The sequence below is a fragment of the Urtica dioica genome, chromosome 4 (genome assembly GCF_054948205.1).
Source record: "Urtica dioica subsp. dioica isolate 48M chromosome 4, U.dioica_male_clone48M_v1_H2, whole genome shotgun sequence".
NCBI classification, from domain to species: Eukaryota; Viridiplantae; Streptophyta; class Magnoliopsida; order Rosales; family Urticaceae; genus Urtica; species Urtica dioica.
This window is the reverse complement of record NC_142759.1, coordinates 21,433,068-21,505,156: the sequence shown is the minus strand read 5'-3', so window position 1 is coordinate 21,505,156 and position 72,089 is coordinate 21,433,068. Positions and strand designations below refer to the sequence as shown.

General features: G+C 37.6%; 3 protein-coding genes, 1 long non-coding RNA gene and 1 pseudogene across 5 annotated transcripts in view; 3 read left to right on the top strand and 2 right to left on the bottom strand.

The window, feature by feature from the left end:
• Positions 1-18,839: 18,839 nt before the first annotated feature.
• LOC149401187 (secreted RxLR effector protein 161 pseudogene) lies at positions 18,840-19,442 on the bottom strand (annotated as a pseudogene).
• Positions 19,443-29,649: 10,207 nt separating this feature from the next.
• On the top strand, positions 29,650-31,331 carry LOC149401186 (EP1-like glycoprotein 3). The gene is made up of 2 exons (XM_089613685.1): positions 29,650-30,478; positions 30,611-31,331. The coding sequence occupies exons 1-2, from the start codon at positions 29,762-29,764 to the stop codon at positions 31,160-31,162; spliced, it is 1,269 nt and encodes a 422-aa protein (XP_089469811.1). The 5' UTR covers positions 29,650-29,761; the 3' UTR covers positions 31,163-31,331.
• A 274-nt stretch (positions 31,332-31,605) lies between these two features.
• Positions 31,606-34,219, bottom strand: LOC149401185 (uncharacterized). The gene is made up of 3 exons (XR_016296625.1): positions 33,986-34,219; positions 32,894-32,978; positions 31,606-32,087 (listed from the first exon to the last, which is right to left on the bottom strand). It is a non-coding gene; the product is annotated as an uncharacterized LOC149401185 (long non-coding RNA).
• A 25,269-nt stretch (positions 34,220-59,488) lies between these two features.
• Positions 59,489-61,554, top strand: LOC149401184 (uncharacterized). The gene is made up of 3 exons (XM_089610615.1): positions 59,489-60,034; positions 60,248-61,312; positions 61,489-61,554. Exons 1-3 carry the CDS (start codon positions 59,489-59,491, stop codon positions 61,552-61,554), a joined length of 1,677 nt encoding a protein of 558 aa, XP_089466741.1.
• Positions 61,555-71,423: 9,869 nt separating this feature from the next.
• The window catches only part of LOC149401183 (phosphoenolpyruvate carboxylase, housekeeping isozyme), a 5,811-nt gene continuing 5,145 nt past the window's right edge, over positions 71,424-72,089 (top strand). Inside the window, exons 1-2 of one of the 2 annotated variants that reach the window (XM_089612901.1) lie at positions 71,424-71,506; positions 71,710-71,879. In XM_089612901.1, the coding sequence (XP_089469027.1) occupies positions 71,712-71,879 (168 nt within the window). In that variant the 5' untranslated portion in view covers positions 71,424-71,506; positions 71,710-71,711. Of the gene's footprint in view, positions 71,507-71,590; positions 71,880-72,089 lie in introns of those variants that run through there. The other variant, XM_089612900.1, reaches the window with a different exon arrangement.

The window sequence follows — 72,089 nt, the reverse complement described above, 5'->3', positions numbered from 1 at the left end:
GGCGTGCCATCTCCCGGTCAAGCTCGAGCACAAGGCCATGTGGGCTATGAAGACGCTCAACTTTGACCACCATGTCGCGGGGGAGCAACGACTCCTTCAACTAAACGAGCTCGACGAGTTTCGTCTCAACGCCTACGAGAATGCAAAGATCTATAAAGAGAAAACAAAGGCGTGGCACGATAAGAATATAGTGCCGAAGGAGATCCTACCGGGCCAACAAGTGTTGCTCTTCAATTCTCGGCTCAAGCTATTTCCGGGAAAGCTCAAGTCACGATGGTCTGGGCCGTTCAAAGTCAAGCAAGCATTCGCGTCGGGTTGGTTCGAACTCGAGAGCAAAAGTGGAGCCATTTTCTCGGTGAACGGACAACGGATCAAGCCATACAACGGTGGACTCTTCGAGAGTGAGAAGACTGTGGCCTACCTCGACATTCACGCATAACTCGGTACCCCGTCAAGATATTTGACGTTAACTATAGCGCTTCTCGGGAGGCAACCCGTGATTCTTCTTTCGTCGCATTTTAATTTTTTATAAATTAAAAAAAAAACAAAAAAACAACAAAATAAAAGTTTTCGAAGTTACTTTAGTTTTTAGTATTATTATAAATAAATAAAATAAAAAAAAGGGTCTGTGCGGCGCACATAAAGGCATGTGCGACGCACACATACCCAGAAAACTCATGTGCGGCGCACAGGTTGGTATGTGCGGCGCACAGGTTGGTATGTGCGGCGCACAGGCCCGCGGCAGACTCTTTAAAAGTGGTTTAAGTTTAAATTTTTCATTTTTTTTCAAAACCACTCCAACTCTTCTCCCTTCCCCTCCGCCTCTAACATTTTCTACACTCAAATCCGTCACTTTTTTCACGAAATTAACACCTAAATCAACACCACCACACTCGTGTAACATCAATCTTTATTTCATTTCTTCGATCTACGTCGATTTGTGCATTCGTTCATCATTTCTCCCGAATCACGTAAGCTTCCGATTCTTAATTTCTTCGAATTTCATTGCTTGCATTGAGTTATATGAGTGTTTAGGACTTTCATTTCATCGATTATAATCGTTTGTGGGCAAGTTTGGTTCATTATTGTGCCATTCTCATCATTTTTTGGCTTGCCCACTACGTGTTCGTAAAAATGTCCGAATGAAATTGGTGAAGTTTGTAGCGTTAATTCGAAGTGATTTGTGTTTGGCATATGTTTATAAAGTATGGATTATGAGTTTGAATAATAAATTTTTATATTTGGGAGTGATTTGATAGGTTGTGTGGTCTCGGGTTAGGTTGACAATACCGAGACCCGAGAGCGTGCATGGACTTAACGTGTGTTGTTGGTGTTATGTGTAGTATGTCGACAAGCCGGAGAACGAAGAAAGCAAAGAAGAACCAAGCTCCGTCAAGTGCGCCTTCTCCTTCCTCGGCGGTCGGATCGAGCACCGCGATTGCCCGGAGACTTCAACCGGGAGCGGATGTGGCATACAATAAGCTCGTCACGCGGAACTACATACCGGAGAGAGAAATCAATGTCACCGATGACGCCGACCTCTGTGGCCATATCCTCCAACAAATCCAAGCGCGGCATTGGCAAGGGTTCACCACGATCAATACGAAGCCAAACCTATCGGTGGTGCGAGAGTTCTACGCGAACTTGAGTGTCGTTCTCAGCGGGGCTACGACGGTGAAAGTCCGGGGAGTTAATGTATCAATTTCTCCCGACGACATCAACGAACACCTTGAAATCCCTGAAGTGGACACGACGTGGTTCGATAACCACGAGAGGAACCGGCCGCTCGATGACATCATCCGTACCCTTATCAAAAAGGGTCATAGGCTGTGGAGACTAAACCCGGGTCGAAATGCAGCGAGAGCACTCCCCGTGGTGTATGCCAATCGCTTCGCTCATGCGTGGTCACACTTTATCGGTTCCAACCTCATGCCACACACGCGAAACCACGAGCCGACAAAAGATAGGGCAATGGTCCTCTATGCCATTGTGGTCGGCCATGCACTCAATGTGGGGAAGATCATTCGGAAACAAATGGAGTCGATTGCAAGCACACCCGGGAACTCGAACATGGGTTTTCCCGGCCTCATCACCGACATGTGTAGGAGTGCGAGAGTTGTCTTATTCAACAATGATGAATACGGCAACATGGGCCAGAAGATCAACTCGGCCTTTATCCAAACCCTTCACGATACATCGTTGGGTACGGCCAAACCAAATGGCCAAGGCTTTTACGAAGACGATCGCAACTCCGACTCCGAGGACGAAGAAGAAAAAGAAGATGAGACGAGAGAAGGAGGAGATGACCAAGCCGGTCCAAGCGAGCAACATCAACGCGGCACCACCGACGCGTACTACGAGCAACTGCTCGAGAGGATGGACCGGCTCACCACCACTGTGGAACGCCTAGATGGGCACAACAGAGAGCTCCATGATTATGTGGCTCAACGGTTCGATAGGCAAGATGAACGCCTCAACCACATGGACTACCGACTCAATCGAATCGACGCCTTCAACATCGAGTATGGAGAGCGAAGCACCGAGTACCATCGATTTCAAGAGGAGGCCTACGATACATGGGTCTCGCGCTACGCACCTCCACCACCCGACACGGGAAGTGCATCCACGTACTACTCCCCCTTCCCGGCTTATCCTTCGCGTCTCTCGACCCCCTACGAGCAACCACCGCCATACTATGGAGACACTCCCACCCCGCCGTACGACCAACCACCATACCACCATTCACCACATCCGCCACCGTACGAGTAGGGGAGTTCGACCACCCCCGCAAGATAAGTTTTCTTCCCATTTGTGCTCATTAAACTACATTTGGGACAATGTAGATTTTAAGTTTGGGGGGGTTCTTGTTTTGTGGATTTGTATATACTAGGATAAAAAAAAAATTGTTTTTGAGGTTTTTAGGTAGAAATTGGTGTGAATTGTCTCGATTGATTGTTATATTGTTTGCCGATGATATTGTAATGCCTTAGCTTTAGAGGTGAGATTTGTTCATGAACTACTAGGTGAGAAAGAATTTGTCGAGTTTTAGAGTTTCCATATTTGACCCGAATGATGTATGTCTCGACCCTTTAGGTAACCTTGGATAGTAACTTGACCGATCACTTGATTGAAAACACCCACAACACACTAGAATCTCCTCTAATTCCTAATCGAGGCGAAATAAATTACACACTAATCTATGTCGAAATGAAGTAAGCATTAGGATGAGCCACGTAGACCTAAAAAGCCGACCCGATCATGGATATCCATTAGAACCCTTTTTAGAAAAAGCCAAACACGACCCATCTCGTTCTAAGTCACTAAATGAGCTTAACCAAAGAAGACATTCCCACAAAGAACCCGTTAAGCTAGCTAGGACTTCATCGCTTTTTCACTTCTATATGACTTGTTCGTAGAACGATCTTCCGAGTCACACAAAAAAAAATGTCAAAAGCTCGTGAAATACTGTCGTTTTTATTCATTCACTATGTAAAAAAAAAAAAAAAAAAAAAAAAAAAAAAAAAAGAAAGAGAAAAAAAAAAAGAAAAGAAAAAAAAAGAAAGAAAGAAAAAGTAAAATAAAATGCATTGAAGAACGCTCATCTTTAGCGTTTTATAAATTATGTTTATTTGTTTTGAGTTTGTTGACGGTGTTTAAACGAGTAGTTTTGACTTGGATGAGAGTTTGAGCGAGTCTAAGGAGGTGATTAATGACCCTAGTTAGCTTAACCATGAGCCGTGAAAATATCCATATCTACCTGTGACCTAAGCCTAACATTATAAGCCTTAAAGACTTACCGATTGACTAGAAATGATGTGTGTAAATTAGTGGAGACTAAGGAAGAAGAGGGGGCGTATGGGTGTGTTGAGCCGAAATTCACGAAATTAGGCATGAGAGTGTTTATTGAGAGGGGTTGGAAGAGTTGCAAAGCCTTGGGAGTCGAGAGTGAGCGAGATACGAAAGCATTGAAAAACGGTCAAGGTAACTCGAGCTTGTAATCTTTCTTTCGCATTTAGTAGTTGACTTGAAGTTTAAAATCATGAATTCTCACTTGTATGTAAGTCTACGCATTATGGTTGAGGCAAACGATTATCGGTCGAGGCGTGATACACCAAGTTCTACCATTTTTTAGGTTTATTGCTTTTGTGTGATTTTGTTTTATTTTATCGCTCGAGGACTAGCGACAATTCAAGTTTGGGGGTATTTGATAAGCGCGTTATAAACGTGTTTGTTTGTACTCTCGGAAGTGAAAAGAAGTTAGTTCGAGAGTATTTTCATGTGTTTTAGAGTGTTTTTCTTAATTTTCAGAGTTTGGAGTTTCAAAAATGACAAATAAAGCATTCGACGACGACGGGGCAATCACAAGGAGTTCAGAACATCTTTCGGATCTCGATTCCGACACCCGGAGCTCAAGATAGGTGGTTCAAGGTGAATCGGACCCGCGAGGCAACGCACAAACTTACAGAGTCTTGTGCGTTTGCCCTGTGCGGTCCCTGTGCGGCGCACAGCCATTTGAAGAGCCTGTGCGTTCTCCTGTGCGTTTTGTCACGCGTTTTAATTGTAATCCAAACCGTTGGACACGATCCGAAGGCCCAAATGAGCTCCAAAAAACCTAGGAAACCTACAAAAAACACTTTAGTTTATTTAGAAACATATCTTTGCTTTTGTTTTTAGTTTTGTTTTCATTCGGCCGCAAAAATCCCGGGAGAGAAGAAGCATTCAGAGAGGATCATCGTCGCCACAATTCTCGTTTTCATCATTCACAGTTTTTATCTCTATTCTCTGAATCTTTGGAACTCCTGTTTTTATTAATATAATTCAGTTTCTAGTCATGGTTGCTTTATATTCATCGCCGTTTATTTTCCGTTCAATCATGCACTAAGTTCATTAAGGGCTATGGTGTAGCAAGTTAGGAATATGGTTATGGATTCAATCATGTCAAATTAATATTCATATGCTCTATCATGTTTGTTTATTTTAATTCCGTGTGTAATGCTTGAATTCGATTAGCTACCGTGTTCATGATATTAGGATTGCTTAATGCTCGGAAGAGATTAGGTTAGTCGCGCACAAGGATTAAATTACCGGGATACATTCCTAGGCTAGACATAGCTAGGCTGTTTCGGAGTCGTGTGAACGTTCTTGTTTTTAATGCTAGCCGTTGTTTTTAGGGGTTGAGATCGAGAGAAGATATCTCGGCATAGGTTTAGATTCTTAGATGTTCGAGAGAAATCTTAGATTATCATTATCGTGAGCGTGATTAGCAAACATAAGAGTGTGTGTTTAGTGCTTAATTCCCGAATCCAAACCATAGGAATAACTTGTGAAGCCATAGTTCTTGCTTTCTCATTATCGTAATCTTTCGTATTTTAATTGTTTTTAATTTTCGTTTGTTTTGATAACCATCATAATCATCAAATCATTGGGTTCAATTCGTGCTAGTAATCTTGTCAATTTTATTTAAACATTTTCCTCGTGGGATCGACTCGTACTTACAAACTCTACTACTTGAGCGACTACGTGCACTTGCGTACGGAAAAATCGCAACAGTAGCTGATAATGTATCAACGTGGATTCTTGACTCCACTGCTACTAACCATATTTGTTGTTCCTTGACTGGTTTCAAGAATACCAAATGCTGAAAGGAAGGCGACTTCTGTTTCAAATGGGGTGGTGGGAGCCTGGTGTCTGCGAAGGCTGTGGGATCCGTGACGCTGTCTTTTGAAAACCGCACTTTAAACTTGAATAATCTTTATTTAGTTCCTTCCTTTGGAAAGAACTTCATATCTATTGCTCGTCTACTTGAGCAAGATTATTGTTTAAAGTTCATTAAGAATGGAATTTGTATTTCGTTTCCTGATAATTCTTTTGTCACTAATGCATGTATGATGAATGCTCTTTTTAACATTTATCCCACTCAACCTTCTCTTTTAGACACCGAAATAGATAACGATCTTATTAGGGAGCCAAAGAGGATCAAACTTTCTGAATCCTCCGATCTAACAAAATCAACATACCTATGGCACTTAAGACTTGGTCATATCAATCTAGATAGGATTAAGAGACTTGTGAGGGACGGTCCACTCCAAGCCTCTGCAATAGGTTCACTACCTACTTGTGAATCCTGCATAGAAGGAAAAATGACTAAGCGACCTTTCTCCGATAAGGGTCGAAGAGCCACTGAGTTGCTGGAACTAGTACATTCTGATGTATGTGGTCCGCTCAACCAACACGCACGTGGAGGATACGAATACTTCGTTACCTTCACCGATGATTACTCGTGATATGGTTTTGTCTATTTGCTCAAACACAAATCTGAGACCTTTAACGTATTTAAGGTCTTTAGGGCTTTAGTGGAAAAGCAAACTGGCAAAGTGATCAAAACCCTTCGATCTGATCGAGGTGGTGAGTATATGTCTGGAGAGTTCGATGACTTTCTTAAAGAAGAAGGTATCGCTTCTCAGCTTACCGCACCTGGAACACCCCAACAAAACGGAGTGTCAGAGAGAAGAAATAGAACTCTTATGGAGATGGTTAGATCAATGATGAGTTACTCATCACTCCCTCTTTCCTTTTCGGGATATGTCCTCGAAACAGCCGCTTACATTCTGAACCAAGTTCCGTCTAAAACGGTTCCTGGTACTCCTTATGAACGATGGACTGGCCGTAAAGTAAATCTTGGCCGCATCCAAATTTGGGGATGCCCGCACACGTGCTGAGGCAAAAGACTAGCAAGTTGGCTAGTAGGTCAGAATTGTGTATGTTCGTTGGATATCCGAAGGAAACCAAAGGTTTCACATTCTATAATCCCAAGGACGATAAGACTTTCGTTAGCACGAATGCTCGTTTCCTTGAGGAGGACTTCATGAAGGATGCAAAACCTAGAAGCAAAATTGTGCTTGAAGAAAAGTTGGGTGAGGAAGCTTCTACCTCATCTGTAAGAACTGTTCTTACCCCAACTGAAACACAACCTAACTCATCAGAATCTCATCAAGTAGTACTTCGACGTAGTGGAAGGGCTACTCAAAAGCCTGACAGGTACATGTCCTATGGAGACTCTCTCGTAGCCGTCTCTGACATGGATGATCCTGTTTCCTATAGCTAAGCGACGGCTTGTTCTGAATCAAACCTTTGGCTTGACGCCATGAAAGTTGAGATGCACTCGATGTATGTCAACAAAGTCTGGAAACTTGTAGACCTTCCTGAAGGGATTAAACCCGTAGGGTGTAAGTGGATGTACAAGAAGAAAAGGGGTCCTGATGGGAACGTCGAGACGTTCAAAGCACGACTTGTGGCGAAGGGTTATAAACAACAAGAAGGGATTGACTATGAAGAAACCTTCTCGCCAGTCGCGATGCTTAAATCCATCCGCATACTCATATCCATAGCTGCAGCTCTCGACTATGAGATCTGGAAAATGGATGTCAAGACGGCCTTCCTGAATGGCAATCTTGACGAGCGCATTTACATGGCTCAACCAGACGGTTTCGTGGCAGAAGGTCAAGAGACCAAGTTTTGTGAGTTACTTAAGTCCATTTATGGACTCAAGCAAGCATCTAGGTCATGGAATATTAGATTCAATGAAACTGTGAAAAGCTTCGGCTTTGAACAGTCAATATATGAGCCTTGTGTTTACAAGTTAATACACGAAGGTAAAGTTGTGTTTCTGGTATTATATGTCGATGATATATTACTCATAGGTAACGATGTGGGTAAATTATATGAGGTTAAGGTCTGGTTAGCAAAGCAATTCGATATGAAGGATCTAGGAGAAGCCGCGTACATTCTGGGGATCTAAATCTTTCGAGATAGGAAAAACCGGACCCTATCGCTCTCTCAAGCATCTTATATTGATAAGGTGATGGATCGCTTCTCAATGCAAGACTCCAAGAAGGGCCAAACACCCTTTAGGCATGGAGTCTCACTCTCTAAGGACCAGTCTCCCGAGACTGCACAAGAGATTGAAGACATGAGGAAAATTCCTTATGCCTCTGCCGTAGAAAGCTTCATGTATGCTATGCTTTGCACTAGACCTGACATCTGTTTCGCCGTTTGCGTAGTTAGCCATTTCCAATCCAACCCTGGACCCGAGCACTGGATTACGGTTAAGCATGTTCTTAAGTATCGTCGAAGAACTAGGAACTTGATGCTTACATACTCAGGTACTGACCTGACTATGAGGGGATATACCGACTCCGATTTTCAAGCATATAAGGATTCCAGGAAATCCACTTCGGGATCTGTGTTCATCCTTAATGGTGGAGCCGTTGTGTGGAGGAGTATTAAGCAATCTTGCATTGCTGACTCCACAATGAAAGCAGAATATGTGGCTGCTTGTGAAGCATCCAAAGAGGTTGTATGGCTTAGAAAATTCCTTAAGTATTTGGAAGTTGTTCCAAACGTCGATGAGCCCATGACCCTTTATTGTGATAATAGTGGGGCTGTCGCTAACTCAAAGGAACCTCGAAGCCATAAGGGCTCTAAACCTATTGAGAGGAAATACCATTTGATTCGAGAGATCATGCAGCGCGGAGACGTCGAGGTGAAGTAGATCTCTGGAAGATCCATTCACCAAGGCCCTAGCGAACAAGGTCTTCGACCAACATCGAGAGGAATTAGGCATGAAGGACTACACACATCTTCTTTAAGTCAAGTGGGAGTTTGTTGTCAATGGTGCCCACAAGAATAGTTGTAGTCTTTATTTTGTACATTTGATGTAATAAAGTCTCATGAAGACTCTTGCTTGTAATTGCTTATTCATTAATAAAAAGTTGAAACGTTCATTCATTCCTCCTTGTCTGTTTGAAGCTTTATGATAAAACATTAGTCTTTAGTCCATAAACAAACCTAACAACTTACGAAGAGACAAATGTAGATTTGCATGAATAAAGTCTTCGTAGTTTGCTTAAAACGATATCTTCGCAATCTAAGGGTCAAAGGACTATTGACCTCGGTACGATTGTTAGGAGAATCTATGATGTCTGGTTATGGGGCATTGAGAGTTGGTGACTCCATAGTTCTTCTAGGTATCTTTCGAAGGTACTGAATTGACCAGTGCACTTCTAGAGACAAAATAAGAACAAAAACCATTTAACCTCTTATGTCTCGAAGTCACTACGTATGAATTGCATCGTGCTTACCTTAATCCTGAAATGAGACATGTCATTTCACAGCTTACGTATTATCATTTGAGAAAGTCAGAGTTCGGACTCACTATGTGATTCCGAACAGGGCCTATTGGTGAAGTACTAAGTTGTGAGAATGTCATGAGTAACTTTGTGAAGTTCTCATAGATATGGAATTCATGTACAAGATTGCTGAAATGCAATGTATGTCACCTCATGTTTTGTTCCTTGGAGTGTGAATAAATGAACTGGCCAGTGTCCAAATTGAGTCCTGACTCTTTTGGATGAAACAATGTGACTTGTTAGCTCCTCGTCAATACATTGTTTCTAACTTATTCACAAGCGACAAAGGAGTTGAGGAAATAACAACTAGAAGGGTAAAATGGTAGTTCTGTAAATCCCGACTAGCTGATGATATTCATGAAGGGTAAACATCGATAATATTCAGTGGATCCGCTCATCATAATTTGGTTGAATTCTTGAGTAGAAAATAAATTAATTTCAACCGAGAGATTTTCAGTGTCAACTCTTTAGTGGAGTCAGTTGACATTAAGCTAAACTTCGAAAAGGTTTGTGAACTTTTGAGTCCAAGTGTTTAGCTCAAGCTTTGTTCATTTGGATCCATGAGGTCACTGTCACAAATCATATCGAGTAGGAATAGTTAAACTATAAGCTAAGTCAAAACAAGAACGAGACAAGTTTTACGAAAATTGTCAAAAGGGTATTTTTGTCTTTTGGGATATAGGATGAAATGAATGTCAATAAATTTTTGACATGGTCATTTGATGACATGCATCACTCGGCCAATATTAATTTATTGGGCCTTGTGGATTAATTTCATTTCATAAGAATTTTATTGAAAATTCTTAATGGGCATTTTTCATGTTGTCATGAACAAATGGAAAAGCTTCTAGAATGCCTTTTCTAGATGATGTTGGGCGCCTACTACCCAAGGGAAAAGAGAGAATATTTTGTGCATAAATGTATCAAGATACTTGCCAAAAGAAAAAGATGAGACAAATTTCTTATGCATGGCATTGGGAATTTCGGCCAAGGGTAAGAGAGGAACAAAATAGGAAACAAATCCATGGGGTTCTAGAAGCCTTGTTGGCCGTGTGACTTAAGAGGGTAATGGGCAATATTTGCTCATGAATATGTGATATTCTATAGAAGAGAAAACTATCTTATTGAAGGTGAGACCTCTCCTATAAATAGAGCCCAAATTCTTCACATTTAATTCATCCAAGTTTTAGAGATTTGAGAGCTTCTCTCTCTAGCTTGGCCGACTCCTTCCTCTCTCTCTCTAGTCAATTTCGTTTTTTTTTGTTTTGGCACCTAGGTCCACATTTGACCTAGTATTTTAGCTCTTCGACTATAAGACTTGTTCTTGAGTCGTCGTGTTTAAAAGTGCCCACTCACTAGTTCCTTTTCTCTCAAGTGATTTAGAGATAGAAACTTTCGTGGTTGCTCGAGTTGCCGAGGAAAGAAGAGAGACGTGCTGTGAGGGAGACGAACGTTGCAACTTTCCAAAAGCTTCTCAACGTTCAAGCTTCTAAAAAGGTTAGTAATCTTTAATGCTCATAATAGTTTATATTTACATGTGCTTGCTCTTTGTCTAGGTTAGTAAAAACGTTTTACTAGTTAAAAGAAAATTTTTAAAATTCCGCCGCTTACCGAAGCGTTAAACTTTTTCTTAAACCCTAGATCAATTCCAACATGACAGAGATAGTTACCACAACAGTGACATATATGATGAACTAAAAAGTGACGGAAATGATAGACACAACAGTGACGAAGATGATGGACACAACAGTAATGAAGAAGATGAAAACAGTAATGATAGAGATGATGAATTTGAAGAATTCGTGAACTATGAAGAATATAAAGAATTTGTGGCAAAGTTTTTCAGTACCCTCAGGACCCCGTCAACCGTCATTTGTTCTTCATATAATAGAGTCACCAATGGAGTGAGTGCCTTATTCATGGAAAGCACCTGAATTCACCCGCGATGATGTAGTTAAGGAAGAACCCAGCATTGTTCAGCTTCTTCTAAAGATAATATAAATTAATTGTACTTAAATTCGCAAATTAATATGTTACGTTAATGAATGTTTAACCATTGAAAGTAATAGGTGGGTCAGAAGAATTGTATCATGGGCATCAGTTTGAGACCAAGAAGGAATTAAAGAAACATATCCACCTATATTCCCTGAAACATAATTCCAAATTTAGAGTGAAATCTTCCTCAAAAAGAAGATGAAATATCATATGCAAAAATGAGAAATGCACGTGAAAGTTGACGGGTGTTGTGCAGTTGTCTGAAATATATAACCTTACATACACGTAATAAATATATGTATCTTTTTATAAGAGATTTTTCGGTATATCTATCGGTAAGGAATATACCATCGACGTTATTGGTAGTCGGTATGAATATTTTTAAAAGCAATTGATATATCAGTCAATATTCGATATATCAGTAAAATCAAAACTTCGGTATTAGTATCAGTATTTTAATACATGTGTGAGACCAGACCTTCGCTTCATATAACATTTACTACACACACACACACACACATATATATATATATATATATATATGTCTCTTTTTATAGGAGATTTGTCGGTATATTTATCGGTAAGGAATATACCATCGACATTATCGATAATCGGTATAAATATTTTTATAGGATATCAATAGATATATCAATCGGTAGCCAATATATTAGTATTCTCAGAACTTCGGTATTAATATCAGTATTTGAATCCATGTGTAAGACTAGACCTTCGCTTCATATAACATTTACTATAGATGGGTAACCTAACTTGACCACAACATTCTCGCATCCCTTCAGTAGGCCAAATATTTTTACCCGAGCTCAACGACCTCCTCATGTTAATCTTCTCTGATGACCTCCCCCTGCCTCCTCCTTCCAGTAAGAAGAACTCGTCCTTGGCTCGACTCTGCGACTTTGCCCCGTCATCAGTCTCGTCTTCAACAATCTGGTGAGAAGAACAAAACCTCGCCTTGACATGGTGTTAGCTCCGGCCGTCTCCATCACCGTTGTTTATGTTGTTTATATTCAATATCATCAATTTCAAATAGAGGAACGTCACATTTATATCTCATTCGAGTGTCTACTATCATAGTGCTCCAATAGACATTGCTATTTTTTTTTATATAATTTTCGATACTGTTAGAGAAACATTAGTAATTATATATTTGAAGGAGAAAATACAAGTTTTGTTGTTGAATCTTATGGATGGAATTTTAATTAACCTCGGTTAACTCTAAACTTGATTTTTTTGGTAAGGCTAACTGTAACAAAAATTAAGAAGAAAAAATGATAATCATTAGTTAACCTTATTTTAGTTTAAAAAATTCAATCACTTCAAAAAGCTTTTTTTTTTTTTTTTTGCTTAGATAAAAATATAAATTATTTACTTAAAAACCAGAACCCCGAGGAGTTATTGTTTCAACAGGTTAAAATTAATCATTAGTTAACTTTAACTTAACTATTGGTTTTAATAAAGTTTCTGTTAAAAATGGTTAATCTTTGACTGAGAAGTTTATATTCTCATATTTAATGTTGATGTTTGAGAGCATATAAATTATTTTATATACAAGTATTTGTTTCAACTAGTCAATCTTCTCTTTCTGAATGATCTACTCTAAGTTTTATATTATTAGGAAAATAGCTCATCAGGCCGAAGTTAATTTAATTAACTGTTCAATTAATTAAATAACTAATTTAATTAACGTCGACCTAATGAACTATTTTCTTAATAAAATAAAATTTTAACTATTTTTTTAAAAAGAGAGTGAAGTATTAGACTACTGGTCTAATTGCCACTTTTATATAAGTTTTATCTCTTTTTTTTCTTTTTCTTTTTATTTTAAATATGCATCAGTTTAATTGTCGGTAACCAATTTCTTCGTCCGTAAATAATTTATCCGTATGTAATCATCACCTAACTTATTCTAATTTATATGGAATATCCATAAATCAATCTTATTTATAAACCTAAGCCCTCGGCAGCTCAGCCTTATTCAGACACATTTAAAAGCAAGATAAGACTAGATGTCGTATTAAATCAAAGTTGCCGTCTACTCGATCCTTTTTTGAATTATTCAGACATAATAATCCGTAGGAAATATTGTTCGTCACATCTCAAAATGTAATTTTCAAAATTGAACAATTGGATCATCATATTTCAAGCTTTTAAAACAATCCTGAAAAGAAAAAAGAAAAAAAAAAAAAGAATAGTGCTATCGCATCTTTTTTGTTGGATGTAGTGGTTTATAGCTGATAAACACCTTATGTGTACATACTTTTTTTACCAACTATTTCTTACCCTTTAAGATAGACAGAGAATCGAGTAGAGAGAGAATGCGACGAAGGATGATTGAAAGAATTCTCAACTGAATTCTCTACTGCACTAACTGTTTGATTAAAGACATATGCAGAGATTAGCTCATAATCGTTGATCTTACAACTAACTTTGATATAACGGTTGTGTGCTTATCTTCCAGTAACTAACTTCAGCCTACTTGAAACGATTGCATTCAATACATAACTCTAATACACTCTCTCAAACTAAGCCAGTTTAACTAGGCCTAGCTTGTTACACAAGTAAACAAACGGTGGGATATGTAGAGCTTTAGTGAACACATTTGTGATCCGATCTTCACTTGGGACGTGTCTGACTTCCACTTCCTTGGCAGCAACTTTTTCCCTGATGAAGTGTGCGTCCACTTCAATGTGTTTTGTCCTAGCACTAAAAACACGATTGTATGCCAGGGCTGTGGCACAAATGTTATCACAACAGATAACGGATGGATGAGGATCAAGTTTGATGCCAAGTTCAACAAAGAGTGACTTGAGCCATAGAATCTTTGTTGTGGCCAAGGACAAGGCTCGGTATTCAGCTTCAGTTGAACTTCTGGCCACTACAGTTTGTTTCTTTGAAGACTAGACGATTAGGTTGTTGCCTAAGTAGACGCATAGACCTATAGTGGAGCGTCTATCATCAAGATTGCCAGCGTAGTTATCATCGGAATAGGTTGTTAGTGACATTTGATTTGCTGCTGAGAAGACGAGTCCCTAACCCTGTGTGCCTGTCAAGTATCTCAAAATTCATTTGCAAGCTCCCCAATGGTTGACTGTGGGGTTTTGCAAGAATTGGCTTAGCTTATTTGCACCCAATTGTACTTCGATATAGTGTTGGGTGATCAAACGTTTCACTGTCTTCCTTATACAATCTGGAATTTGGGCACATTAGAGTTGAAGCTGCTTTAGTGTTGCTCATGTTGGTCTTGTGGAATAGCTCTCTCAGGAACTTATGTTGAGTGAGCTTTAGACCTGCCTCATCACGTGTAGCTTCAAATCCAAGGAAGTAACTGATGGAGCCTAAGCTTTTGAGTGCAAAGGCTTTGTTGAGATCAGAGATCACCTTGGAGATGAGTGTGTCATCATTTCTTGTTATCAGTATGTCATCTACATACACAAGCAAAATAGGCATTTACTGCTTTGTTTGTAGATGAATAGAGATGAATATGATGTGGAATTGACAAATCCCCAGGCTATTAGTGCCTTGCTGAGATCCTCATACCACGCTCTCAGAGCCTGTTTGAGTCCATACAGTGCTTTGTGAAGCTTGCAGACATAGGATGGCTTTGACTGATCTGTAAGACCCTCTGATTGTGCCATGTATACTTTTTCCTTCAGAGTGCCATTCAGGAAGGCACTGTTGATATCAATTTGCCGAATGTCCCACTTATAAGTGACAGCAATAGTGAAGATGACTTTGATTGTTGAGGGCTTGACCATTGGACTAAAGTTTTCAAAGAAATCAACTCCAGCTGTTTGTTGAAATCCTTTGGCCACTAACCGAGCTTTGTACTTATCCAGTGTGCCATCTGCTTTGAGCTTTATGCGAAACACCTATTTGTTCTGGACAATGGACATATCATCTTCAAATGGTACAAGGGACTAGGTACCATTCTTGGTCAATGCATCTATCTCAGTCTTCATAGCTTGCTTCCATTCTGGCTTTGCTAATGCTGCATCAACTGTTAGCGGCTCATCCAAGCATATAGGTAAAGATTCAACATTAAAAAGCTTGGGCTTTGTGATGCCAGCTTTAGCTCTAGTTACCGTGGAATGAGAATTGAGAGGAAATAGATGAGGAGAAACATATGGGACAATTTGAGAGTTGAGATCTGGATTGGAGTTATTTTGTTGGGACTTAGGAGTTGAATGTACTTGATCACTATGTTGAGGACTCGTGTTTGAACTTGTGTGTAAAGGGTTGTGTGACTCATTTGAGGTATTGTGTGGTGTAGGATAGGCTTGAGTAGGTGTATTTTGTGTGCTGGAAGGAACATGACATAAGGAAGGTAAGGGGTGTGGACCATTTGATGTTTACATTTCTGCAGATTTAAAAGAGTTTTATATGGAAAGTACTCTCATCAATTAGTACAGATCTGGCAATGGAAATTTGTTTTGTTTTGGAAAGACATATATATCCTGTGTGAGATGGACTGTAACCTAAGAAGACACATTCATCAGATTTAAAACAGAATTTTTGTGTATTGTATGGTTTCAGGTGAGGAAAGCATAAACAACCAAACACTTTGAAGAATTTGTAGTCAGGTGTTTTGTTGAACAGCATCTAGTATGGTGACTTGTTTTGTAAGGTAGGTGATGGGATTCTGTTTACTGTAAAAATGGCTGAGACAAAGGCATCCCACCAGAAGGTATATGGTAGGTTTGATTGAGCTAGCACGGTTAAGCCAAGTTCAGTTATGTGTTGATGCTTTCTTTCTGCTCGGCCATGTTGTTGGTGTGTTTGTAGGCATGGGTGCCTAAAGGTTATAACGAGTTGTTCTAGGATGGGTTCTAATGGTCTATATTCTCCTCCCCAATCAAACTGGATGCACTTTATTTTTGTGGAAAATTATCTTTCAACATAACTATTGAACTTAAGAAGGACAGAAGAGGTTTCTGATTTTGTTTTGAGAGGATAAACCCAAGTGAAACATGTGAAGTCATCCATAAAGTGCATGTAATACCTAAAGCCATTTAGTGACATTTTAGGGGCTGGACCCCATAAGTCAGTGTGAATAACATCAAAAGGTGCTGGTGAATGAGTTTGTGTTTTTGGAAAGTTATAGGCATGCATCCTTTGGCAAAGGGTGAACAAAATTGCAAGTTTTTGATAGACAAATGCACTTTTATTGATTTCAAGATACAATCAAGGACATCCTTGGATGGGTGTCTAAGACGCTTATGCCAGACATTTACATCACAAGTGCTAGAGTTATTATCAGTCGTGTTACATGCAAAGACTTGTACCTATATGAATTCAAAAGAGGACTTGACAAAGACTCTGAAGTTTTACAAACAAATTACGTAGTTGGATTTTGACTTGCCACATTGTTGGAAAATTTATCAGCAAAAAATAAGTTTCCATTTAGAGATGTGACAAAAGCTTTGAATTTTGATTTGAAGTGAGTAGCCAACTTGGAGAAGTCAAGTTGATACAACCCTTCCTTAAAGAGTTGCCACCAGCAACACCTTCCGAGTAGCTATGTCCTTTATTAGACATTTGTCATGAAAGAATTATGTTAGAACATTGTTATGTTTTGTAAACTGAGAAATGCTGACTAGATTTTTGGTGATTGAAGGTACATGAAGAATGTGTTTGAGTAAAAGGTTTCCATGGCTACTATTTGTTGAATTAACAATATGAAGGATAAGGAGAGAAAAGCCATTACCAACAATTAATTTGTCATTTTCTCTGTAGTCGGATTGGATGGACAAATTCTGTAGATCATATGTGACGTGATTTGTGGCTCTACTGTCCAGGTACCACTCGTGACTCTCTTGTTGATCTTCATTGCTTGCGATGTAGGCATGATCAGAGTTCTCTGCACGATTCTGCCCTTGACTTGGACTTGTAGGAGAGCTGCTCTAATTCTAATTGTTTCCATGGAAAGTGACATCAAATCTGTGATAACACTTCATGACTACATGGCCAGGACGACCACACAACTGACAAATCAGATGATTTTCACCAGTTCTTCCACCAGAGCGACCACCACGGCCACGTCCTCTTGGAGCACCACGGCCACCATTGTGACGACCACCACGAGTTGCCACAATTGCCATTGGAGAAAGGCTATCAATGTTGACTGAGTTTTATGCCTCTAAACGCATCTCTTGAGATTGTAGTTCAAATTGCACTTCTTGGAGTGATAATGGTTCAGATCTACTTGTAAGATTGACCACCACTGATTCAAACTCAGATCCGAGACCTTCATAAACATTAGAATGAGATCTTCATCATAAATCTCAGATCCTGCAAAGCTGAGACTTTCGACGATGTTCTTCATCTTCAGAATGAATTCATCCACACTCAGACTTCATTTCTTCATCATCTGTAAGGAGAATCGAAGTTAGAGAACCCTTGCTTTCGAAGTAGTGGTGAAGATCTCGCCTATAATTTTCCAGGCTTCATCTGAGCTCGCACATCGATTCACATGTCCTAGCATGGAATCAAAGATCGACGAGAAGAGCCAGCTCAGTAAGAAGTGGTCATGTCAAATCCATAGGACATACTCTGGATTCAAAATTCGACTTGTGACACCATCGCGATTAGTAGATTCAACGGACCATGAAGGAGCGGGAATATTACGGAGCAAGAAACCTTCAAGGCTATGCGTGCGTGGTATCAAGAACTTGAGAACTCCAGAAGATGAAGTTGTTACGATCTAAGTGAAGACTTAAGGGATTTATATGATGAGAGAGAGAAGTTCTGGTAGAGTTGTGTTTGAGCGGAGCTATACTGAGGATCGGTTGAGATCGGAGAAGATGAATTGCTTAGATTCGCCATTGATGAGTTGAGAATTTTTTAGGGTTAGAGAACAAGCTTTGATACCATGATAGAGACAGAGAATCAAGTAGAGAGAGAATGAGACGAAGGATTGATTGAAAGAATTTTTAACTGAATTCTCTACTGCACTAACTATTTGATTAAATATATATGCACAGATTAGCTCACAGCCGTTGAGCTTACAACTAACTTTGATCTAACGGTAATGTGCTTATCTTCCAGTAACTGACTTCAGCCTACTAGAAACGACTGCGTTCAATACATAATTCTAATAACCTTAAATATAACTCTTTAATTTTTGGGTTATGTAGTCAAATAGCTAATTTAAAATTATAAATTTGCAAAATAGCTAAGGTTTGTCTTAATTTAGTAAAATACTCAAAATGTGCAGTAATTTGGTTTCAAAAAAAAAATTTACCCCAAGAGTAATTTTTTTAAAGTGATAAATTGTTTATAATAATCATCAAAAATTTTAATCTTGACTGTTGTAATCAGAGAGGTTTAGAGAAAAAAAAAAAGGTTGTATTGTTCTCATTCACGTAATGGGTATTTATACACGTTTAGACTAGAAACCTAAAGGAAAGAAATAATTACAATAAAGACATAATATTCTATTTTAATAACTACTTAATATTACATTCACATTCTATAATAACTACATAATATTATGTTCACATTCTAACACTCCCCCTCAAGCTCGAGCGTATATGTTAATCATGCCTTGCTTGTTACAAAAATATTCGACCCGAACTCCATTAAGCGGTTTTGTGAAGATATCTCCTACTTGATCTCATGACTTAACATATGATGTGGAAATCAAGCCTTGCTGAATCTTTTCGCGAATAAAGTGACAATCGATCTCAAGTGTTTTGTTCTCTCGTGGAAAACTGGATTCGATGCAATATGAATGGCAGCTTGGTTGTCGCACCATAATGTCGCTTGCAAAGTGACGTCGAAGCTTAATTCAATCAATAGTTGATGTATCCACATTATCTCGCATGTTCCTTGGGCCATCACTCTGTATTCCGACTCCGCACTTGATCTTGATTCGACATGTTGCTTCTTCCACTTCCATGAGACCAAGTTTCCTCCGAAAAATACGCAATATCCAGTAGTTGATCTTTTGTCTATCTTAGACCCTTTATAGTATGCATCTGTAAAGCATTCAATTCGAGTATGACCATGATTCGAGTATAGGATTCCACTACCTGTTGCTCCTTTAAAGTAACACAAGATCTGCTCCAATGCTGCCCAATGATCAACTTTCGGGGATGTCAAGAATTGGCTTACTATGCTGACGGAGTATGCAATGTCTGGACGAGTAACGGTGAGGTAGTTCAACTTGCCAACCAATCTTCTATATCTTTCAAGATCATCCATTGGTTCTCCCTCCTTAGTAAACTGCATGTTAGGAGTCATTGGGGCACTACACGGTTTGGCCCCTAATTTTCCTGTCTCGGAAAGCAAATCAAGTACATACTTCCTTTGAGATAAGTATATACATTTTTAGCGTGACCTAAGAAGTGTTTTAGCGTGACCAAGTCCTTCGTGTGGAATTGAGTGTGAAGGAATGTTTTGAGAGATGAAATTTCGGTAGTATCACTTCCTGTAATTACTATGTCGTCAACATAAATGACTATGAGAATGATACCATCTTTTTCTTCTGAAAAATACAGAGTGGTCAGATTTGCTCTTTCGAAGTCCGAACTATTCAAGGGCCTTACTAAACTTTCTGAACCAAGGACGAGGACTTTGTTTAAGCCCATACAACGTTTTTCGAAGCCGACAGACATGACCATACTCCCCTTGAGCAACAAAACTAGGAGATTGTTCCATATACACTTTTTCATGTAAATCGCCGTGCAGAAATGCATTCTTAATGTCGAGTTGGTGCAGATGTCAGTCATGGGTTGCCGCCAAGGAGATGAAGAGTCGAACAGATGTCAACTTGGCAACCTGAGAGAAAGTATAGGAGTAGTCAACACCATAGGTCTGGGCAAAACCTTTGGCGACTAAGCGGGCCTTCAATCAAGCGAGCATGTCATCCGGATTCATTTTGACTGTGAAGACTCATTTACATCCAATTGCTCGTTTCCCTCAAGGAAGAGTAACCAACTCCCAAGTACCATTATCATCTAAGGCATTCATTTCCTCTGTCATTGCTTTCTGCCAACCTGGATGATCTAATGCCCCACGAACAGTTTTAGGGGTGGTGATAGAGTCGAGGGATGAAACAAAGGCAAATGAAGAGGATGACAAAAGATTATATGAGATGGGGTAAGTACACTGTCGTTTACCTTTGCATAATGAGATGGGAAGATCATCGATCAGAAGTGGAACTGATGACGAAGGACCCGGTGTAGGACATGCCTCTAGAGGATCAATGAGCGTGTGTGGTACCGGACGGAGACGACGAGTATAGATCTTGATAGGAAGAGGAGGTGGTGCAACACTAGGAGCAAGTTCAGTGGTGTCTGTTGAGTCAGGTGCTATGCTGTCTGTGGAGTCAGGTGCTATGCTGTCTGTGGAGTCAGGTACTAAATGAGGTGGTATCTGTGAGGGAGATGGAACATCTGGTGAAGTAATGGAATAGAATAAAAGATCATCATCCTTGAGTGGTGGCAAGGTTGGTTTCTCAGATATAAAGTATGGTAAGTGTTCCAGAAAGGTGACATCGATAGACACAAGATACCTTTGGAGATTAGCACAATAGCATCTATACCCTTTTTGAAGACGAGAGTATCCTAAAAACACACATTTTAAGGATTTTGGATCTAATTTTGTTAGACCTGGATGAACATCCCGAACAAAACATGTATTACCGAAGATTTTTTGATTAACGGGAAACAAAGGCTTTTGAGGGAATAATGTTTTGTAAGGAATCGCACCTTGAAGAACAAATAATGGCATACAGTTGTTAAGAAAACATGCAGTAGAGATGGCATCAGCCCAGAAACACTTTGGAACACCTGTTTGAAATAGCAAAGCTCGTGCAGTTTCAAGAAGGTGTCGATTTTTGTGTTAAGCAACTCCATTTTGGGATGGAGTATCAACACATGATATTTCATGGAGCATGCCATGTTCGGTCATGTAATTTTCGAATTGACTAGACATGTACTCTTTGGCATTATCACTACGGAAGGTGCGAATAGATATATTGAATTGAGTGCGGATCTCAGCACAAAAAGAGCAAAATAATGAGAATAATTTAGAACGGGTTTTCATTAAAAATAATCAAGTTACACGAGAAAAATCATCCACAAAAGTGACAAAGTATTGAAAACCTAGTTTGGACGTAATAGGACATGGATCCCAAACATCTGAATGAACTAATTCAAACGGAGCGCTGGATCCCTTATTAATCCTAGGACTAGAACTAAGGCGATGATGTTTAGCAAACTGACATGACTCACAATCTAAAGAAGAAACTGAGCGAAATTGAGGACAAAGAAGCTTGAGAAGAGGAAGGGAAGGGTGAACTAAACGACAATGTTCTTTAAGGGCAGACGTGATGCTGGGGCAAGCAATGGATTTGGGTGTGTCGAGAATGTAGAGGCCTCCTGATTCGTGTCCTTTACCAGAGTCCGTTTCGTCATGAGATCCTGAAAAACACAAGAGTTGGGGGAAAATGAGATTGAGCAATTTAACATTTTTATGAGTTGGCTAACAGACAAGAGGTTAAATTATAAGTTGGGTAAGTGCAGGACTTGAGATAGTGACAAAGAAGGAGTAGGTGTTATAGTGCCAGAACCAATAACATTGGAAGGGGATCCATCGGCTAAGGTAACCGTGGAAGCAGAAGCATGAGGTGTAAGTGTGGAGAAGAGCTTTGAATTACCGGTCATATGATCTATGGCACCAGAATCAATGACCCATTTGGAGGATGAGGAAATAAGACACGCACTCGGATTACTTGATTCGCAATGGCAGCGACAGAGGGTTTTGAAGACCTTAGTGATTCTTGATACTCGAAAAATTTGGCATACTCATTAGCAGGGACACGAACCAAATTATTATCGGAGGATGCAACATGAGCCGATGGGTTCTTTTGATTTTTGTACTGAAGCTTTCGGCACTCTTGGATCGTATGACCTGGTTTCTTGCAGTAGTTACAAGTGACTGTGGCAGTGTCTGTTGGACGATAATCTGAATTCCATGGGGCTCTAGGTTTGTAATAAGCGGGGCGGCTTGAGCTATGCGTGTTTCGGGATAGTAGAGCTCTACTGACAAGATTAGACGGGGTTCCCTCCGTGCGAAGAACACGGCTGAATACCTCTTGGAGAGAGGAAATGTCGGAAACCGAGATGATCTGAGACCTTGCAGTGTCAAAGGTCGAAAGCAGTCCCGCAAGAAAGCTCATAATGGCCATTTGCTCTCGCTACTATTGTTGAACTTTCATGCCGACACTGAAGGGCAGCAATATGTTGAGCTCTTCGTAGATCTTCTTGAACTCCATAAAATAGGTGGTGAGAGATTGGTCTTGTTTTTCAGCCACGTAGAAGGCTTTGCATACATCGAACATGCGAGAGAGATTCTCTTTTCCAGAATAAAGGAAATCCAAATAGTCCATTAATTCTTTGACGAACTCGCAGTGATTAACAAGACCAATTATCTCACTACCAATGGAGTTATGGATTTGGAGGAAAAGACGAGCATCTTCCCGAAGCCATGCTTGCTTTGACTCGTCACTTCGAGCCGTATCGGTTAGATAATCATCTTTGTCGATACTCCAGAGGAATAACCGGATGGTTTTGCTCTAATCGAAGTAATTAGAACCACTCAACTTGTGATCGGTGATCTTCGAGAGGATGGGCACAAACAGCCTTTCTCTCAGTGATGTCGTACTGGAAAGAGTGAGCAGCTAGACGGAACGTCGTGGAGATGCGAGGAGCGGAAAAACCAAGGAGACAAGGACACCCCGAAGAGATAAACCTGAGGAAAAAGGCACAGTTTTTCTTTCGACAATGGCGGCGGCGTATGGTCGGCGGAATAGACAGGTTTTGCATAGAATTGATCGAAATTGTGTTTCTGAATGGTTTGGGTAGGTGGTGAGTGTAAGGGATCGATGGATTTAGATGATAATGATGAAAATATTTCAAAGGCTTAGAAGATTTTCTAACAAAACAAATTTTGAAACCCTAATCTGATGGTTTAGGGCAGATTAATCTCAAACCCAAATAATGGGATGGTTGATTTCGAATTTTGGGAATTTTTGGATGGCTCCGATACCATGTAATCAGAGAGGTTTAGAGAGAAAAGGTTGTATTGTTCTCATTCACGTAAGGAGTATTTATATACACGTTTAGACAAGAAACGTAAAGGAAAGAAATAATTACAATAAAAACATAATATTCTACTCTAATAACTACTTAATATTATGTTCACATTCTATAATAACTACCTAATATTATGTTCACATTCTAACAGCTGTCAAAAAAAATTTGAAAACGTATATTTAGCTAATTTACTGAAAAATTGAAGATTTGGCTATTTTGTTAATCCATAAGTTTCAAATGACTATTTTGTACCATTTTTCCTAAATTTTATTCAAGTATAACATGACATAATTCTAAATAATTCTAACAGGAATCAGTCAGATAAAATCAAAACAGCTAATAGTTTTCATGACGAAAGTCGTCATAAATACAACATTTTACGACAACTATCCTCATCAACATCTGTTACTTTTAGGGAACAATTTTTTCCATAGTCTGATAAGAAATATATAAAATAAAATATAAAAAACATTGAAGAAAATATTATTGATGTTCACTTTCCCGCGAATCTTATTTTGTATTTGATAACTATTATAAACCTGCAATGAATCTAGAGTTTCTTACGTAAAAAAAAAAATTAAATAAATAAAAATAAAAATTTGGTTACATATTTTTTAAGTATTTTATTAACTAAACCCGCGCGCATATATATATATATATATATATATATATATATATATATATATATATATATATATATATATATATATATATATATGAGACAATCAAATCAGTATTTTAATAATCGCATTTCTTTTAAAAGTATTACAAGTTTTATTTTATTTAAAAATAGTCCAGCGTAGACTGAGGAGCAAAAGGAGGAATACACCCGAGGAGAGGCTCGCATCTGATTAGCTAGTTGGTGAGGGGGTGACGGAGGGATCGTACCATTCGAGCTTTTTTTCATGCTTTTCTCGGAAGTCTGGAGAAAGCTACAATGAATAGGAAAAAATCTCATTTCCCTCGGAAGAACTTGAAATTCTTTTTCCTTTCCTCAGGGACCAGGAGATTAGATCTAGCCGTAAGAAGAATGCTTGGCTGATAAATAAAATAACTCACTTCTTGGTCTTCGACCCCCTCAGACAGTAAATTAATTAATTAAAAACTAAATTTATTTTTTAGTTAATTAATTTACTATCGATCATCTGATGGATACTTTTTTAATAAAATAAAATTTTGGCTAGAATTTTAAAAAGAATCAAGAGAATGGTGAGTTGCACTAAATTATTCTTATATATATCTATATAATATAATAAGCCACAATGAGTAGTTACTATTCATAGACTTCCTAATCGTTTTTAGCCAATCGTAATGTGACACGTCATTATCTTATCTTAGAATGAATTATTTGATGAAAATGAACCTATTATTTGATAGCATTCGTGTACTATAATAAATAGCAACTCTTCGTCAGCGTACGACACGTGGCTATTCATATGGATGACACCGTGGTTACATTGAATTTTTTTCTTTCTTATATCCTGCTTGTGACCTTCCCACTTCTGCCGTTTAAATTTTCTTAAAAAAAAACAATTCTTTTTTAACAAAAAATTCAGATAAAAGCCCACGCACTCATTCTCAAACGCTCTCTCTCTCTCGATCGACCTTCCCACTTCTTCTACCTCTTCCTCTTCCTTCATTCGATACCCACGACGAAAACACACAAGGAAGAGAGAAGCCGGCTGAGAGAAATTGAGAGAGAGAGAGCTGAATCTTGCCGAAAATAGGAGGAAGATGATCGAAATTTCTCTGTCTATCTCGTCCAAGGTAAGGACTCATGGTTTCTTTCTCCTTCCTTGCTCAAATTTGAATTACGAACTGCTAAAGTTTTGAGTTTTTTTTGCTTGGGTTTGTTGATTTTTGTGGATTTCAGTGCGACTTCGGGAAGGAGAAGTGGAGAGGAAGGCTCGTCGATGTTCACCTTCATGTTAAGGTAATGGGAACCTCGATTTCTTCTATTTGTTGCCGAATACGTAGGTGTTTTTATTATTATATTACGTATGTGTTTTTTTTTTCTTATTTTGATTTTACGGGTGTAGGTTTAGACTAAAAAATTGTTTTCTGATATATTAATCTGAAAGTTTTGATTTTTTAGACCCTTTTGATTCGTAATGTTGTTCGTGTGTGTTGAATCTAAGACTGGCTCGGATGTTGTTTATGAAATTAAATCAGAGTTTTTTTTTTATTGATTCTTGTATTATTTGTGTGTGTATTGATGGTATTGTTGTTGCTGATTTTCGGATTAGGCGACTCATATATTGGGTTTTTATATATAGGGCTCGAGTTTATGAGATAGCCCAAGAATGTGTTTGTTGGTGTGTATTTTGCTGAGATTTGAGATTAGGTCGTGTACTGTTTGGGTGTTGAATCTGAGAATTTATTTGTGTGTGCTCCTATGTGCTTGCTATCGAATTTACAAGTCTTTGTTGATCTCGTGTCCTATTGTGTGTCTGAGATTTGGTTCAATGCTGCTCGAGGACGGCGGAGGCGCTGTCTGCTGACGACGGGGCTGAGAAGCGCAATGATGACGCTGGCCTGCTCTTGGAGCCTTCATCCACTCGACTTATTCACTGTTTCCCAAATTGCCTGCATAAAATCCAAAACCAATGCAAAGCCTTGACAAGAATGCAATTTGGATCGAATTTGAAAGAGAAGAAGCGATGACAAAGTCGACGATATTTCAATCAACTTTGGCGTTCCTATTATTCACTTATATCGCGTACGGGCAGTCATTATTCCTTGAGTCGTTCCAATATTTTCTTACTCGTTTACATCTTTGAATGCGTAACTTTTTCTTTTAGCAAAGTCACTGATTTAAAGCATAGCAATGCCAAATTAGCACAATAACTTGATTGTCTCTTTTTGCATTTTTATTAACATAAGTTTTCCCCTTGTTGTTTTTGATTTGTTCAGAGAAATGGTTCTATTCTTTACTACTACTCTTTCTCCCTCTATTTTTTTTCCTTTCTCTTACTTTAGAAATTCATGGATATGAGGATCTTTTCAAGTTTTAGAAACAAACAGACTTGAAGAATCCAAGACCCACGTGTATAGGATGTATGTAGGATGTACTTCATTGGTCCTAATACTTTCACTGATCTATGGCAGCTTCTTCATTCTCCTTCAGAGCAAATTAAAAATATTGTGTAAGTTGTCTGTTTTGTGGATTGATTAGACCAATAGCTCCGCTATGCAATTTTTATGTCCACCTAACAATTTAATTCTGTCTCAAAGTTTGTTATGTATAAAGTTCAGCATATTCAATGTTCCTCTAACTTGTTAGAGTTGGCAGATACGATGCTGCATTCAATGCGTTTGTTGATGAGATCAATGCAATAGCTACGTACCATGGATGAGATCAATGTTAGAGTTGTAAGATTGAAGGAGCTGTCTAAGATCTTGCATGGTTGTGGCAGCAATGGCGCCGAAGATTAAAGTTGCAACACTTGTGTGAGTTCGTTCGATCAGAATATGACCATGCTTGCTTAAGATCTTGCCGATTCCGTGCTCGCTACGAAGGAATCAAGGTATTTTACAAAGTTCTAGGCTAAAATCGCTATTGGAAGAAAAGTGCGTGAAAGCTTCTCGTCGAAAATAAGTATGAACTTGTCGAGAACAAGGTTGTGGACACTGAGACCGCAAAGGTGATTTATTCACTGCTCATGATGACTGTATAGAGCTGAGAGTTTGTTTAATAATTTTAACGTCAAATTTTATTCATTACTCATGACAACGGTATATAGAGTGTGTTTCATCGATAAGTAATTTAGGCGGTCCACCTAATTTTTTCGTTGTCGAGTTCGTATTTGTGGCATTGTAACTTTTTTTAAGAGTACTCTTTGTTTAATGGGTTTGTTGCTTTCCATTTATTTAAATTTCTTGTTTGATGCTTATAATTGAATATGTAATTTTTTTTTTGTCTTTTGATTTAGAGTCCTCGGCGAATTTAGGTTCTGATTTTGCGTACACATCTTCTTCTAATACATGAAGTTCGTAATATTGCATCGTATTTATTTACTCTTGTGTGGTGATTTTCTTAATAATTTCACCTTAATTTATGTATATACCAAAGGTAATATGAAAATTTTCTCTGAATTGCCATGTTTGCTGTTATTTTCATTACAAGTTATTTTATTTCCTTTTAACTCACTCTCTTCATTGATGTTTTTTGGTTCTTGGATCAAACTTTACTGGGTTCTTCTCATTTATTAATATATTTTTTTGGTCTAATCATATATTTTTTTCTTTCTTATTATAGTAAAACTCTTTTGGGGACAAAGAAATAGAGTGAAAAACAAGTGAGGAAAATCTGCCTTGTGCTATGATTCCTATTTCAACAATTGAAGAGACATTGACAAGAACAAGGATAGTTCTTTTCCGTACGTAATTGCTTCTTTGCAAGTGTTTTTTTTTCTTTTGTTCTTTATTTTATAACAAACAAAATGCCTTATATAGTCATAATATAAGGTATGTTTCCACTTTTATAAAGCTTCATGTGAAATAGACTCAAAAGTACTAAATACTCAATCGAAGATACGACACTTCAACGCCGAAATTAATGAAATTCGTTCAGATTGATTTGGATTCAGACGAAAAAAAGAGAGATAATAGAGACCGAGCAATGGTACTATCTCTTGAAATGTCATATTGAAGAGATGAAGATCAAGGATTATTTTCTATTGATTTCATGGTAGTCTTTCTAATTTTTATTTTCATCTTTTTCTTTCTGTTTGTTTGTTGAACTTGTCTTCTGGTACATTTAAAAAAAAAAAAAAAAAAAAAAAAAAAAAAAAAAAAAAAAAAACTATACAATTGCTTTGTAGTGGTATGTAGAGTAGAAAACAATATATTAGTTTCATTGAAGCTTTTGCATTTTCTCTTTAATGTTACAATAGTTTCCTCCAATAGAGTGTAGTTTTTACCCTTTGAAGGATGAGAACTAAGTTTAGTAAGCTAGATTATGAGGTATTTGGAGTTTAGACAATGTAAAAAAAATGTAATAGTTGGTTGTATTTTAAAGTATATTTTAGATCGACAATGAGAACTATGCATTTATGTTTTGATTATCTTTTATTTCTTTCTTTATGTCTCTCAATATTTCATTGATAATTAATTTTTTACCTCGTCAATTATATATATATATATGTATATATATATATATATCTTTTTCAATATCTTTTTAAAGACTCGTGCCAAATTTATATATTTCAAGAGATAAATTTAACGTAAAATTATTATTTATGATGTCAAAAATCGTAAAATTATTATTTATGATGTCAAAAATCATACGCGCGTAGCGCGTTTCCGTTACTTTGAGTAAAACATGTCTTCTTAAGTTACTTTTAAAATTTTTTGTTTGTTAATTTTTCATTCCTTCTATTTGTCTATTAAGACACCAAACTTTTGGCTTTTTATTTACTTATGTCTATTTTTTTTTAAGTATGTCATTGACTATATATTTCCTTGAAATGTTTGCACTTATTATGAGAGTCTTTAAAAAATTAAACTCCCTAAGTATTATGTATGGTTGAAATATTTGATATCTTAATATTCATATATAACCTCATGCTTTGAAGAAAAACTTGGTAAATTAAATCATACATATTTTAATTATTTACTGAATACAACTACAAACACCACGTGCGAAGCACGTGTTTCAGACTAGTATATATATATATATATATATATATATATATATATATATATATATATATATATATATATATATATATATATATTGTACAACTAATTATGTTTAACATTTACATACAAATTATTAGAAAAAGAAACTATGTGTAACACTTAAATGATTATCTTTAATTAAAATTATAACATAATTATTCACATATTAAAAAAATTATCATGCTCATATTCATGTTTATGTCTCAGATAATAAGGCGCATATACATTATCTTAATTGAAATATTTTTAAAATTATTATTATTATGCTAAAATTATAAAGTACGGTGCAATGTAATCATTTGCCTAACGCTTCCGATTTATTACTCTCAATTATAAGGACATATTCTACGACAGGAGGATGGAATGCAAGATCTCACGAGACTACCAACTTTAGTTTTACTTTCATAAGCAAAAGAGAAAGTTAACTTATTATGACTTATAAAACACAAAATTTGATTTTTATCTCAAACATGTCAAAAATTGGAAAACTATGATTTTTTAGACCAAAATAAAAGACCCAAAAAGAAAAAGAAAGTAGCACGCCGCCGCCACATAAGAAATAAAAAAGAGGATTGGAGCTCAATTCTTCAATTATTTGTCCATATCATTATCAACACAGCAAATAGTCCAAGCAATAGCTGTATAACGTGCATTATTACAAGAGATATCACCAACTTGTGCTTTCACATTCACAATCACACTATAAGTAGCACCATTCACAAACAAAACCAAGAACCACAGAACACTATCCATATTCCATTCAAACACACAATATCCACAATGCCGTCCCTCACATTCCTCATCCTCTCCCTCTTCCTGGCCGCCGCCACATCGCGGGCCCAACTCCCGTCGAACGCCACATTCTCGCTGGAGAACTCCGGCAACTTCGGCGACTTCATAGTGGAGTACGACGGAAGCTACCGGGCTCTGAGAGTCTTCAACTCCCCATTCCAGCTCTGCTTCTTCAACACCACTCCTGGAGAATACACTCTCGCTCTCCGAATGGGTCTAGTCCGTGATGAGTCTCTCTTCCGGTGGGTCTGGGAGGCCAACCGCGGAAACCCTGTCGGGGAAAACGCCACCTTCTCTCTCCGCCCCGACGGAAACCTCGTCCTCGCCCACTCCGACGGCCGAATCGCGTGGCAGACCAACACCGCCGGGAAAGGCGTCACCGGATTCGAACTCCTCTCCAACGGCAACATGGTGCTCCACGACAAGACCGGGAGGTTTGTGTGGCAGAGTTTCGACTCCCCAACCGACACTCTCCTCGTCGGACAGTCCCTCCGCGTCGGGAGCAAGCTCGTCAGCCGGCTCTCCGACAGAGACAACAAGGACGGACCGTACACCCTTGAGCTCAAACTGGAAGGGATGTTCTTGTACTACAAGAAGATGCTCTACCAGTCTTTCTTGACCAGGAACCACGGTCCGGTCGACGACACTCTGACCAACGTGACCATGCGGTCCGTGCCAGAGACAGACGAGAACGTCGCTTGGGAGGTGCTTGTTAGAGATATCACGAATAATATTTACAATAGTAATCAGATGGTTTTTGAATCTTTGGTGTACTAAGCCACCATATGATCGTTAAATGCCATTTTTTAATTCAATTTTATTCAATTTTTCCAACAGGTGTCACTGGATCTGTCCACTGGAGGGAGGTTTTTGATGACGAGGCCAAAGTACAACGCGACTTTGTCGTTCATGAGGCTCGGGATTGATGGGAGTATCAAGTTCTACACTTACTACGCCAAAGTAAGTTATCTGCCTTGGGATGTGATTTACGAGCTGTTTAGCCGAGACGGGTTTGAGACGACTGCGTGTCAGCTTCCCGAGAGGTGTGGGAGCTTAGGGGTCTGTGAGGACAGCCAGTGCGTGGCTTGTCCCACCGAGAAAGGGCTTCTCGGTTGGAGCAAGAACTGCGCGGCCAAGAAGGTTTCTTGCAACCCAAGCCAGTTCCATTACTACAAGGTCGAAGGGGTTGACCATTTCTTGAGCAATTTCAACAGAGGGAGTTCCGTTAGTGAGAGTGATTGCGGTAAGAAGTGCACTTCGGACTGCAAGTGTATGGGGTACTTTTACAACAAAGACACTTCGAGGTGTTGGCAAGCTTCTGAGTTAATGACTCTCGCAAAAGCAGCCAACTCTACTCATGTTGGTTACATCAAGGCACCTAACAAATAAATTAATCCCATGATTACTTTAATTTCTTGTTTTGTGGGTTTATTGTGTATTTTATGATTCCGACATGTGTGTTGTGAGTGTTCTCAAGTCCTAGAGCTGCTCTAGTAAAAATCTACATGTTGTACTCTGTTCTAGGCGAATAAAAATTGGGATTTTGGTTTTGTTTTTATTTCTCTCAAGTGGATTAAGATGAGTTGATGTTAGGAATTTGTCTATGTAGTCTATTGACCTCAGTCTAAATTTCACATCATTTCATGACAGCATTCGCATACCTGTAAAACTCCCAAGTTCTTGTTTTAAGTAAATTAGATTCTTGCACTACCAGTACACTAGACTAATATATAAAAGCTTCTTCTCAGCTTTATCCAAGTACAGAACATAACTATTTCCTACTAATATGGTATGAATTGGATGATATATTGTGTATTACCAGGTTGTTGTTAACAACACTCTTACCTATATTCAATATCGTACAAAAGAATAATTCCAGCAAGAGTCAACAAGAGTTTGCAACCAAGAAACACGACAGAAGAACTAAAATGCAGAGATAGAACGCAGAATAAAATCTATAATAAAATTACACGACACAACTGAAATTACCGTGCTTTGTACATAGTGGGTCTACTCCAACTGCTCCGGCAAAAGAGCAATGAGCTAACAGAATGTTCTGATCAAGATTACACCCTCAACATATAGTCTCTCCCTCACGAATACAGTACTCATAATCGAAACAAAGAACAGATCAGTTGAAACCTAACCTTGATGAATAACCTTTGGTTGCATGTGGAACCCGCGAGAGAATCGAGACCGTCCGACATCCAACTCGGTCACCAATGTACCAGTTCCGGTCGGCCTTATCTCCAGCTCTTGAACTTGAGAATCAGAAATCACTATGTGTGTGTTGCTTCGATGGCTGGAGATTGTGCTTCGAAACCCAACAGGCCAGTTTCAAAAGTTTTAATGTGTGTTTAATTGTTGAGACAGATAAAATATGATTACAAAAGCTTCTTTTAAATGCTCTATCAATCTCCAGGCGCAGAGATTTTGTCTCAAGTCCGACCTTTGATAAGTCAAGATATAACTATTTTAGTTTCTGAATTTATGGCTTCGGGTCTTAAAATAATGAAGACTAATTGGAATGAGATCCAAATAAAATCTGATAGTGGTATAATGAAATATGTTTGTGTGAGTATATGCATATAGACAGACTCTCAAGACACTAATTTATTTTCGAAACTTGTTCCAAGATAGTAATACGATCGAGAATGAACAAACAGAGAGAGGGAAATGATCAATCGAAAAAAACTTCCTTATTATCGATGCAAACAGCAGTTGAGTAAAGATAAGCTGTTAAAACCAACTAATACAGCTGGCAACACATACAATCAGAAATAATAGATAAATAGCCACGTCAACATATCCTAACAGATTTTTTATTTCTCTATACTTTATAGGAATATATCCTAAATTAATAGATAGGGCTTAAAAAATGAGTTTATATGAGGTCCAAATCAAATCTGATACTGGTCAATTCAGTTGGCTTTAACAATTATTACTTTTCTCATGCTATATCATTTTACTAAACATATCTGAGTTATCACTTTTCTTATGTCCATGTATTTTTTTAGAGAAGTATTATTTGGAATATTCTGGTTTTCCTTCTCATACAATGAAACATAGTAATATAGAAAGTTGAACTGTAACAACATTTAAGTAGGCTTGTATACTCACAGAGTCGATTGGCTGTTTTACTTTGGTTTATTCAGAGCACAGAACATTCCAACAGCAACAAGCACGATCAACGGGCAAAGTTGGACTGAACAGAGATAAAAATACATAAATAATCAACATAAATTTGTGCAAAAGCATAAGTTTTACCCAACTAACTAGCTACATTAATGAGAGCTTATCCTAAGCTAACATGAAATAAAAGATAGGGTATAAGAAAATTGACACTTCGTGGCTTTACTGAATTAAACGCAGATTGTGGAGCCTTAAAACTCAAGAGAGTAACGTGTAAAAAACTTTCACAGCCTCTAGTCTTCAAACATACTGCTTCATTGGTCCGAGTGTTCGACTTGATTCTGAACTTTATATTATGAGTATAGAAATTCTCAATAAGATTCGACACAAGTATTGGCACAAAGGTGAATGTAGTAATATGCAAACGAAAAAAAACATGTTCTTCCTCACCTAATGAAAGTCATCAAAATCACACATCCAAGTCATCAAGTAGTGAGCTTTCAAGGGAATAAGAAAGGTAAAAGATTCGAAAGACACAAAAAAACTTGCGTATATACATTATTCAACCAGGTGTGTCTCCCACAAATTAGATGAAACTCGGAGAATCCTGGAGAATAAAATTTAAGTTATTATCACTCAGGTAAACGGGAAAGTGTCTTAAACTGCAACCATGCCATACAGAGAAGCCAGCAAAGCAGTCCTGCGCTGAAAAAGCCTACTCAAATTCCAGCCATAGTGATAGTTCATGTACCTCTTTTTTCCCCAAAATCAGTATAAAATCGTGAGAATTAAAAAAGCCTGGTGAGAAAGCATGATCTGCGATTGGTGAACTTTTGGACTAAATCAAACGATGTACCTTATAAAAAAAAATTACATTCAAAACAATCAAGGAAATTCCTAAAGCTTTCTCGAGAAAATTCGCAATTCACATTTAAAACCTTGATTCGATATCAAACCATAAAAATTAAAAGACGCAAAAGAAAGAGCAAGAAATAGGACAAAACATAACAAAAAGTGTTTTCCAAACGACTTATGAAGACTAAGCGAGAGAAGAAGATTGGAGTCTAGGGCTTCGATTACCCTAATTTATTCCACTTTTAGTCTCTCGGATCCTATTCACAAAATCCCCCTGAATCGCTCAGAACAAGATCGAAACCCTTGCATAGCATAAGGAGAAAGAAATTACAGCTTGGATATCGGAGAATCGCTCTCTCATTCACGATCTTCTCTTCGCAGTGTATCTTCTAACTGTTACAGCTTTCATTTCCCGCGCTCTCTGGTTTCTACTTTTCTTTTCATGTGTTTTTATTTGTTTCCTTCCAGGCGAGCATAAGCCCTGAAGTGCAGATAAGACTTTCAAGCCCAAAAAGGTGCACAGGGAAACAGGCCCAATAAGCTATCAGTCAGATCTTAAGAGGAAACCGCATTTGCTATTTTTTTTTTTTTTTAAATTGTTTATATTTTACGTACTTAAATAATTAACAATAATTTGTTGTAAAATATAAATATTTTCAAAGTAAACATCTTATCGAAGTATGCTCAATTTTGGACGGGCATCACAACGACACGTCCGTGTCGTGGTAAAGTATCATGAATTTTTTCGTGATAAATCTTTCCTAAACATTTTGGAAGAAACTCGACTCAGAGGTCATGGGTTCAAGTTCTCATGAGATGCAGAAATGCATGTCCCCTTAGAATTTATTCTAAAAAGTATGTAATCTTGGTCAATAGTGTCACCTACTATGTAATCTTGACCGATAGTGTCACATGCATTTTGCACTGCTAATATATCATGTAATCTTGATCGATAGTGCCCCTATTAAAAAAAAAATGGGCAACCCAAAATCGTCAACCTTGGCCTATATTTAAGAGAGCCCTAACAAATTGGCAGAATTTTTAATTTTTAACTTGTTTAGTTGTATAAAAAAATGCCAATTTTTTTGGGAGTCGTACATATGAGCGCCACCGTGCTAACTAAGCTTTACTTCCTCTCCACGACCAAAAGATTCTTATTAAAATGTTGCGCTCTTAAAGAGACTTCTCGGATATGTAATATTTTTCATAAAATACAATAAAGTTCCAATCCGTATCAAACAAGTCCAATCCATTTTGAATTACAATAAAAAAAAAAAATTAAAAAAAAATTAAAAAAAAAATCCTCTAGACGAGACAATCACTTTTAGTTACTTTTGTTTGTGTGTCCGACGTCACTTAATCGGCGGCCAAGCTACTAGACAAGTTAATATGAAGTATGAACCCACGTTTTTTGTGTCTCTAAAGAGAGATTTTTTTTAGCAACCATTTTAGTCAAACTTTCACCAAGCACTCGTGTGACGTACGTAACAAGTAACAGAGACCACCGAAAGAGAATCTTTTCTATATATATTTTTATAACTTATCAAACTGAATCTACCGTCACACCACAGTGCATGATAAGCACTTTGTGAATTATAAAAGAAAGCCAACTAACCTCTCAATAATTTCATTAACTTATCATCTTATGAAGTCAGAAGAATTTTAAAAATAAATAACAGTAATAAAGTGAATTATTTACTCAACTACTCAGCGAAACTGACTGACGAGTGACAAGTCATCGATGGACACACAGCTGCTTAGCTAAACTGCTGATCAAATAATATAATTTTCATATTATATAGTATCAGTTCTACTCATCTAAGTTTTCCTTCAGTATTTATTTATTTATTTTAATGTTCAAACAAATTATATGTGGTGCCAATTAAGTCAACCTTCTGGCATTATTTATCAGCAATACCTTGCATCATTGCATACAAAATAATAATCGGACTTTCTTCCCCTAAATGATTAATTATTTAATGACAATAATTACTGTATTTTAAAGCCATGTTCGTCGGTTATTTATCACCATATCTTTTAAGCTTCTTTAGCACCGTCATGTAACAGGTTTCGTGTGTATTTTAATAAAAATATTGAGAGAAAGGAAAGAGATACATTGAACATGGAAAGCCTTCATTATGTTAATATTAAAAATTAGTCGAAATTCATCACAATAATTTATATATAGTGCAGCCCATGAGCCACACAATGAAGCGGGAGCTTACAATTTGTTACTTTCATTTCCAAACGAGAATTTACAATTCAATTGCCTTTAAAAAAAAAAAAAAAAAAAAAAAAAAAAAAAAAAAAAAAAAATTGCGTGATTAAGCTCTATAATATATGAATTTATCATCATATATTAACGAGGGGAAGAATCGGTATACACTTTGTGTGCTTTCATCACTCTGTGACAGAGAATAAAATTTAAAAAGAATTATGTAACAAGAATTAATATTTTCTCCATGCATAGTTGTGTCAAGTTATCAACTTTGCTAATTTACTTGAGCAATAAATATGTTAGTATTTTTGTTTGAAAAAATCTAAATATTTATTTTTAATTAATTATATTTTTTTCTATAAAGTGCTCACTCAATGAAAAATTCAAAACTTCACACAATCACGGAATAACAACAAAAATAATAAATTATCAGCCTTTTCAAGTAACACAAACCATCACCAGTTGCTAATTACTTTCAATAGAACCTTGTCCGAGAGATCGACGCCCAAAGAAAACAACACGTATATCAGATCTAAGATTCAGATCTAAAGAATAGAAATTTAAATCACTCTGATAAAAAATTTGGTGGTACAAAAATCATATTCATGTTTGGATTACGAAAATATAAAAACTATAGAAAACTAAAAACAATAAAAATACACTCTTCTATTGGAGATTCATAATAACCACAAGTGTCAATTTTAGCAATTCATTATTATCCTATGCATTTAAGTCCTACTTGAGCTAACTATTTTGGTCCCCCTCAAGTCTTGATCACTATGAAATTACTTTCCCAAGGGTTTAATAAATCGCTATATCTAGAAAAGAAAAAAGAGAAATATCTCCACCAGAACTATACTCAAAATTTTAAATTCCAATAACTTTTTTTGGAGGGAAAAAAAGTGTCTTGGATTTTTTTAATGGTTATTGCATTTTTGTTATTTTAACCATAAGTTATATTAAATATCTAATATCGTGCTCAAATCATTCGAATATTTCTTATATTTAGTTTTAAAAATTTGAGGTGGTGGTGATGAAATGCCGTGAAAAGATGCAAGATTCATGGCGTTTGGGACGTTTGTAACGCCCAACAAATCTTCCCGTGCTTTACAAAAATATTTTTAGTGGGGCCAATTTATGTGTAAACTAAACTAACAAAGCCATATGCAATGCAGCACTAATTATACACTTGACTTCATATTCCTTTTCTCGGGACTAAGACAATAATGACTTTCTGCTACATGATCAATTATCATAAAAAATAAAAAAATAAAAAATAAAAAAAAAAAAAGTGATAAACATTTTTTATTTTACAAAACACGGTCAAGAATACATCATATATATACAATATAAACGTTCATATCTAATAAGACAATATAACACATATACCTACTTAAAACAAATCGAAAATTAAATGGGAATAAGTTGTGTGATTTCTAACATAGTCTAATTAGTAATTTCACATTACCTCTAAAATAGAGATCGTGGGTTCAATCACCACTCGCGGCGAAATGTCGTAAAAAAATTGAAATAAATTGTAATTTCTCTTTAACTTCTATTTTTTTTCTCTATCAAACCTTAAACTTTTTTCATTGAGCGCTATCTCTTCTCCCCTAGAACCTTTGTGTCTCAATGTTGGAGGAAGGAAGGCTAAAATTTATTTATTTAATAAATGTTTATTTTTCTCTTGCTGCAACAAATGGGGTTCTTCTTCCGCCATTTTGTCACCACCATCATCATGGGACTGCAATTTTGTTTCCGAAATTGTTTTCTTCACCGACTGAAGCCATTGGCGATTACAAAGCACTCGTCTTCAACAAATAAAATATGTATGTTTTTATTTTTGATATTTTTTTTAATTTCTTTTATGTTATTGTGTTTGGATTCTGGTTTTGTGTTTTCATATGTCAATTATAGATTGCGTATTTGCCGTCTTTCGGGTGATTTTTCACTTGAGGTTTAGTTGTACATGACTCAAGCATCATTTCTCGTAGTGGGTGACCACCGGGTGTTTGGATTTATCCATTAATTTTGCAGTGTTTATTAAATGAGTCATTGAATTGCTCTAAATAGCGTGTACACGTGATCATATTTTATTCTAATTTAAATTTTATTTAATTTGAGTTATATTTTTTGTTTTTGTGAATTGATGTTTGATATCTCATATCTGTTGAAAAACTTATTATTTATTTTTAAAAAATAGTAGATTAAATAGGGTGATGTAGCTATATAGCTAATTTAATGTTATGAATTTGAAAAAATAGCAAAAATTTGTCAAAATTAAGTGAAATAGTAAAAAAAAACGTGTAGTAATCTGGTTTTAAAAAAAAAAATTGACCTTAAAAGTATTTTTTTTAAAGTCATAAATTACTTATAATAATCATCAAAAATTGTAAACTTGACTGTCAAAAAATTTTGAAAACATAAATTTGACTACTTTGATGAAAAATTGAAAATTTAGCTAGTTTGTTAATCAATAAGTTTCAAATTATTATTTTGTACAATTTTTTCAATTAAATAACGGGCATCTGTTTTTCTTTATGAGATTGAACCGATGATTCACAAACAAATAAACAAATAAACAAAAAAAAAATGTGAGATTGTAGGCTTATAGCTAGAACAGGTTAAATATTTATTATAAACTAATTATTTAGGGTCAACTTTGTATCCATCTACATATTCTTAGAGGTTTTATGATTAAACCGAAGTTTGTGCACGAAGAGGGAGAGAATAATTAAAGGGGCATAATAAAAGCATATACGAATTACGATGCGATTGATGACCAATTTATTTGAATAATTTCTGATTTTGTTTATTTGATGAAATGATCTCTTCTTTTACTAAATTTCAATGAGACGATTTATATTGACACCTGTCCTTTGCTCGCTATCTTTTAATGTCTTCATTCATGGGCACATACTCATTACTAACACTGGTCACGTGTCAACTTTCAAGTTTCAAGGCCCATTAGAATAAGGCCATTCTGAGAGCGCCGACAATAAGCTAAATTGGCTACGTAAGCCACCTAGACTATAGGAATTGTAAATTAGTCAACTTTTGTTAAATATTTTGTAAATAGCCAACTTGTATACGTGCCAGCCTATTAACTACCTAAAATATATGTTTGGTTGTGTTAAATAAGGCTTTTATTAATCTGTTAATAAGTTTACTTGACTATTTACAAGAAATTAACCAAATGTGGGCTATATCTAAATCCACTATATCCGTGTGGTTATATAACTTAATAATCTGTAGCTGATAATGCCGGACACGATTAAACCTGGCTTGGCGGAAGATATGGCCACTCCCGTTATTTGGCCAAACGGGAGTCCCGTCTCGTTAAGTAACGGGACGGGAGCGGAGACCCCGCCTAACGGGATTCGGATCCCGTTAGGCATTAAAAAAAAATTAAAAAAAAATATTTAAAAAGATTATAAATAATTATATAGAATGATGTAATTTAAAAGATTTTAAACTAAGCGGGTACAAAAAAAGAATAAAGAAGAATGTAAATTTAAAAATGAGTCTCTTAAAAAATTTCACCGACCCCTAAAAAGGTGTTACGGCGAGGAAAAATAGCACTCTTTTCCTCGTTAATTATTTGAAAAATTATCCCGGACAAGGGCCGGGATATCCCTTAGTTATAGAAGTTAGACTAAGCATTGATGTTTACATTTGCGAAACCAATTTCAAAATCGTCAAGAATATCAAAGCACATAAATGTTTCTTGTGCTCGATTTCTATGTTGAATCCAATCCTTACCACATGTCAATGCTTCGACCATCTCCGGTTTCAAGCTACATCTTCTATCGTCGATGATGCGGCCCGCGCTACTAAAAGCTGCCTCAGATGACACGGTTGAAACAGGGATGGTGATGATGTCTTGTGTCATAGATGACAAGACCGGGAACCTCCTCGCGTTCTCTCTCTACCAAACCAATAGGCCGATGGCTTCGTCATCGGGTTTGACCCACTCGTTTCGATCGTACTCTTGTATCTCCGGATGGGACCGTGTGTCGGCTGGGCTCGACCTCGGTTGACTTGTCACAGCTTCTTGTTGAGGAGATGGGCTATAAGCGAGCGCATTGACGAAGACATTCGTGTATTGGTGTCTTCTTGGATACTGTGTCTGTGATTGATTTGGTTGTGTTCGATATTGCGGGAAGAGTTTCGCTTCGTATACCCTGAAAAGATCATAAAAAGCTTGCACGATCCTCGCAAGATCAAGTGCAACGTAATCTTGATCCTCGAAATGATTTCGAATGTATTTAAGAAACTTTTTTAATCCACCGATTTTACATCGGCAGTCTAGAATGGCTCCAAAACCGTATAATAATGGAACCTTTCCAGCCCCCCAATATTTTAAAAACTTGGCTTTCATTGCTTGAATACAATCTTCAAAAATTGTTTCATTTTTATATTTATCAAAATGCACAGCAATTGCGGTCATAGTATGAAGACCGAGAAAAGAAGTAGGAGTGTAAACAGCGGAAAGATAACAAGTTTCTTTGTAAAAAACGTCGAGAAAAGAAACAAATGATTCAGCCATCTTAATATCAAATTCGGTAATAGCGTCATCGTCATGTTCACTGTTAATGTAAGAAACAATAACATTGACATAATGCTCGGATAAAAAGTTGGTCAACATAAGAAAGGTAGAATTCCACCTAATTTTGTTATCTAGATGAAAGGTGCGCTCTTGGAGACCGTTGTGTCTAAGGCGTCTCTTAAGCTCGTCTACTCTAGAGGTTGAACTATTGATCGAACTAATGTAATACCTAATTTTGTTGATGGAAGGGTCATAACTAGCGGCTCCAGCTTGAACTATAAGGTTATGATATGGGTAGCGCATCGTTGATGCAAAAGGGTATCGTCACAATGAAGTCTATCTTTTAACTCTCTAACCATGGCATTGTTGCTTGTGGCATTATCTAAGGTTACGGATATAATCCTATTGGTCAAACTCCACTCAGCTATAACACTAACTATGATATCTAAGATGTTTTGACTAGTGTGAGAACCTTCTATCCTCCTAAAGGCTATGATACATTTGTTGAGGTTCCAATCATCCTCTATATTATGCACTACAACACTCATGAAATCAATCCTCCTAAAGGCTATGATACATTTGTTAAGGCTACACTATACCTACCAGATGATATTGTGTATTTCATTTGTTACTTTTCTCCTAAAAACCATTTTAGGATATCGGATCTCAAGGCTTTCATAGACATGATTTGAACGTTTGGAATTAAAGTACTCATGAATCTAACAAAGCCTTGAGATTCGATATGACTAAAAAGATTGATCGGTGGAAACAAAATATTCTACTAAATCACGTCTAAAGAGTACAGGATCGATGTAACTTACAGCTCTTGACGAGGCTCCAGATTGCGTCCATTGGCAGTGATCTGTGATGACTCCACAACAGCGACGTCCCGACTCTTGTGTTGTGAGCGTTGAAGATTTTGCCACAAGTGTGACATTTTCCGGCTTTTTCGCCGTTCGAAACCACCTCTTCAAACCACGTCCACACAACGGACCTAGCACAACGTCGTGGTTGTTGTTGTGATTGTTGAGGTGGTTGTTGTTGTCGTTGAGCACCTTCATGTTGTTGTTGTTGTTGTTGTTGTCATGCTCGTCGTTGTCGTCGTTGTTGTGTCTCCTCTTGTTGTTCACGTTGTCGAGGTCGTGGAACTTGACTTTGACTTCGACGTTGAGGTGGTGGTGGTGGTAGATCTTCTTCTTCCTCCTCATCCTTTTCTTCATTTGGATTTTGGGTTTCGTCGTCATCTTGTTCTTCATTTGGATTTTGGGATTCAAACACATGTTGCTCGAATTCTTGAAATGCTTCATAAGCCACTTCGGATGGCGGAATTTAAGCTTGGTAGGCTTGCTCGGGATCTATTTGAGGGTAGTATGGCACTTGGGTGTTTTGAATTTCGGCGAATTCCGAATGGCCGAAAGTAGGAGCAACATAATTTGGATCGAAACTGTATTCGGTGTTTTGCTCGGGGGCGTTTTGAGACAAGTGCAACCAATTTTCTTCAAATCGGTGCATTTGTTGACCTCGAGAAGCTCTTCCCCTTCGACATCCTCTGTTGTGGGATGAGGATGCCATTAAAAATTGAGAGCGTTTGAGAGAATATGAGTTGAAGATTGAGAGAGTTTGAGAGAATTTGAGATTGAGTTTGAGAGAAAGATGTGAAGAAAATGAATGAATTGAAGGGGTATTTATAGATTTTAAAAATAAATGGGTAAAAAAAATTTAAAAAAAAAACTCGGAATAGCCACCAACGGCTATATTTTCAACCCTCCAACGGCCAGAATTAAAAAAAAAAAAAAAAAAAAAAAAAAAAAAAATTCGTCCGAGACTAACGGGATCACCGTGTCCCGTTAGTCCCGGTAACGGGACTCCCGCTCCCGCTACTGTGCCTAACGGTAGCGGGGATTCCTTCCTGTCCCGCTACCGTTAGGCCACGTTTAGACACGATGATGTGAGACGGCGTATTGCTCAATTCAAGCATACAAATAAATAAGAGAAATAACGAAGGTTCCCCTTATTATCATAGCGAGACTACAATTTTAGGGGTAAATCATTTGTCGGGGGAAAAATCGATAAGTATTGACCAAAAAAAAATTTGATACCGGTAAAAAAACCGCTTACCGTAGAAAAAATCGAAAAAATAATATAGAAAATCGAGAGGTATTCAGATTAATATTTTATAAAAACAAATGTACTTTTCATATTTTGCAAAATTAAACATACTTTTCATTGTTCATAATAAAAATCAAACCAATAAAGTTCAAACCAATATAAAATTCAACATAAAGTACCATAAAGTTCAAAGTTTCCGATCAATTTCTGGGAAAAGTCAAACCTGTACGACAAAATATAAAACACAAAGTTCAAACCAAGATAAAATTCAACATAAAGTACCATAAAGTTCAAAGTTTCCGGTCGGTTTCCGCGGAAAGTCAAACTTTGATTACAACACGTACGACAAAATATAAAACACGCTAACTTGTAATTAATTATAGGTGGAGTATCTTAAGTGTCTCGTCACTCGTGAATGTGGTCGACGGGTTTGGCCAACCTCTTGACCCAGGGGTGCGATATTCTTGGATCAGAACCCTAAGATCCACCGGGACCTTCGTATGTTTCTTCTCAGAGTCCCCTAGACTTTTCCAAAGGTCGCCTTTCATCGACTCACCCAAACTCTCACGGTTCTTCTTCTTTTGAGAGCATACGTAGGGTAACTATCGCATTTTCTCCTTTACTTTATGAGAAACTTTGTCGCACATCTTCACGCTATTTGTCTTGTCCATGTTCGTCAAGTGGTTTTTCACATGAGTGATTCCACCACCGCCTATGATGTACTACGCATTTCCTCCTATGATGTACTTCGTAGAGTAACTCTCGCATTTGCATGCATTCGGTCGTCCTTTGACGGGCTCGCAATACTTCCGTGCCGGGTCGGACGTCATACTTCATCATCAATTTATCAATATATTCATAATCATAATCATCAATTCATCATCATCTTCATCTCAAATCAATATATTCATAATCATAATCATCAATTCTTTATCAAATTCATTTCAAATCAACATATTCATCATCATAATCATCAATTCATCATCATAATAATCTAAAATCAACATATTCATAATCAATTCATCATCATACTCGTCTAAAATTAACATATTTATGAAAATCCTAGCCCTGATGAAGAAAATGAGCTTAAGTTTGTGTGATGTTGAAGAAGATGAGGATGAGAACCATTTCGTTCTCTAAACCACCAAATAAAAGGGTTAAACAAGTACTTAAAGAAATTGAAATCCTAGTTGCTGAAGAAGAAGTCGCCGTCAACGCTCATATCATTGAAGATCGAAATGTCTAAGGGAGAACAGAAGATCCTGAAATTCATAATGAAGAAGAAGGCTTTCAGGGTGAGGATGCACCAGAAGGAGCCTATGCTAGGCCTTGGTACACTGTTGACCCAAACAAAGGTCATTCATGTGGTGAACAGGTAACCATTCCTGATCAACCACATAAGAAGACGTCAAAGAGGAAGTCATTTGAAGATAGTGATGAGACGGCTAGGGTCTCAGAAGATGAGGAAGAAACTTGGAGTGAGAAGGAGCCTCACAAAATAAAGAGGAACTATCCTACAAGGAAGAAGAAAAGTGATAGTGTTATACCGAAGAAGAAGAAGAAGAAGAAGAAGAAGAAGAAGAAGAAGATGATGATGATGATGACTCATGCGTCTGTACCAGTTGTTCCAAAAGTTGTTCCAGTTCATGATCAATAAGAGGTTCAACCACATGCTGCTACTACTGAAGATGTTCAAGGTTCCATTCCTATTTCAGAACCTGGAAAGAAGAAGAAGAAGAGGCTTGCCAAGAAGAAAGTCTCTATAGCTCCAGGGGTCTGGAAAAAAATAGTGTGTTTTAGGTCTCAATCTCACTCACACAAATGGAATGTGGTATTGAATTGCTCAGTCATTCGTCAAGTTGTTCCAAAATGTAACCTCATGTAAGAAGTTTTTAGTTCATATAGTCAAGGAGGCTATCGGAAACTTGGCTGAGGACTTTGGTTATTCATCAAGTCCACATTTGGAGCTGTTAGAAATGTTGTCAATGGTGCCCACAAGAAGAGTAGTAGTGTCTATTTATGAACATTTGATGTCATATAGTCTTACGAAGACTCTTGCTTGTAATTTCTTATTCATTTAATAATAAAGTTGAAACGTTCATTCATTCTTTCTTTGTTTGAAGCTTTATGATAAAACCTTAGTCTTTTAGTCCATCAACAAACTTAACAACTTACGAAGAGACAAATGTAGATTTGCATGAACAAACTCTTCGTAGTTTGCTTAAAACGGTATATTCGCAATCTTAGGGTCAAAGGACTATTGACCTCAGTATGATTGTTAGAAGAATCTATGATGTCTGGTTATGAGGCATTGAGAGTTGGGGACTCTATAGTTCTTCTAGGTATCTTCCGAAGGTACTGAATTGACCAGTGCACTTCTAGAGACAATATAAGAACAAACCATTTAACCTCTTATGTCTCGAAGTCACTATGTATGAATTGCATCATGCTTACCTTAATCCAGAAATGAGACATGCCATTTCACACCTTAGTATTCTCATTTGAGAAAGTCAAAGTTCAGACTCACTATGTGATTCCGAACAAGGCCTATTGGTGAAGTACTAAGTTGTGAGTCTGTCATGAGTAACTTTGTGAAGTTCTCATAGATATGGAATTCATGTACAAGATTGCTGAAATGCAATGTATGTCACCTCATGCTTTGTTCCTTGGAGTGTGAATAAATGAACTGGCCAGTGTCCAAATTGAGTCCTGACTCTTTTGGATGAAACAATGTGACTTGTTAGCTCCTCGTCAATACATTGTTTCTAACTTATTCACAAGCGACAAAGGAGTTGAGGAAATAACAGCTAGAAGGGTAAAATGGTAATTTAGTAAATCCCGACTAGCTGATGACATTCATGAAGGGTAAACATAGATAATATTCAGTGGATCCGCTCATCATAATTAGGTCGAATTCTTGAGTAGAAAATAAATTCATTTGAACCGAGAGATTTTCAGTGTCAGCTCTTTAGTGGAGTCAGTTGGCATTAAGCTAAACTTGGAAAAGGTTTGTGAACTTTTGAGTCCAAGTGTTTAGCTCAAGCTTTGTTCATTTGGGTCCATGAGGTCACTGTCACGAATCACATCGATAGGAATAGTTAAACTGGAAGCTAAGTCAAAACAAGAGCGAAAATTGTCAAAAGGGTATTTTTGTCTTTTGAGACAAAGGATGAAATGAATGTCAATAAATTTTTTTGACAAGTTCATTTGATGACTTAATATCACTCGGCCATAACTTGATTATTGGGCCTTGTGAATTAATTTCATTTCATAAGAATTTTATTGAAAATTCTTAATGGGCTTTTCTCATGTTGTCATGAACAAATGAAGAAGCTTCTAGAAGCTCCTTCTAGATGAGAATAGGCGCCCATAATACCCAAGGAAAGAGAGTTTATTTTGTGCATAAATGTATTTAGATACTTGCCAAAAGAAAAGGAGGAAACAAATTTGCATGTAGATGCACTAGGGTAATCGGCCAAGTAAGAGAGAGTCAAAGGCATGGAACAAAATAGGAAACAAATCCAAGGCTTATTGAAGCCTAGTTTGGCCGTGTGACTCAATAAAGGAAATAGGGAAATTAGCTCATGAATATGTGATATTCTATAGAAGAGGAAACTACCTTATAGAAGGTGAGACCTCTCCTATAAATAGGAGCCTCATTTCCTCACATTTCATTCATCCAAGTTTAAGAGATTTGAGAGACTCTCTCTCTAGAACTTGTGGCCGAAAATCCTCTCTCTCTCTCTAGTTTATTTTCGATTTTTTCTTGTCTTGGCACCTAGGTCCTCACTCGACCTAGTGTTTAGCTCTGCGACTTCGAGACTCGTTCTTAAGTCGTAGTGTTTAAAAGTGCCCACTCACTGATTCCTTCTTTTCGAGTGATTTAGTGATATAAACTTTCGTGGTTGCTCGAGGTGCCGAGGAAAGAAAGAGAGACGTGCTGCGAGGGGAGACGAGCGTTGCGAACTTTCCAAAAGCTTCTTCAAAGTTCAAGCTTCAAGAAAGGTTAGTAAACTCTTAGCTCATATTGGTTTTTAATTACATGTACTTGCTCTTTGTCTAGGTTAGTAAAAACTGTTTTTACTTGAAAATAAATTTTTTTTAAAATTCCGCCGCTTCCCGAAGCGTTTAATCTTTTTCTTAAACCCTAGATCAATTCCAACAAATGGTATCAGAGCTATGGTCAAAGATTAGCATGTACATGTTTTTAAAATTATGAGCTTGAAAATCGTTTTCGAAAGTTTACTAATTTTGTGACAAGTTAGAATTGTTATCTTAAATTTTTTTTTTAATTTATTGCTCATGTCTTTAAATTAAACAGCATGTTGATTTTCTATGAGTTTGGGATGTTTTTAAAAGACATTAGAATCAGTTCTAAAAGTTTTTAATTTTTTATATTGAAAAACGTGATTTAAAGGTTTGAGAAATTTCGAGTAAAATTTTGTTACTAGTTATATTGTCTTGCTAGTTTCGTTTATTTACTTGAATCGTTTTTTGCATGTTGTTATTTCTTTTATTCTATGTTATTACCCTGCTAATAAAACACAAATAGAAGCTTTAAACAACATCTTAAAACGTTCCGTTACACTCGATTCTTTTTCGCACCTAAAAAGGACCAAGCTTTAATTTATTTCTTTTTCTTCGAGCTGGAGTAAACCCGCATTAAAAGTAACTCTCTGCTCAGAAATCTAAATTTAATGATTCTTGAATCAAATTAAAGCTCTGTCTGTCCTCTGTCCAATGCCACCGGTTTCGGCTCAAAAGGACATCGGAGCCGCCAGATATGGCGATTTTACTCCGAGGTGCGCGGCTGTCTGAAACTCCAGTTTTTTAGAAATCCGGATTTTCAAACCCCACTACCATGAGTTATAGAACTCTAATGAGAAAATTTTCTTGAGCAAAAATGTTTTTCATATGATTATAAACATGATGTGTAAGATTAAAATGTTTTGATTTTTGAAAGTTTAATTGAAATTGAATTTTTTACAAAACTAGTTTGAATTTTGAAAAACCGTTTTCACTTTCAAACTTGAAAAATATTTTGTCATCCAAATCAAATAAATTTTCAAAATGTTTTCAAAACTATATCTATATCACATATGTTCAAAATCTATATGCTCTTGAAAATTTGAGTGGGAGGTCTCCTTGTAGACAAGCCGAAAAATAAAAAGATGTGTAATCTCAAACTTTCAAGTGTTCGAGTGAGTTGAAGTTCACACTTCCCTCACGCACTTTCCCGAAATAGAAAATAGGAAAAGATCAAGTATGTACCTTGTGCCTTTATGCACTAATATTGCTCTGAACATGTCGATCTAGGATTCTCTTCTAGTTGTCCGCTCTGTCGCTCTCTAACTAGGAAATCTGTTTCCGAACTTATAAGAGTCGATGAACCAACTCCAAAAACTAAGTGGGAGGGTTATATTCGTTGTTTGTAACCCACGATCCCCAACACTAATGAAAGATGCAATAACGTGGGACTAAGAGCCGCTCTTGCGACCCTCACTTAAATGTGAGTACTCCAAGGCGTTATTGCTTCGATCATTGCTCAATGAGCTACGTCCGAGAGTGATGCAATGATGACAAGGCCTCCCCTTGGGGGATTGTTTTTCAAAGCTGATCTTTTGGACTAACTGGTTGGTTACACACTTAGGCTCAATCCCTAGTAATCCTCCCTTGAGGCTCTGCGAAAGGATGTGAGTGATCAAACCAATTTACAAGGTGGCTAGTCAAAAATGATGTATTGACATTTTGGCTAAGCATTAATGATGTGTCATTTACTTATAAATGGAGATTTTTTGCGGCCTTCTCTAGAGGGAGTAAATTATCGTTTGGTTTATAACACCTTTGGATTTTACAAAAGTCTTAATAAAACTTAAATCCTAAACCAAAGACTAATCATAAACTTGTTTCACCTTATATAGGCAATATGTCTCTCAACCATCTCTCTATCTTTCTTTCCTCGATCAAACTCGAAAACGAAAACTACGTAGATTCGAAACGTAACCTCGACATAATACCTACCGTTAACAAGCACAAATGGGTACTCACCACCCCGTGTCCTCCTCTGACGAATGATGATTCAACTCAAGAGGACAATGACGCCTTAGCGGCCAGGCTTCGATCCGATGAGATTGTGAGGTGCTATATCTTGGCATCTATGAACAATATGCTGAAAGAGCAACATCGTGACTTCGAGACTGCCGCTGACATGCTCTACAATCTCCTTGAGATGTTTGGAGGGCAAAGGCGTCAAACAAGGCTACAAGCAGTCCGACAGTTTATGAACTGTCATATGCAGGCTAGGACTCCTGTTGGAGACTTCATGATACTGATCATTAGTTTTCTGAATAAAATGGAAATCCTAGGATCTGAGATTGATGGGAAGAATATCATAGATATGATCTTAGAAACTCTCCCCGCATCTCTTGATACCTCCAAGATGAACTACTTCATAAACAAGCTAGAGTACACTGTTACCAAGCTTATGAAGGGACTTCACACTTCTGTAGGTCTCACTAATAGAAAGAGGAATCAATGAGAGGCACATGCTACTGAGCACAAAGCCTCCGCCTCTTGAACTAAGAAGAGACCTCACAAAGCCGATAAAAAGAACTGTCCTGCCTATCTCAAAGCAAAGGAACATAATATTGTACTAGTTATCGAAGCATGCTTAGTAGCTGATAATGTATCAACGTGGATTCTTGACTCCGCTGCTACTAACCATATTTGTTGTTCCTTGAATGGTTTCAAGAAAACCAAAAGCTTAGAGGAAGGCGAGTTCTGTTTCAAATGGGGTGATGGGAGCCTGGTGTCTGCGAAGGCTGTGGGATCCGTGACGCTGTCTTTTGAAGACCGCACTTTAAACTTGAATAATGTTTATTTTGTTCCTACCTTTGGGAAGAACTTAATATCCGTTGCTCGACTTCTTGAGCAAGATTATTGTTTAAAGTTCATAAAGAATGGAATTCGTATTTCGTTTCCTGATAATTCTTTTGTCACTGATGCATGTATGAAGAATGCTCTTTTCTACATCTATCCCACTCAACCTTCTCTTTTAGACACCGAAATAGATAATGATCTAATTAGGGAGCCAAAGAGGATCAAACTTTCTGAATCCTCCGATCTAACAAAATCAACACACCTATGGCACTTAAGACTTGGTCATATCAGTCTAGAAAGGATTAAGAGACTTGTGAGGGATGGTCCACTCCAAGCCTCTGCAATAGGTTCACTACCTACTTGTGAATCCTGCATAGAAGGAAAAATGACTAAGCGACCTTTCTCTGATAAGGGTCGAAGAGCCACTGAGTTGCTGGAACTAATATATTCTGATGTATGTGGTCCACTCAGCCAACAGGCACGTGGAGGATACGAATACTTCGTTACCTTCACTGATGACTACTCACGATATGGGTTTGTCTATTTGCTCAAACACAAATCCGAGACCTTTAACGTATTTAAGGTCTTTAGGGCTTTAGTGGAAAAGCAAACTGGCAAAGTGATCAAAACCCTTCGATCTGATCGAGGTGGTGAGTATATGTCTGGAGAGTTCGATGACTTTCTTAAAGAAGAAGGTATCGCTTCTCAGCTTACCGCACCTGGCACACCTCAACAAAACGGAGTGTCAGAGAGAAGAAACCGAACTCTTATGGAGATGGTTAGATCAATGATGAGTTACTCATCACTCCCGCTTTCCTTTAGGGGATATGCCCTCGAAACAGCCGCTTACATTCTGAACCAAGTTTCGTCTAAAACGGTTCCTGGTAGTCCTTATGAACGATGGACTGGCCGTAAAGTGAATCTTGGCCGCATCCGAATTTGGGGTTGCCCTGCACACGTGCTGAGGCAAAAGACTAGCAAGTTGGCTAGTAGGTCAGAATTGTGCCTGTTTGTAGGATATCCAAAGGAAACCAAAGGTTTTACTTTCTATAGTCCCGAGGACGATAAGACTTTCGTTAGCACGAATGCTCGTTTCCTTGAGGAGGACTTTATGAAAGATGCAAAACCTAAAAGCAAAATTGTGCTTGAAGAAAAGTTGGGTGAGGAAGCTTCTACCTCATCTGTAAGAACTGTTCTTACCCCAACTGAAACACAACCTAACTCATCAGAATCTCGTCAAGTAGTACTTCGACGTAGTGGGAGGGCTGTTCAAAAGCCTGACAGGTACATATCTTATGGAGACTCTCTTGTAGCCGTCTCCGACATGGATGACCCTGTTTCCTATAGCCAAGCGATGGCTTGTTCTGAATCAAACCTTTGGATTGACGCCATGAAAGTTGAAATGCACTCGATGTATGTCAACAAAGTCTGGAAACTTGTAGACCTTCCTGAAGGGATTAAACCCGTAGGGTGTAAGTGGATATACAAGAAGAAAATGGGTCTTGATGGGAACGTCGAGACGTTCAAAGCACGACTTATGGCGAAGGGTTATACCCAACAAGAAGGGATTGACTATGAAGAAACCTTCTCGCCAGTCGCGATGCTTAAATCCATCCGCATACTCCTATCCATAGATGCAGCTCTCGACTATGAGATCTGGCAAATGGATGTCAAGACAGCCTTTCTGAATGGCAATCTTGACGAGCGCATTTACATGGCTCAACCAGACGGTTTCGTGGAAAAAGGTCAAGAGACCAAGGTTTGTGAGTTGCTTAAATCCATTTATGGATTAAAGCAAGCATCTAGGTCATGGAATAATAGATTCAATGAAACTGTAAAAAGCTTTGGCTTTGAACAGTCAATAGATGAGCCTTGTGTTTACAAGTTAATACACGAAGGCAAAGTTGTGTTTCTGGTACTATATGTCGATGATATACTACTCATTGGTAATGACGTGGGTAAGTTATCTGAGGTTAAGGTTTGGCTGGCAAAGCAATTCGATATGAAGGATCTAGGAGAAGCCGCGTACATTCTGGGAATCCAAATCTTTCGAGATAGGAAAAACCGGACCCTGTCGCTCTCTCAAGCATCTTATATTGATAAGGTGATGGATCGCTTCTCGATGCAAGACTGCAAGAGGGGTCAAATACCCTTTAGGCATGGAGTTTCACTCTCTAAGGACCAGTCTCCCAAGACTGCACAAGAGATTGAAGACATGAGGAAGATTCCTTATGCCTCTGCCGTAGGAAGCCTCATGTATGCTATGCTTTGCACTAGACCTGATATATGTTTCGCCGTTGGCGTAGTTAGCCGTTTCCAATCCAACCCTGGACCCGAGCACTGGATTGCTGTTAAGCATGTTCTTAAGTATCTTCGAAGAACTAGGAACTTGATGCTTACATACTCAGGTACTGACCTGACTATGACGGGATATACCGACTCCGATTTTCAAGCGGATAAGGATTCCAGGAAATCCACTTCGGGATCTGTGTTCATCCTTAATGGTGGAGCTGTTGTGTGGAGAAGTATTAAGCAATCTTGCATTGCTGACTCCACAATGGAAGCAGAATATGTGGCTGCTTGTGAAGCATCCAAAGAGGCTGTATGGCTTAGAAAATTCCTTAAGTATTTGGAAGTTGTTCCAAACGTCGACGAGCCTATGACCCTTTATTGTGATAATAGTGGGGTTGTCGCTAACTCAAAGGAACCTCGAAGCCATAAGCGCTCTACACATATTGAGAGGAAATACCATTTGATTCGAGAGATCGCGCAACGCGGAGACGTGGAGGTGAAGTAGATCTCTGGAAGATCTATTCACCAAGGCCCTACCGAACATGGTCTTCGACCAACTTCGAGAGGGATTAGGCATGTAGGACTACTCACATCTTCTTTGAGTCAAGTGGGAGTTTGTTGTCAATGGTGCCCACAAGAAGAGTAGTAGTGTCTATTTATGAACATTTGATGTCATATAGTCTTACGAAGACTCTTGCTTGTAATTGCTTATTCATTTAATAATAAAGTTGAAACGTTCATTCATTCTTTCTTTGTTTGAAGCTTTATGATAAAACCTTAGTCTTTTAGTCCATCAACAAACTTAACAACTTACGAAGAGACAAATGTAGATTTGCATGAACAAACTCTTCGTAGTTTGCTTAAAACGGTATATTCGCAATCTTAGGGTCAAAGGACTATTGACCTCAGTATGATTGTTAGAAGAATCTATGATGTCTGGTTATGAGGCATTGAGAGTTGGTGACTCTATAGTTCTTCTAGGTATCTTCCGAAGGTACTGAATTGACCAGTGCACTTCTAGAGACAATATAAGAACAAACCATTTAACCTCTTATGTCTCGAAGTCACTATGTATGAATTGCATCATGCTTACCTTAATCCAGAAATGAGACATGCCATTTCACACCTTAGTATTCTCATTTGAGAAAGTCAAAGTTCGGACTCACTATGTGATTCCGAACAAGGCCTATTGGTGAAGTACTAAGTTGTGAGTCTGTCATGAGTAACTTTGTGAAGTTCTCATAGATATGGAATTCATGTACAAGATTGCTGAAATGCAATGTATGTCACCTCATGCTTTGTTCCTTGGAGTGTGAATAAATGAACTGGCCAGTGTCCAAATTGAGTCCTGACTCTTTTGGATGAAACAATGTGACTTGTTAGCTCCTCGTCAATACATTGTTTCTAACTTATTCACAAGCGACAAAGGAGTTGAGGAAATAACAGCTAGAAGGGTAAAATGGTAATTTAGTAAATCCCGACTAGCTGATGACATTCATGAAGGGTAAACATAGATAATATTCAGTGGATCCGCTCATCATAATTAGGTCGAATTCTTGAGTAGAAAATAAATTCATTTGAACCGAGAGATTTTCAGTGTCAGCTCTTTAGTGGAGTCAGTTGGCATTAAGCTAAACTTGGAAAAGGTTTGTGAACTTTTGAGTCCAAGTGTTTAGCTCAAGCTTTGTTCATTTGGGTCCATGAGGTCACTGTCACGAATCACATCGATAGGAATAGTTAAACTGGAAGCTAAGTCAAAACAAGAGCGAAAATTGTCAAAAGGGTATTTTTGTCTTTTGAGACAAAGGATGAAATGAATGTCAATAAATTTTTTTGACAAGTTCATTTGATGACTTAATATCACTCGGCCATAACTTGATTATTGGGCCTTGTGAATTAATTTCATTTCATAAGAATTTTATTGAAAATTCTTAATGGGCTTTTCTCATGTTGTCATGAACAAATGAAGAAGCTTCTAGAAGCTCCTTCTAGATGAGAATAGGCGCCCATAATACCCAAGGAAAGAGAGTTTATTTTGTGCATAAATGTATTTAGATACTTGCCAAAAGAAAAGGAGGAAACAAATTTGCATGTAGATGCACTAGGGTAATCGGCCAAGTAAGAGAGAGTCAAAGGCATGGAACAAAATAGGAAACAAATCCAAGGCTTATTGAAGCCTAGTTTGGCCGTGTGACTCAATAAAGGAAATAGGGAAATTAGCTCATGAATATGTGATATTCTATAGAAGAGGAAACTACCTTATAGAAGGTGAGACCTCTCCTATAAATAGGAGCCTCATTTCCTCACATTTCATTCATCCAAGTTTAAGAGATTTGAGAGACTCTCTCTCTAGAACTTGTGGCCGAAAATCCTCTCTCTCTCTCTAGTTTATTTTCGATTTTTTCTTGTCTTGGCACCTAGGTCCTCACTCGACCTAGTGTTTAGCTCTGCGACTTCGAGACTCGTTCTTAAGTCGTAGTGTTTAAAAGTGCCCACTCACTGATTCCTTCTTTTCGAGTGATTTAGTGATATAAACTTTCGTGGTTGCTCGAGGTGCCGAGGAAAGAAAGAGAGACGTGCTGCGAGGGGAGACGAGCGTTGCGAACTTTCCAAAAGCTTCTTCAAAGTTCAAGCTTCAAGAAAGGTTAGTAAACTCTTAGCTCATATTGGTTTTTAATTACATGTACTTGCTCTTTGTCTAGGTTAGTAAAAACTGTTTTTACTTGAAAATAAATTTTTTTTAAAATTCCGCCGCTTCCCGAAGCGTTTAATCTTTTTCTTAAACCCTAGATCAATTCCAACAAGAATCAGGGGAACTGAGGTGTCAATCACCCCTTACTTGATCAATGAGTTTTATGGCTCTATGGTTCAAGCACTGTTGTGGAAGAACCTGACTTGGATGAGGTTGCTAGATTTCTCACTGGGAGATAGAGAACCACGTGGATTGATCAGGACATGTCATCCATAGACTTGACCACTAAATGTTCTTTGATGTATGGAATAGCAATCAAGAATTGGTTTCCTTCCCTTCACATAGGCATTATCTCCAAAGCCATAGGTCAGTTTCTATTTTCCATTGAGAACAAGAGGTCTGTTGGGGCACTATCATCTTTAACCAGATTGTTGCGCATAATACTTCAGAGAAGGTGAATCATCATATTGGATTTCCTTCTTTCATGTTTGAATTGGTGATGAAGCAAAGTCCTTGGCTGGAGGCAAGTCAAAATGATCTTTCTGGAGCCCCTAAGCTCATCTATACCGATCCCAAGCTGATATTGAGGGGGACCATGCCGCTCTAGATGTTCAAGAAGATGTTCCAACATCTGTCTCGCTTGCAGGTACATCCTATATCTCCTCTTCAATGAAGGAAAAGATCATCAGGAATCTTGAACTCGAGATCAAGTTCAAGAGATCGCAAGGATCACCAAGTCCAGAAGGCAGCTAAGCAACCTGCTTTGAGACATCAAGTACTCGATTGAAGTAGAAGTTCAAGAAGTAGTACAAGCTCAGGATCAAGAAGGAGATCAAGACTAAAGCCGCTGCGTCATGAAGAATGTAATTTTTTTTTCTGTCTTTTTCAATACTTTCATCTTGTTTTACTCTCAACCTAGACTGATGTATTTATGTGACTTGTCTTTGAAACACTCTGCGAAGTGTATTTTGTTTATTTTGCCAAAAATTCCAAGGGTGAGATTGTTGGATCCTCTGTAGCATAGTTCTATGTTTGGCAAAACAAATTGTAACAGTTGTTCATGTCAAAGTTTCAAGAAGTTGTTCAAGCTACTTAAAGAATTGGGGTACTAATGTTATTGTCCTACCGCGCGAAAACATAAATGATGCATTTTGTTTAGTTCCGATTTTTATGGACGTATGAGATCAGATTTGCTAGGAAAATCCAACTTACCAGATTTCGCGAGAGATTAGAAAATGTATCATATATAAACCACCTAGTGTTTCTTGCGATCACTTTACTTTTATGTTCGGCCAATTATACACAGCCATATCTTTATGAACGTTTCTTTGCTTTGGAGATCTTCATCGACAATGAACTCAAAGAACCTTGCAACTTCTGTACCACCGTACTAAGTGTGTGAGAGCGTGTTTTTTACATTGACGTGCTTGTCAATATTTGAGACAGGATTGAGTGAAAGTGAGAATGAGTCTCAGATATGCGGGGAGCTCATATTGCAAGAATCCGTTGGAGAAAAGTCAAAGATGAATGTGTTTGCGAATGAGTGTTTTATCAAACTTAATATTCTTGTACCTGAGTAGGTGCTATTTCACCGAACATGGTCACCCATTCCTTATGTTCTTTATAACTTTCAGTTATTGTGTGATTGATTATTGATTTAATTAATCCAGATAAGATCAGTCAGTTGTTCAACTAGCAGTCACAACAACTAAGTTGAACAAACATCTAACACCACGTTAAGTAATTTCAATTAGCTAGCTCCACCATTAATAAAAGTCAACTGAATAATAGTTTACACATTATTTAAGGGCACTCTAAACCCTCTAACTATATGAAACTTAGTGCTTTATGAATCTAGCTTCCCCAGTTTTTTATTTCTCATATTTTGATTAATGTGCTTAATAAATCTATGCGTATATACAAACACATATATGTATTGTTTTCATAATATTGTAATTGTTGATAATTACTGTTAAATATGATTTTAGGACTTTATCAATCTCTGATTTGATTTTTCATGGACGTAACAATTTCCCTTGGATATGTGTACTCTCAGTTGAATGTTAGTTACTCGTCGGGTTTAACTAGGCAATAAGATTATAAAAAAAATTGAAGACAACACATGCTAACATAAGATCACCTAATGAAATTTGTAAATTATAAGTTTTTCATCTCACTATCAAAGGGGTATTAATCAACAACAAAAAAATGATTATGAATCATTAAAAAAATGTTCACTATATTGAGGTATGTTAAGAATCTCATATTAATGTAATGAAAAAAAAACCTTTACCAGGTCATTGACTCATGTTCGTTGTTGAAGAATGTTTAATACTAGAGATATATAATAAGTTATTTGCATATATTATATACAAAATCCATTTACTAATTATTTTCCTATTCAAATCATCAATATCTCAATGAAATCAATATAAATTGTTTGCCATAGTTAGTTTTGACAAGTAAGAAAGAGTATCTCCAAAGTGCCTTTCCATGTTTTAGTTATCTTAAATAAAAGATTATTTTAGAGAGTAATTTTTTTGTCATCTCACTTCAATCACACTCACTACTTTAACTAATATACTAACATTCATTATAGTTAAAATAATGAATGTCAACTAAAATAGAGAGTATGTTTAGAGTGAGATGAAAAAAAAAACTCTCCAAGATAATTTTTGAGTTACAATAATTAAAACGTAGTTAAATATAAGAAACATTCTTTGGTAGATCTAGATTTTTTCTTACACGTTATTTTATTATGTTTATTTTGCCAATATCTTTAATTACTCTTTACTTCGAGGTCCTTTATACAGCTAATACTATAATACACAACGGTAACGATAAGATTCTCCGCGTGTAGAAAATAGAAACAATAATAAAAATTGCAATATTAAAAGTCAATTAAAAGGGCTTGTGATGTGATGTCATAGATCCACCTATACAAAACTAGTAAGTAACAATCGATAGAATCAAGAATATTAGCACATTTTGGTTCAATAAATTTTATTTATAACTGCTTATTTTATGAGCAAAGTAGACAAATTCTAACTAAAGACCACAAAATTATTGTATAACAACACTATGATGACATACATATACATAAAGTCACATGGATATTGCAATTGTATCTATTTATTTATAATTTTTGCGTTGTTTGCGAACCCATATTTTTTTGGGGAGAATTTGCGAGCCTATATATAAATATTGCATTTGTTAGGACATACATACATAAAAATTTATTTATGTACTCGATAGCTTGACTATAGTGCATTTGTTATTTTTTTTATGGGATTACGAATAATGCAATTAATGTAATGTATGCATTGATCTCCCAACCATCATTTTTTTTTTTTGCTTAAACATGCAATTGACATGCATGAGGGTGGATACATTAATATTAAAAAAATTCAACATTATTATTTTTATAATAAACATTCAGCATTATTAACACTTGACATCATTATATATGCTGATCACATTTTGTATGCATGCTCACCCAACAACTATTGAATTGAAGAATGTCAACTATGTGTTATTTTCGAATAATAATCATAAATATTAACGATAATTTTTATGTGGGAATAATTTGATTAAATTGTGTAAAAAATAATATTAAAACAAATTATAATAATAAAAAGAATAGGCATACAAATAGTGCAGCAACACAACCGAAAAAAAATCTTAATCAAAGCAGAATACATTTGAAAAATAAAACATTAATTTTGGTACAAGTGGTGCTCTTAAAACTTATGTTGATCTCTCAAAAGTGGTATAAAGAATGAGTAAGCTTTCTCTCAAGCTACAAGAGTAACAAGATGGCACGTGCTTCAAATTCCGACTCCAAAGAACTAGCTACAACCATTGCCACAACCATTCAAACTATAATGCTAATAAGCTCATTTCATACTCAGTTAATTATTACATAGTTGATTTCCATCTATTTGGGCATTGGAGCTTATACTGGTTAAATAAACCCGAGCTAAGGTTTTTACCCAATTTGGTTAAGTCTTCAACTTTGTGTAAAGCTTTTTCAAGTAAATTTTTCATTGGCATTTTCGTTAATTTCAAACAAGAAGAGCTAGTCTTTTGCAACAAATTTCAGTGAGAGGGCTAAAGAAAAAAAATAAGAACGAAACCTACCGATCAGAACTTCGGAGAGAAGAGAAGACCGTAGATCAAAGACTAGTCAAACCAAGAGAAAACATGTTTCAAATCGCTAAAACGCACACCTCAACGGTTCCAAAATCAAACAAAAAGTAGTAACCGTCCGTCTTTGCGAGAGGAAAGCGGCAGTTACCCAATAACCGTCCAGAACGTGGGATTGATCACCCTACGTTCACTAGAATAACCGTCAGAGCCCACGACCATGTGATGGAGAAAACAACCCCAGACGGGTATAAATAGGAGCTTGCAAAAATCCCTAAGAGACAGAAAATTTTTGAATACTTTTCTTGTTTTCTTCTATTTAGAACCTCTTGTAAACACCGCACTCTTGTATTAGATTCGTCGATATAAAGAGAAAGTCTTGCCTAAATCATATCCGTACTCGGAGTCCACGTACTTGGAGTCTGTGTATTTTCGTAAGATATTGTTGTACTAGTTTTACAGGTCAACAGTTGGCGCTAGAAGGAAGGGAGCAGGACGCCGAAGAATATGGCTAGTTCGTCCACACCTATGAACGCTTTCTCCAACCAGGAAACGGAGATAGAGCACCATAATCGCACCTTGCCTCTCACCTTGGAAGAGATAGCTGAACTTCTTCCGGATCCCAGCCTCGAAGAATAGTTCAGACAGATGCAAGAGCGTCTTTCAGTTCTAGAGGCAAGTAACAAAGAGTTGAAGAGGAGGTTGTAGGCAAGGAAAGTCACACTACGAAGTGCGGTAGTGATCCCAGATGAAGAACCCTTGCACCGATCAGGGAAAGAACCCGTTGGGCAGGATCCGCAGGTTAAGAAACCTCGGAAACATGCTAAAGATCGGTATGAGAGGATGGAAGATGATTCTGATTTCGAGAAGGAGCAGTCCAGTCAGGAAAAGATTCTTGAACGGTACCAGCCCACTATGGATAAAAGTCATTCAAACGCTTTCAAAAATAGCATAGGAAGCTTGGAAACTGAAGACAGCACGAGTACCAACAAAACAAATTTCAAAAGATTGGAGCGTCGAATTGAGGAGGTGGCTCTTGGCCAGAAGGAGTCTACCTCAAAAGTTGGAGAGGCTGTCTCCCCTTTCACGACACGAGTGTTAGAACACCCGTTGCCTGATCGCTTCAGGATGCCAAGCATCCCAGTGTACGATGGCAAGACCGACCCGGGAGACCATCTAGACACTTTCTCTTCTTGGATGTTGTTGCAAGGAGCAGGACCAGAAGTTATGTGCAGGGCGTTCTCTATCACTCTAACAGGCTCAGCCAAAAGATGGTATAGAAAGCTAAAGCCAAACTCTATAGGATCCTGGAAGCAGTTATCCAGGAAATTCATGGAACAGTTTGTCGGCTCCAGCTCGGGGAAAACTCCCAAGGAAAGACTGCTAGCGGTGAGACAAGCCCATGATGAGTCATTAAAGGATTTTATTAATCGCTACTCGGAGCAAGCTCTTCAGGTTGACGATCTGAATGAAGATTTTAAGCTCTTCGGGATCTCCTCCGGCGTCCGAACTGAGTCAGAGTTCTGGTGGTCACTTCAGAAGACTAGTCCAAAGGACTACAACGATTTCCTGAAGAGAGCTCAGAAATATATCAACGCGGAGGAAGCAAGGTTGGCGGAAAGAAAAGCAAAACCACCAAAGAGTTACCGAGAAGAGCACAGGGAGCGGCAGTCTGAAGATAACCGCCCACCAAAGAAAAGCCAGTCTGGAGCAGGACCCCTGAAGCCTTTTTCCAGTAAGTTTGATAAGTATCATAAACTCAATACCCCGATAGAGGAGATATTTAGTCTTACGCAGGATAAAGAGGATTTCCCTAAGTCAAGACCGATCAAGAAAGATATCTCAAAAAGAGATAAAACAAAATACTGCGCTTTCCATGCGGATATTGGTCATCGCACTGCTGATTGTTTCAACCTCAAAGAAGCTATAGAGGCTTTGATCCGAAGAGGAGCATTGAAGAAATTCAAGGCCGAGCAAGGGATTCAAGAGGATCAGAAAGGCGAAGCATATGCTGAAATCTCGCTCATAGTCGGAGGACCCCATGTGGGAGGAAATTCAAGGAGCGCTCGAAAGAGCTATGTAAGAGAGGCCTACGCGGGACCCCGACAGATCTTGTTTACAGCCGAACGAAGGCCTAACAAGATAGCCAAGCCTAGCACAGAGCCAATCACCTTTACAGCAGAAGATGCTCGGTGGGTAATGTTCCCTCATAACGATCCGCTAGTCATATCAGCTCTCATCGGAAACAGGAATGTACACCGAATACTAGTGGATACCGGGAGTGCTGTTGATGTGCTCTACGAAGACACATTCAACAAAATGGGCCTTAAGCAAGACTCACTAGCTCCTTCCCCTGAAAATCTCTATGGCTTCACAGGAGACTCAATCCAGCCCAAGGGAATAATCTCAATCCTAATAACGGTGGGAGAGAACCCAAGAAGTAAAACCACTAACACTCCATGGGTAGTAGTTCTAGGAAAATCTTCGTTCAATGTGATCATTGGCAGGCCGACTTTGCAATCCCTCGGAGCCATCGCGACGGTGGAGTATTTGAAGATGAAGTTCCCTACCGAGCACGGAGTTGGTGAAGTAGTAGGAACTCAGGCTATCGCAAGAAGCTGTTATGCAAATTATCTCAAAGAGAGTCAGGACAAAGATGTCCACAAAGTAATGATGATCGACTCAGACTTCGACCCACGCCTTCCAAGTCGAGAAGAAATTGGCCCAGGAGATGAAGTTGAGGAGATCACTCCGGATCCGAAACAACTTGAGAAGAAGCTCAAGATTGGAAAATATCTTGAATCAGGTACCAAAAATAATTTAATTTCTCTTTTGTCTAATAGCTTAGACGTATTTGCCTGGTCACAGTCCGACATGACATGGATAGATCCTCAAGTAGCATGTCATAGGTTAAATATAGATCCTAAGGAAAAACCTATTAAACAAAAGAGGAGAGCCTTAAACTCCGAAAGGTATATAGCTTTAAAAGAAGAGGTGGACAAGCTAATCTCTAACGGGTCGATAAAATAAACTAAATACCCAAAATGGGTAGCCAATCCCGTCCTGGTCAAGAAACCTAACGAGAAATGGAGAACTTGTGTAGATTTTACAAATCTGAACAAGACTTGCCCAAAGGATAGTTTCCCAATGCCGAGAATAGATCAATTAGTAGACGCCACAGCAGGTCATGAAATGTTAATCTTCATGGATGCTTACTCTGGGTATAATCAAATCCCCATGTACGGTCCCGACCAAGATCACACGGCATTTATAACTGACCGAGGGCTATACTGCTACACAGTAATGCCCTTTGGATTAAAAAATGCGGGAGCAACATACCAGAGATTAGTAAATCGTATGTTCGCCGAATTACTCGGAATCACGATGGAAGCATACATTGATGATTTACTGGTTAAAAGCCGAAAAATAAACAAACATACGGATGATCTTAGAAGATCATTCGGAATTTTAAGACAATATCGCATGAAACTTAATCCTCTAAAATGTACTTTTGGTGTCTCTGCAGGAAGATTCTTAGGTTTCATCATTCATGAACGAGGCATCGAAGTGAATCCAGAGAAGATCACCGCCTTAATGAACATGACACCGCCGCGAAACATAAAAGAAGTACAGAAGTTGACAGGGTGCATAGCTGCTTTGAGCCGTTTTATTTCAAGATCAACCGATCGAAGCATTAACTTCTTTAATGCGCTCAGAGGCTCCAAAGAATTTGAATGGACCAAGCAATGCAATGAGAGTTTCGAGTCTCTGAAGGAGCACTTGGCATGGCCTCCTACTTTAAGAAAAGTATAGGAAGGAGAGCCCCTGTAAATTTACTTAGCCGTATCGGAGCACGCAGTCAGCTCATCATTAATCAAGAATGAGGGAAAACACCAGGTCCCGGTTTATTATACTTCGCGACGTCTCAACGAGGCGGAAGGAAGATACCCGGAGCTCGAGAAGCTAGCCTTCGCCCTCATCACCGCATCTCGGAAGCTGAAACACTATTTCCTCGCGCATCCGATTACAGTTCTTACCAATTTCCCGCTCCGCCAGGTGCTGCAAAAACCCGATGTGTCCGGAAGATTAATGAAATGGTCAATCGAGTTGACACAATACGATATACGCTATAGCCCCCGACCAGCAATCAAAGGACAAGCAGTTGCTGACTTCATTGCAGAATTCACGTACAGACCGATTGATTTCCCGGTTTGGGACATGTACGTAGATGGAGCAGTCAACGAAAAAAGGGTCCGGAGTCGGGATTGCGCTATCCAGTCCAGAAGGAGACAATGTAAAATTTGCTCTAAAATTCGATTTCAATGCTTCAAACAATGAAGCTGAGTACGAAGCTATGATACATGGGCTCCAAATAGCAAAAGATTTAGAAATCAAAAAGCTCAAAGTATATTCGGATTCTCAGTTAATTGTTAATCAAATGAAATTTGAATTTCAGGCAAAAGGCGAAAATATGTCGCTATATGCCGAGAAAGCCAGAAACTTGGCAAGCGAATTCGAACTTTGCGAAATCACCCAAGTCCCCAGAGCCATGAATGAAGAGGCTGATGCACTAGCGAAGTTTGCCACCCAAGGATCCGACTCGGAGTCAATCCCAGTAATCAAGATTGGGCAGCCTAGCATCGAGCAGACCCCCCATGTGCTTCAGATCAATCATTGAAAGTCATGGCAAACTCCGATTAGGGAGTATTTGCAGCATGGAGCTCTGCCCAAAGATAAAAATGAGGCTAGAAGCTTGAAATTCAGAGCTGCTCGGTATTTCCTAGAAGGCCAAAATCTCTACAAAATAGGATTTTCTCAGGCTCTCCTTAAATGTCTAGACGAAGACGAAGCTGAATACACTCTCAAAGAGTACACGAAGGGATATGCGGAAGTCACATCGGATGCGAGGCGTTGGCACAAAAGATCATCCGGCAGGGACTCTACTGGCCGACACTGAAAGCTAACGCTCGACACATGACACAAAGATGCATCAAGTGCCAGAAGTTCTCTAACATCCCGAGGCTCCCTCCTAATCCGCTCATCTCCCTCTCATGCCCGATTCCATTCGCAGAATGGGGAATAGATTTAATCGGAGCATTACCGACAGGCCGAGGTGGATGCAGGTACGCGATTGTAGCCATCGATTATTTTTCAAAATGGGTCGAAGCCGAACCCTTGAATAAAATAACTGCTCATGCAATTGAGAAATTTGTATGGAAAAATATTATCACTCGGTTTGGGATACCAGTCAAAATCATATCCGACCACGGAACTCAATTTGACTGCGATTCTTTCAAAAAATTTTGTGAAAAGTATGGCATTAACAAAGTTTTTTCTACTCGAGTCAGACCACAGTCCAACGGATTGGTGGAGGCCGTCAACAAAACCATAAAACACGGCGCCTAAAAACAAAGTTAGACGAACAAAAGTCGGAGTGGGTGGACATGCTCCAAGAAGTCCTCTGGTCATACAGAACCACCAAACACTCCGCAACTGGCGAAACGCCTTTCTCTCTCACATATGGTTCCAACGCGGTTATCCCGACCGACGTTATGATACCAACAGTGAGAAGAGAAAACTATTCTACAGAGGTAAACAACGAAATTTTAAGAATTAATCTAGACTTGCTAGAAGAAAAAAGAGAAAAAGCCAGATTAAGAAATCTTGCTAACCAACAAAAAGTGACTCGGTATTTCAACAGGAAAGTCCGACTAAGATCATTCAAAGTTGGCGATAAAGTCCTCAGAAGAGTTTTTCTCCACAACAAAATCCACCAAGAAGGAGCCTTCCACGCGAATTGGGAAGGACCCTACATTATCCAAGAAGACTTCGGGAACTGGGCATACCGATTACAACCGTTGAGCGGTGATATGGAGAAGAACCCTTGGAATGCCGAGCACCTTCGCCAATTCTTTGTTTAAACGTTTCTGTTTTAAAAATTCAAAAAGCGGCTTGGTCGCAAATACTTGTGATTTTTAGAAGTAATTATCCCTTGTTTACTCATATTATTCTACTCGGTGCTTAGTAACATGGTTTTAACACATTCACGGCAAAATAAACTAGGCGGCATGATAATTGATAAACAGTTTCTTAAAATGTTTTCTTCTTTAGAAAACTTAAAACCGGTGAAACTATTGTTTTAAATACTTTTTACTTAGTTATACTTTATTTTGCCAAGTTCAGAAAACTAAGATAAATTAACTCCGGCCACAGATCAATTGTTCAAGACCCAAACGGGTTACAAAAAAAGAAGAAAAAAATTACATATTAAAAGGATCCGACCACGGATCAATTGTTCAAGACCCAAACGGGTTACAAAAAAAAAGGAAGAAAAGAAAAATAAAACTCCTTGTCCTAATCGCCTCCTCCCTCTAGATCGTCGCTAGCTCTTGATTCCGAATCCTCATCAAGATCTGTAGTATCCAAAGTAGGATTCTTCGGGCCGAGGATCCGAACAGCTTCGTTTATCCCAGTGGTATAAAGATCATCGCGCATGTTGCGATAATCCTCGGAAGCTTTGTACTCTTCCACCGCCACCAAGCGAGCAGCCTCGAGATCTGCTTGAAATTTCTGCGTAAGCTCTGACCGAACCTTCGCCACTTCGTCCCTAGCCGCGTTCCTCTCCTTGAGAAAACGATCGTTCCGTTGCCTCAAAGATGTGAGCTCGGAGCCTAGTAATCCAACGAGGCCGACAACACCAACAAAGCTGTGTGGTGATAAAAAAGGTCAGCTACAAAATATTTTAAGGAAATGAAAGAGATACCGACTAGATAAGTAAAAACGTACCGAAATCACGGAGTCGGTGACTTGGTTAAGCCTCTCCAAAGGCTCAGACCCGAGAACCGCCTGGACCTTCTCGGTAGGAAGATGCTCGTGAAGGAAGGTGACGATCAGAGTCAGGTGGTCGGATGCGGAAGAAGGCTCAATCAGATTTTTTCCCGGGGAAGAGCTCGGAGGTTCCGAGACCTTTGAAGAAGACGGAGTCACCCGCTTACCCGCATCGGAGGCCTTGGAAGCCTCAGCCTCCGAAATGTCAAAGATCTCGGAGTGAAGTGGCCGCTCGTCCTCGGGATACTGTGGAAGGGAACCTGGAATCAAACATAGAATATATGAGGAAACCAGAACAAAAAATCTGGTCCGACTTATCAAACAAGAATTTTGAACCAGAGTCACACCCAGTTCCGAGAACGAAGCTCTTATGGGGCACCTATCGTAGAAGGCGTTCCCCTCAACCCAAAAGAAATAATCCTTCCAATTTTTCTGGCTGGAAGGAAGACGAGTAACCACTCTAGACTGTTCGTCATGGGCCCGAGCATAATAATAACCGTGTTGCCCCGGAGCCGACTTAAGCGAATAATATTACGAAAAATCTTGTAAAGTGACGGGGCGATCATAAATTTTCGCCCATAGCACAGCCATCCCAACAAAAATTTTATACACATTGGGGACAAGCTGAGTATGAGAACAACCCAGATCAGAAACAAACTGAGATATGAGAGGATGCATCGGCAATCCTCCGATCACATTCAAGATAGCCTTATTGAACGCTATCTTCCCGGCAGGAGGCTGATCAGCCCTCTCATTTTCTAAAGGTGCCGAGATGATGATCCCTTCTGCGATCTCAAATTCCTCCCTCAGGTCTTGTATATATTTCTCGGTAACCCGAGAGGTCCAAACTTTGGCCGAAAACTGGCCTTCTTTCCGTTCAAACACCAGGGCCTCATCTTCCTCCTCCGGAAGATCTACCCCAAAAGTCCTCCCGCTCGGACCTGGAGCGCTTTGAGAATACTCTTGCGAAATGGAAGGGCTCATCGTCTCTCGGGACTCCGACTCGCTTCCCCTCGAAGAAGCAGACGAGGACGATATCTCCAAAACCATGGTCTCCCTACACGACAGGGAAGACGAGTCAAAAACCCTTTCGTCGTTATCAACCCCCTCAGACTCGAGAATAGAATACACGCATGATTCCTCGTAAGCAACTACGGGACGGTCCCATCCGATCTCTGGGACATGATACCAAACGCGACTTCTGAGGAAGGGAAATGTGGTCCCATCCAATAAGATAACGTTATCAGGATCAGGCTCCGATCGCCGAACAACACGAGGGTCGTAACTCAGGTCAGGACGTGCAAGTCCTCCCATGTCCCTAAGGAAGTTGAGATACTATGATCCCCGAAGTCCGAAGGGTCCGAATACGAGAAACAATATGAAGAAAAAGGCAGACCGTAGAGTAACAACCATAGGCATGAAAATATCAGATTAATGCTGACGAAATCTTACCCGTGAGATTGAAGGTCGAGAGATCTGGACAACAGACGAGAAGAATTGGGAGCACAGTCCGAATAGGCAGATCAAGTCGAGAATTCGCTGAGAGTAAAATTTAGAAGAAAATGTGGAATGAATCCAAAAACTTAGGAAAAGCCTTATATAAAGGCGACATAAACGGCTCAGATTAAGCGTGTCCAAGAAGCCACTCGAATCTGACCGTCAAAACGAAGCGACGAAGCGATTCAAAACGATCAAACCAAACGACGTCGTAAGACACCGCGAACTAAAAGAGAATGTAGGGTTTGTACTCGGAAGATAAGCAAAGATGAACACAGCCTCTCAAACCGCCGAAATAGTTCCTTACCATTTTTGCCAAAAATATTAAGTAACTGAAGGGCTGCTGTTACGGGATAATTTGCTCAAACACCGAGCATAGTTGTCGGAACCCCGAGCAGAACACAGAATCCAGCACCGAACTCAGGTAAAATAGACCTAAGAGTTAACTATTGAAAAGGAACGACCCGTTCATAAAATAAGAACGACACCTACCGATCAGAACTTCGGAGAGAAGAGAAGACCGTAGGTCAAAGACTAGTCAAACCAAGAGAAAACATGTTTCAAATCGCTAAAACGCACACCTCAACGGTTCCAAAATCAAACAAAAAGTAGTAACCGTCCGTCTTTGCGAGAGGAAAGCGACAGTTACCCAAAAACCGTCCAGAACGTGGGATTGATCACCCAACGTTCACTAGAATAACCGTCAGAGCCCACGACCATGTGATGGAGAAAACAACCCCAGACGGGTATAAATAGGAGCTTGCAAAAATCCTGAAGAGACAGAAATTTTTTGAATACTTTTCTTGTTTTCTTCTATTTAGAACCTCTTGTAAACACCGCACTCTTGTATTAGATTCGTCGATATAAAGAGAAAGTCTTGCCTAAATCATATCCGGAGTCCTCGTACTCGAAGTCTGTGTATTTTCGTAAAATATTGTTGTACTAGTTTTACAGGTCAACAATAATGATAAAAAAAAATACTCGAAATGATATATATTATTTTTGCAGGAGATTTTTGTTAAGAAAAAACGTGATAAAAGTCCATACTTAGTCCCTAAAAAAAAAGTCCATACTTAGGATGAGTAAATAACAATCAGTTTATTCATCTATTATACCTAGTTCAAAATAAAATTTCCATAAATTATTATTGTTTTATTATTATTTAAGTTTCTAACTCATTAGCATTAACATAAGCTATAACCTTTATGGTCTAAAAGGAATACCAACTGGTATAGTTAGTGACAATGTCGTATACATAAGAATCTGCATCATGTTTCCCACTAAGAAATTTTTGTCCTTATTTTCGCTGATTATTTTTCTAATCCATTCACATTACATGTGATCTCACGTGGCCACTTTCATATATAAAAAAAGTCCGAATTCGTTTCCTTTTTATGTTTTAAAGCACAATTCCCTAACTTACTACCTTCTCAACTAAAAACAGAAAGAAAGAAGAAGTTATATGTGTCCGTGATACACGTATACATGTCTCGCAATGAAAACGACGTACATTTCATGCTTCATCCATTTCAAATTTATTTTTAAAGGAGAAAAACAAATCTCAAGGATTTAGTTGAAGTTTCACATTCCTAGTCTAGCATCTTGAGTCACACATTTGTAGTATCAATATAATAGTTTTTTTTTTTTTTTTTTTTTTTTTTTTTTTTTTTTTTTTTTTTTTTTTTCCGTGCAATTTATTTGTTAATTTCCTTAAAGAATAAACTCATACAAGTGGACTTAATGGTGAAGGGAGACATGTGAAACTTCCAGAGTTCTACTTATTATTTAGAGATTTGTAACTAAATAGATCATTTTAAACATGTGATTTTGGATCTAGCCTATATTTGACAATTTTTAAGAATATAATCAAATGGCTTATGTGATAATAATTAAGGTCTGATTTGCCTTTATTTATTAACAAATTCGTCACTTTCTCTCTCCTATTTTTTTCAAATAATTTTTTTGTATCAAAACTTCAAAAATTCGTATCTTTCTCATACGAACTCGAAATTGAGTGATTTCAGATCCTACAAATTCGTGGCGTCGAGATCTTCAAAAATAGACCCATTGTGTTTGATGAAAAATTATATTTATGTCGATAATTTCAAAAAATTTCAATTATTTCCATATTTAAGGCAGTAACATGATTTTTATATATTTATGGTATTAAACATGATTTTTCATCAAACACAATAGATCTATTTTTGAAGATCTCGACGTCACGAATCCGTATGATTTAGAATCACTCAATTTCGAGTTCATATGAGATATATATGATTTTTTTTGAAGTTTTTATGTAAAAAAAATGTTGAAAAAAGTAGGAGAGAAAATGACGAATTTGTCAATAAATAATGGCAAATCAGACTTTAATTATTGTCACATACACTTGTTGGCTATTTTCCTAAAAGTTGTGAAACATAGGCTAAAAACAAATTTCATAGTTTCATTTTGGCTATTTTGCTACACTTCCCTGTTATTTAATCTTTTAAAATATATTTCAAAAGAAACGAACTAGTCCAATATATAAATTATATCATCAACTAATATAAATGGCACCAATATAAATATATAATTATTCAAATATTTAAGTATAATATAGAATGATGTATTACTTAATTCTTAGTTTGAACTTTTTTTTAATATTAAATGATTAAACTATAATTTTAAGTAAAAGTGAAAAAGTTGAATGACATATTTCAAAAGTCTCGACAATCTGTATTGTGTATTGTACTGTTACAGCTTAATTGTAATTTTTTAAATTTTGGTATTGTTAATCATAATTTACGAGCCCTAGAAAGTTTATAAAAATTTAATTATATTATATCTTTGATCTATTATTTAAGTTTAATAAATTTATTAATAAATTAAGATATATACGTTTTTTTTAAATATATATATATATATATATATATATATATATATATATATATACATACACGTTTCTACTTATATTTCATTTAAATAATGCATGAAGCTTGGAATAATTCACTCATAACTTCCTTTGAATATTAGTTAGAATGAATGGATCAAATAATTACTTTCTACTTGAATTTTCATTCAAATAATGCATGACGCTTGAAATAATTCACTCATAACTCCTTTTGAAAATTAGCTAGAATAATGACCGGATCGAATAATCCCTTTGTTTCTACTTGAATTTTCTTTCAAATCATGCTTGAAGCTTGGAATAATTCACTCATAGCTCCCTTTGAAAATAACTTAAAATGATTGGATCGAATAATCACTTTCCAAATATATATTTACCTACTTTGGAATCATTAGTTAGAAATCAATAATATCATAAGCGGAGGTAAGTGAAAACTAGGGGCATATCCGTCCTGAACTTTTAACGTCATCAAATATAATGGCCCCGCTTGACATAGCTTTGTTTTAAAAAAAAGTGCTTTTAGCTGTTTTTTTTTCAAAAACTGAAATGTGTTTGGTAAACTGTTTATAAAACAGTTGTTGCTGATAACAAAAATTGATTTAACGTTTGGTAAAATAAATATATTATAGTAAAAAGACTAAAATAGACATGTTCTTAAAAATTAAATAATAATTATTAATATGTTTATTTATATGCATATATGAAACATATTTTTTTCTAAAAAAAATCAAAAAGAAAAAAGATAACATAACAAGACAAACTACTATTGGACTTCAACGGCCAACGAAATTCCAATAAAATGCACAAATCATTTTTGAACAAGTTTCACTCTCAGATAGAAACACTTTGTACGAGTATATTACGGTAATTTGTATAGCAAACTTAAAAACACCTTTTCCAAAAGTTAAGAATCCTTGCTTTTCCATCTTATGTACAAAAACTAAAATCGCTTTTGAAGTTTTTTTTGTAAAAACAGTTTTGTCAAACACCGGATAAGTAGTTTAGTTTTTTCTAAAAACAAAAACAGGGCATTTTAATCTCAACCAAACACAGTCAATATTGCTAAAATGATGTTATAAATTTATAATGTCATTTTATAAGCGATATTAATAGCCATTTGCTCTGAGCAGCGTGGCGTAGCGTCGGGTCAATTTTTTAAAAAATAAGAAAAAATAATTATAATTTCGAGTTTTTTTAGTTCATTATTGGATCCTTCTTTATTTGAAAAATATCAGAAAATTTTCTAAGGGGCACTTTTATTTCCATATATGGGATACAAATATTATGGTTATCGGAAAATAATTAATACTTGTTTGGGTTGTAAACGAAGACAAAAGAAATTTCCTCGGATTGGAAAATATCTCATATCCAATGGAGTATCAGCATTCCTAATATTGATATATTTCTAAAAAATAAACAAAATAAAACAAATAAAAGGAATAGGAATAGGAATAGGAATATGATTAGGCATAAGAAAGCGACAAATAAAACAAAGGAGAGAGAAAAACTCATGAAAGTGTATAGATTTTCTATATAAACCCATCAACTTCACTTCTTTGAGACTCACACAACTACCTCTCTCTCTCTCTCTCTCTCTCTCTCTCTCTCTCTCTCTGATTTCGCTTTCTGTCTTCGTTTCGTAGTCACGGGTAATTTCAATTATACACTCTTTATTTGTTTTTTTTTTCCCAATAAAATGGTCACATCTTCATATTATATAATATATATTTAGCGCCCGTACCTATAGTTTAGGCTGGGCTCTTGTGACTGATTGATTGATTTGATGGACCAGAATTTTGGGCAATCGAAGTTCCGAATATTTGACTGACTGTTTAGGTTGGACTTGTGACAGAAATGGCGAACCGGAATCTGGAGAAGTTGGCTTCGATCGACGCTCAGCTTCGGCTTCTGGTTCCAGGGAAAGTGAGCGAAGACGATAAGCTTATCGAGTACGACGCTTTGCTTTTGGATCGCTTTCTCGATATTCTTCAGGATTTGCACGGTGAAGATCTCAAGGAAACTGTGAGTCTCTTTGCTTTCTCCGTTTATTTGTTTTTTTTATTCTTTTGATTTTTGCTTCGACTGTTTGCGATCGACTGGTTTCCAATTTGTTATATTTTATTTAATTCTACTTATGATTTTAGTGTAGACCTTGAAGTTGATTCCGGCGGTTTTAGGTTTTGGCTATTTCATAAGCAGAATCTCATATTTATTTTATTTTATAGAAAGAAT

Bases quoted from the DNA above. Each gene is read 5' to 3' on its own strand.
- LOC149401186 (XM_089613685.1), top strand. From the start codon at position 29,762: ATGCCGTCCCTCACATTCCTCATCCTCTCCCTCTTCCTGGCCGCCGCC. The intron at 30,479-30,610 runs GTGCTTGTTAGA...TTTTTCCAACAG, and splicing joins ACGAGAACGTCGCTTGGGAG to GTGTCACTGGATCTGTCCAC.
- LOC149401184 (XM_089610615.1), top strand. From the start codon at position 59,489: ATGGAAGATGATTCTGATTTCGAGAAGGAGCAGTCCAGTCAGGAAAAG. The intron at 60,035-60,247 runs GTGAGACAAGCC...ATCAACGCGGAG, and splicing joins CCAAGGAAAGACTGCTAGCG to GAAGCAAGGTTGGCGGAAAG. The intron at 61,313-61,488 runs GTAATGATGATC...TTTGTCTAATAG, and splicing joins AGGACAAAGATGTCCACAAA to CTTAGACGTATTTGCCTGGT.